The 72,089-nt window shown below is 42.2% G+C and overlaps 1 long non-coding RNA gene across 1 annotated transcript; it reads right to left on the bottom strand.

Annotated features, from left to right (window-relative positions):
* Positions 1-7,693: 7,693 nt before the first annotated feature.
* Positions 7,694-38,984, bottom strand: LOC113951800. The gene is made up of 3 exons (XR_003529274.1): positions 38,935-38,984; positions 36,986-37,040; positions 7,694-7,907 (listed from the first exon to the last, which is right to left on the bottom strand). It is a non-coding gene; the product is annotated as an uncharacterized LOC113951800 (long non-coding RNA).
* Positions 38,985-72,089: the final 33,105 nt, after the last annotated feature.

Genomic DNA, 72,089 nt, shown 5'->3' on the forward strand with positions numbered 1-72,089 from the left:
TAATCTATCAGATGGTGTTGATCACAGGAGCTCTGATACGTGTCATTTTTAATAAAGTGTCTTCTACTGCTGTCACTTTTCGTGGCATTGCTATCTGCAACTGACAACTCCAAACAGTCACTGTGCAGAGTTGCTGCTACCTGGCTTCATCCACAGCCCTGGCTAGGAAGCAGGTGCTCCCAAATGGCAGCTCGGGGTGCTCAGAGTGACCGTCCCACCATCACCTCAATTTGTGCCAAGTTCATAGAACACTTCCCACATTGTTTTGACCTGGGCTAGCTGTTGATGTGTCAGACAAACTCTGATTTAGCACAGTCTAGGACTATTAGGGACATGGTTTAGTGGTGTACTTGACAGTGCTTAGTTAACAGTCTGACTTGATGGTCTTAATGGTCTTTTCCAACCTAAATGATTCTATGATTCTATAATTCTGCTCCCTGCAGGCAGTTTGGATGAGGCAACTCTGTTTTAGTACATGGATGGAGGAGCATATCTGCATGGATATAGACTGTGCTGAGCCAGTTGGTTAGATAAGAGTTCCTCAGCTGTTTTATTTCCTTGTACAGATGTGCCATAATGGATAAGCAAATGAGACTCACTATCTGTATTTTAATTATTTCTCTGTTATGTGAGTTTAGAAAATATTACAGAAATGTTCTGAGATGAAGTATACATTGAGAAAAGACTGTGAGAACCTCAGAAAATGTGGCTACCGGGACTACTTAATCACTGTTGACTATCTGGAGCACTGTATTTAATGAGTTTCTGCCATTTCTTCTCCTACTCTTCTCCAACTCAGCATAAATGACACTCAAAAATCATGGAGAAGTAATAATATAATATATAGTAATGCAGAGGATGCATATAAACCATCCTCCCCAAAGTAAATGACAGGAGAAAAATAACCATGTCATCAAGGGCCTGTATTATTCTATTGCAAGGCATGTGAATTTTTCAGTTGCTGTAGGAGTGAGTAAGCCTCTTGTTCCTACCCATTGTTACTCTTTGTTACTTTATTTGACATAAGGAAAAGCATTTAGAAGGCCCTCTTAAAAAATTAGACAGTGTACTACCATCCAAAAAGCATCTCTTTCTGCATACAAGGAGTCCTTTTACTCTCTTCTGCAGTACTTTTAGCACAAAGCCTGACTAGAAGAATACAGTGGGCTGTCCACCCCTGCTATCCCAAAGGCTGTCCCTGACCATGTAGCCACAGCCTGTGGTGTGTCATATGCTGTAGCTCATACATAGGTCTCAGTCAGCTTAAAACCCACAACACTTGATTGTGCCAAGTGACAGCATGTTTGCTCTGTGACTGTGCTCTGCTCTATATTGTCTGCCCTTCCAGTACAGTGCCTGGTCCATGGACAGTGTCCCCTGAAAGACCTTTACGACCCTGGCATGAGCCTCCTGGGCCCCCTCTGCTGCTGATGTAGTGTGTGATGGAAGATGCTGTCCTTTTCTGAAGGACATTCTAGGCTTGTCCCATAGCCAGGCATACTCCAGCTCCATCAAGGTCAAAGGCAATGCCATGCTCTGAGACAGGAATATTTAAAGCCCTGAGTGTGCTGGAGCTTGTTTAGGATCAGAGGAACTCACACATATCAGCAGCTAAATAAATACCAAACTAACTGCAGACTCACAAACATGGAAAGTCCTTCCCAGCTGAGCTTTTAGTTAGGAATCACCATTCCCAAATATCCATCTAGTTTGTCCCATGGGTCACCCCAGCTATCTACTGTATTAATGAGACCACTCCATTCCAAGTGAAAATACGTGACAGGCATCAGCAACCTTTCCAAGGTAGAAGGCCAGGCTGAATGTTTCCTTTCCAAATTAAAGGTCAGATGTGCCAGCAGAGAATTGCAGGAGCCAGAGCAAGATGCTACTAACCAGATATTTGAAGCATCTTAGCTCAGGGTGAAGCACGGGATGGAGGAATAGGGACCCAAAGTCCTTATCTCTCCTGTCCCTCAAGATGTTATGGCCCTGAGCTCCAGCTCTCTGTGTGCCATGTGTGCTCTGCCTGTCAGCTTCCATGGTCACTGTGCAGCAGGTTGCTCGTCCCTCATACTTGGCAGGGACTATCTGCTAGTAGCCCTTTCAAAGTGATTATTTTGAAGGGCAGCAGCTCAAGGGAGTGGGGTGGGGTTAAGAGTTTTAGAGATGTTCACAAAATTACCAGAATTGGTTGTTCAAAAGCTGTGACTCAGATTCCTACACCCCACAGCTCCACTCCTCTACCCCAAGTTACTGCTTTTTTTCTTTAAAACAGCAATTTATTTTTTCATCTGGCCCTCCCTCCCCACTGCTCATGCCTCCATACTTCCTCCACAACAAGAGTTAGAAATGGAATCAATTTGCACTAAAGGCCAAACTCCTCACATGACTGCTGGAACTGTGCTTTGAGTTGGAAATGAGCAGGAGTTCAGATAACAGCCAAGCAGTCAAAACCAGGGACATCAGTCAGGACTGAGGGTGAAGAGCCCACTCTCAGACCTCAGGCAAATTCAGAGGGCAGAGGGAAAAGGCAAAAACAGGAAATAAAATGTATTTTAGCAAGGTCAGAGGAGAAGGGCTGAGGATGAGGGACTCAAGGAACAATTTTGTAGTTCTGTACAAATCTGAGGAGGCATTAAGGAGCAATATCAAGATGTTTGCCTTCCTGAGTCACTAGTGGGATTGCCTATGGTAAGTGCTCATCTTACCTTAAAATTGGTCCAGGATTGGGATTTTCTTTCCTGAAAGTAATTAAGATGCCCAGAAAAATATGTTTTTCCTTATGTTTTTGCTGATGACTGTTGTCAGCCTATTGCAGATATTTTGGCTTGCATATGTCAGAATTAAACCTGCTGTTAGTTGGGGTCCTGCATGGGCTTGCTCCGAGTCTGTTTTATACTGCATCCTAGTTCCTAGACCTGAAAGACCATTCCAATAAACTCCAAATGAATTTAGGAGAGTTCAGTGCCTTGAAGGGGACACTGGTGGTAGGGGTAAAGATGTCAGGATGTTTCTTTTCCACTAGCTATTAGTGCATAAAACCAGTGCTTATCACTCATCTGCAAAATATGCCCCTTAAAGATGTCAAAAATTGGTGCATACAACAAAATTTTTAAAAATTGTACTACCATTTATTATGAATTTAGGGTTTTTTGGCTAACAGGATTGTGAAAAAGAAATGCAAAATGGGTGAGCTCTAAAAATGGAATACAAATATTTTTTTCCCCTGTTATGAAACATAGCTGTTCCATTGGCTGAACTCCTCTCCTGGTGGGTCAATTCCAACAGCAGGGTTAAACTCTTCTTGCATTTAACACCTCTGAATGCTCCTGTGGTCGTTACTTGATACCCAGAAGTAATTTGTAAGAACAATAGGCAAGAGAGGGGAAATTCACTCTGACCATTTTGTCCTTGAAATTACGGGCACAAAGTTAATAATATAGCTAAAACCCTAATTAATGTTATTTTTAATCTTCTTTCTGAACCAGAATTACTGACATCTTGGGTGTAATCTTCTGAATGCAATCCCATAAAAGCCTTTGCCCACATAGCCCGTTGTGGGAACCAGAGCACCTGAACACATCCTTGTTTGTTGTCCTGTTCAATCAACTTTATGAAATAGCAGCTTTGCCTGAGCAGCCATGCCTTGGGCATGTTTCCTCATGCTCTGTGCACTGACTCAGTAGCCTGGACTTTGTTATCAATCTAACCTTCCCTTTTTTTTCTTCAAAGCCCTTGAAGGCAAAAAATAATTTTCTGGTAATAGTTCTGCTTTTTTTATGGGTGGAGAAAATATTCTATTTATTTGTGGATATTTACATTTACCTTTCATGTCCTTTTACTTTTCTTGTTAGCTAAAAACCTATTGCAAGCATTTCTTTTTCCCTTGCTGGATTTTTCCACATAATTAGTGAGAAATGGCAATTGCAGTGTTCACCATGTACTTGTGCTGTGGACAAATCACATTCAAACACTGTGAAAAATGTAGTGTCATTTCCCACCAAACTTAATGAACAATATCATGTCACCTACTGAGTCGCAATCTGTAAAGCACCGGCTGCTCAGGAGTTGATGCAGAATGGTAATCTAGTGGCTGATGTTCTCTGTTTACTTACAAAGCCTAAGTAACATAAATTTGTAGTCCACAAGATTATGTATAAGATATAATTTTTATTTCAAAGAGTTCTTTCTGGAGGGACTGTCATGGTTTTGGTCTGTCTGAAAAACTGTCTATCAAACAGCCTCAAAAGTAAGGGTCATGCAGGGCAAATATGCAGGCTAGCTATAGCCAGCTATCTCAGGTACTGGTAGCAGGATAGCCATGATGCTCATCTTGTGCTGCCCATTTGCCCTTTGTCCCAGCCTGCTGGTTGAAGCTGGCAGCTTTTGGAGTGCGGATAAATTCCCACTAATAGTGAAACTGGGATCAGAAATCTAGTCATTCTATTATTACTTCAGCTTGAGAGGACTGAAATAAATGAGCGTCTTGATGGATAAAAAGTCCTCAACCCCTTCAGCTAAGCCTTCCAGCAAACCCACTTAGATTTTTGTTGAGATGAAGCAGAGAAACACTCACTGCCCTGTTCACTGTCTCCCCAAACCAACTAGGTAAAGATGAGAACTCAAAAGAAAGGAAGGTCATTAAGTACCCTGCAAAATCCTGGTCCCTTCACTGAGTATAGAGCCCCTTAAACAAAACAACACGTCACTGCTGCTAGACCATGCAACAGATCCTCATCTAGTTGGTATGCAAGGGTACATGCTGCATAACTGGAACAAAACATGATGTAAAGGTGAAAAAAATAATTCTCAGTCATTTACTGAGAATTTGTCTGTTTAACAATCCTAATAACAATAATTTAATAAATGATTCAATATCTTATTTTACAGGGGACAGTAAAAGGTCAGTTCTTCACTGTTAAGAGAATGAGACTTGTATTCCAGGTGTCCCGGGTGCTGTATATGTACTATGTGCAACAGTCTGAGGATAAAATCTGAGTTTAACTCTCCTGGCCTGTTTCTGACTCAGGAATTCCTCAGTAAAAAGGCCTGATACCATGGTCCTTCAAAACCAAGGAAATTACTCTAGTGGACTTCCATCTAATACAAGTAACACTCTATCTTCAACCTCTGTTAAGTCAATGAAACTGCTCAATATTTACCTGGGTGTAGTAGAACAGGAAATTGTCCTAGTTAGAACAGCTGGGACCAGTTCATCACTGTGTGGATGTAACCCAAACAGTGTATTCTACACCCTCCATGCCATTTCCTAGAAACTGTTAACAATAGACCATTTGCAGCAGCTGCCCAGAGCACACTTGGCCCCGCAAGCTATAAGCTGGCTGTTAAGAGGCCTGTGAGATAGGAGGATGCTCCTGTCCTTATACCCATGACTTACAATCACCCATTGTGGTGGGTGATTGCCCTGGGGGAGGCACTGGGCATTCCTGCCTGAACCTGAGTGTATATAATATTGGGGTCTTGGGACTTCTGGTACCACTTGTGAGATCCAGAGGAGGACTAGAACCTCAACCAGACTGCGACCAACACTCTGAACCAGACTGCAACCATCACTTGCACCAATAGGTTTTTCCTCTCCTTTTACTTTGGATTCAGGGGACCACGTGGGGCTCAGCACAGGGGCCAATGAACAACATTTTGTTCGTGCCCCAGGGTGTCAGGTTATACAGCTGGGTTTTGTGGGTTAAACCAATTGTTTGTCCATGTAATTGTATTTATGGTATTGTTTTTATTAAATTGTAACTCTGACTTATAATCTCTTTGGAGTTGGATTCATTTCTCCTGCCGGTTTACCTTTAAACCAGCACAGAAACCCAGCAGATTATTTCTGCAACAAACCTCAGTTTGGAAGTCTGCAAACTCTCATCCTGGTCATAGGAGATGACCATTGCCATGTGCTTAGAAATCAGTGCAAGAGAGCTTGCTTTCTACTCATGCCTTTCATTGTAAGTCAACTATAATGTTTAACAGTTTTCAGCCAAAGGAATCTTTCACGCCTTTATCGAAGAGGCCATTTCAACATTGCCTTGTTAGGTTACATGGAAGAGCATAGGAAACCAACTCCTATTTGTTTTAAATGAAATCAGAATCAGTACCCTTTTAAACAAATGTTTTTCCCAGCAGTGTCAAAGTTTGTGGATGTCATGGGACATGCTATATTTCTAAGTATTGGGGGGAACCCACGTGCGGTATTGGACATACTGGCCCCTTTTCTTGTTCCAGTTTCCTATATAACTGAGAATTATAGTTGGAAAAAACAGGGCTGGATGGCTCCTTACAGGTCACCTACTAATCCTTTTATGCAAGGAAAAATGAACTGTAACTATGCCATCCCTGAAACATGTTTATCCAATATGTTCTTAAGGATAATGGGGATGAGCAGGTCTCAGCTGATGTCTCACCTGCTCTGAGCTGGTTCTGAGTATCTTCCACAGGTTTCCTGCTGGCCCACCTTCAGTTTATTCACTCATGAGATGATTTTTGTATTTTTGAATGAATTTGACTTCTATTCATCCCATGCTTCTCTCTAGCTTTATCCTTTCCTAAGCAGTGCTTCATCTTCCTGTCTGTATGTTGTGTCTGTAAATGGGAATTATGGATGTATAGAAATATAAATATTATGCTAAGGAAAAACAGAAATATTTTTCTGATTCTGAGTTGTTGTGTTTTTTTTGGTTTGGGGGGGTTGTTTGTTTTTGTTTGTTTTTGTGTTTGTTTTTTTTTTCTTTTTTCTCTTTCTCTCTTCTTATTGTCTTTGTTGAAATGTGTTTCAACACAGGAGGTTGGGAAAAAAGGGCAGCACTTTTCATCTTGGTTTGGCTAACTCATAACAAGTTCCCAGCTGTACTAATTCAAAGCCATTATCATGCTTTTTGGGTTGCCTGGATAATACAAATTAGCTTGGTGCATTGTGACTGGATACATCAACTATCATGGCCTCCCATGGTAGGAGAAACACGGAAAGTGACTTACCTTTTTACTCAGATATAAGCCTGGTCCAGCCACTCTAATTTTGAAATAAGAAGCGAAAGTGTCACTTGGGGCTGGTTCAATAGATAAAGGATTTTAGCATTTGTAGCTAAAATTGAACATGGTCAACTTGCACCAGATTTATGAAGACATGCAAACCCAGAGAAAAAAGTATTATTTATAGGAGAGTATCACAGATGGAACAGGTTAACCATGGCCACATCTTTTTAAAATTCAGTAGCAGATCTACATTTTAAGGGGTAGTTCCATTCTGTTCTCTCTCAGCTTAATTTCAGCAGGGCTAAACTCCTGTTTTCAGACTGATTTGCACATATGGATTATCTAGCAGAACAGGCCTGAATAATCAGATTTCTGTAGCTGGTTGCCATAATTCATAGCATATTTGAAGCTGTAAAATCTTGCAGCAGAGGGAAAACAGAGAAGAAAAAATGGGAAGCAGGAAAAATTACGCCAAGGTCATTTCAAGATCGTTAAAGTCATGGAATGAAGATTCATTGATTTCCATAGCTTTTGGTTTGGGCCCATATGAGATAATTTATGAGAGCACCAGGGCATTGGGGTGAGTTTGTCTCTGCAGTTTATTACAGGGAGTGGGATTACAGCAAGAGTGAATTTAGTGGAGTTATCAATCTCTCAAAAAGCTCCTCAGCATGCTTCCCCTTCCCTCCTTCTATTTTGCTGTTCCTCCTTGGCACCTTGATTTTGTAGCATGTGGAGTAAGAGGCAGATGCCTTTCAGGTGAGACTGGGTTGTGGTATTGAAGACTCATCCGATTAATGTGCTATGGGAAAGGAGGGTAGGTCAGCGGAGGAGAGGTGACTTCAGGTAAAGTTTACTTACGGGTCCTCTGCTTGAGAGCTGCAGGCATCATCAACTTCTCCCAGTGTTCCTTGCACCTGTGAAAAAGTAGAAAAGAGAATTTCTCCAGGTCTTTTGGATACATGAGTATTGCTAATCCCTTGAGAAATCAAAGTCCCCAGATGCCTCTCCAGCTTCTTCTGCAAGACAGTAAAGACAAGACACAATTGACCAGCATTCAGGGTAGGACTCAGTTTGAAATTACGAAACCTCAGTGTAGGAGATTGAGAGCTGCAGCGCCAAGGATCCCACCGCAGGTAACAGCATCCCAGCTGAGATACCCCTGGGCTGGAGAGAGCTGCTCACTGTTCAGGCACTAGAGACTTGCATGCCTGGTTGGCTGACAGAACACAGTGTCGTTTAAGTTGCCTGGCCTCCAGCAGGCCATGGTCCCTTGTAGGTCATGGGGAATGCTGCCAGCCGTGAGTGGATGTCTTGGGTGTCTCATGGTATCCCAAAGAGCACTAAATCCTTGTGTATGAGCCAAAGAGTAGGCAAATATGTCAGGGTGAACTGAATTGTTCTCTGGGGTCTGCTGGCTGTGCTTCCTCAGAATTCAATCCAGTTGTCTGCATATAGGAGCCTAGTGCTGATCAAGATGTCCTTGAGTATCCAAGACAATCATTTGGGCTGATACACATGCTACAGGAACCCATAGGAGATTAATGACCCGTGTAGCAGCACTTGGGACCAGATATGTCAGATAGCACTTAACATCTAATCTGAATGGAGTTCTACATCTCTGCTGACTGCAGTGGGCCCTCAGTGCCCAAGTCACATGTAGACTTCTTTCAGCATATGCCTAAAGGTACATGTATACTCTGCAGCTGCTGCCTACTCTGGGTTAGCTACTCTTATCTCCTTTGCTAACCATACCTTGAGATAGAGGCATCAGCTGATAAACCCAAAAGGTATTTTCACTAATTAAACACTGTTATGACTGTAGAGTACATCCTTACATTTGACCAAATGAGGCCAAAATAATGGAATATAGACCAGAACTTTTAATCTCTGCTTGGGCAAAATAACGTTCAGAGTTGTTGGCAGTGCTGGTGAGGAGCATTATTTCACATGGAATAATTATTTAATACTGTTTAATCGTGCTGAGATATTGCAGTCATTTCCCAGGAATTAATCTCTAACCACAGAGAATGATAAATTGACTGATATCTATTGATTTGTTTATGACAGTAGTTAAAAAGCAGAAGTTATCGAAGCACTGTTTTGAGCAACATGACTTCACTCATTATAAATTTCATCTATCTTGCTGGGTTGATTTCCCTCTATGTTATTAACCCTGAAACTTGGCTTCTTCTAACAAAGAATTATTTCCAAATCCAGTGTTTCCATTATGCAGTTAATTCCATCTGTAACATGTGCTGGTTACAGCTGAAAAGTCAGTGTTGGCAACATGGTCTTATGGGAAGTGCCAAATATAGGAGATGAGGTACCCCAAAATGCTGACTTTTAGACAGCTGAAGTTATGTGACATGAATACCTCCGAAGTCTGAAATCTGTAGGAACATTTGCAACAGCTCTGGAGCCTTTTGACCTGTACTTAGAAAATTGCTGCATCTGCTGTGATTTTGAGTAAAGGCCTACTGTCATTTAAATTGAGGCTTCAGTAATAGGACTGATGTTTAAAATTGTCTTAATGAATTGAAAGAGCTGGAAAGACATTTAAAGTTCTATGTCGTTCTATCTGTGCACTGAGTGGTTTGGTTACTAATTTCTACATAGTATAGCAGGTTACTCAGCCTATTATCCTACTCATTTCATCTAGAGCAGAACTCAAGACTGACAAGTACCACTGTGCATAATATTAGCAATCACTACCACTCTTTCTGCAGTTGTCTTAACTTTGCTTCGTTGCTTGTAACAAGTCCTTGTATTCAAGGACTTTAAATGAAATTATCAAAGCTCTAAAAGTGCTAGTGGAGAGGTTTGTTTGGACTTCAGCACCTCTGGAGACTGTTTAACAGTGAAAACAGTTTGACAAAATGCAGAAAACCTGCAATTTTTTCTTATATCTCAACTCTCCTCTGAGCATGATTCCAACATTTATTTTCCATTTCAGTGGTGCAATGGATTGTATTTTAATCATTGTCTCTGATATTAGAGTGCGGTTTGAATCTCCTAAAAGGACCTTGATTTTCAGTCGTATAAGCCTACAGCTTCTCTTTGAAGGCACCAATAACCTTGATTTTCCACTTTGGGTTCCATTTTACAAATCCAGAGTTATTGTTTTAAATAATAAAAACTACATAACAAAACTACTAATAAATGGGCAATTGTTACCAACTGTGCCCTACATTTCATTATGGTTACAAAGAATTTGAGGAGCCATTGGAATGATCAAATACTCAAATGCAGATCTTGGCCAGTGTCCTTCAAAGCTGACAAATCACTTGAGACATCTCATTTCCTAAGTACACACCTTGAGTCCTTGACAAAAATTGTTGGATTTAACAAACTCCCAACTGCCAACTCCCAACCCCTAAAAATCAATTCCTTTCATTCAGTTGAACTAAAACTCCAGAAACATTGACCATTAAATGTACTGATCTTATGTTTAGGAGGAAAAAAGCATGCTCCTTCTTTCTCAAGCTATTTTTTCAATCAATCAGATTAATGAGAAATCTTGACTTAGATAGAGATTTTCTATACAAGTTTTCTTTTGACCTTGAATATTAAACTTGGCTCTCATAAGCAACACCAGTAAGAATTTAAATATACATACTTGGGATTTCAAGGTTTGTTTTTATATTTGTCCTCTTTATCTGACGCGAAGAAGCCGGTAATTGCAGAATTATTTCTCAGCTTCTTTTCAATGAATATGTAAAATTCTACCCATGGCAGAGAATGATTTCCCTTTTGATTGGTATGTTTGCAGTATTTTTTGCCCACTTTCCTCTCACATCTCAATTCTAGTGACAAAACCCATAGTTATGATCAATAACAAAAGTAATTCAGTTTTCCAAACGTCTGAAAGAAGTCTGATTATCTCAAAACAGAGGCAACAGGATGATTGTGTTTACAAACTGTGTGTTATTAAGATCAGAGAATAGAGTTGTGATATGAAGTTGATTAAGGCTGCTTGTGATACAATCTCATATCCAAAGCTTTTCTTTAATGAGATGAGGAAGAAACCCACCACCTATGACTCCAAAAACTATCTCTTACACGGAAGGGCATATAGCTTATTATTTAGCCTTGTTATTTTGATGTGCAAGTCTGAGAGCTCCATCAGACGCTGCTTCTTTTCAAGGCCTCTTTCTCTTTCCCTATTGCTGCTAGTAGCTGATGGGAACTTCACCTTTCCAATGGCAGGCTCAGTTTTGGTGAGAGAGCTTTTTTCTCCTTTGATTATAGGCCAGCCCCAGACAGCTCAGGACTTGGCCAGCTTGCTGCATATCTCAAAGCCTGTAGATAGGCACTACTCCTATAACACTGAAAGCTTCAGCATTCCCATTATATGCCATTCCCTTGCATACCTGAGGCAATGATGGGCCTATTTGGTGCAGAACAGCTTGCAGGAGAGAGCAGATGCGGCAATGTTCTTGCCCTCAGGTATGAATAGACTCTGCTGTCTCCTGAGTGAACAGAAATTGAAAGGGTTGATCAGATTTGGAAGATTTTGAGACACTTTATGGGTCAGAAGGCAAAAGCAGGCCACTATCTCTACTTGAAATTTCCTGCTTTATCCCACTGCCCTATAGCCCATCCTAGAATAAAAGTGACAATGCAGGAACAGTCAGTCACAAACAACTACTCACAGATTAGACTTCCATCAGAGAAGTCAAGAAGAATTTGTCTGATATTTGGAGTAGGAAGCTCTGTACCATCTGCAAATGAGATCCTGTATCCAGTTTCAGGTCAAGTTTCTCAAGATGGCCCTGAGGTCACCAGAACTAGCTTTTTAAAATGTGAACATTAATCCCAAATGCTTCACATTGAGATCAGAGTATGCACAATTGAGATTCAATGGAAGAGACATAAATATTAAGAGATTAGGAGATGACTTAGTGGATTTGTCTGCTGTTACTCAGAGTGCATCACTTAAGTGGACCTAAAGTTTCAGCTTACTTATGGAATTTGCATCGTGATGTGAATGAAGAGGTCACAGAAACTGTTTGTCAGACATTTCAATGAGCACATCCCTTGGAAGCACATGTTCAGGAATTGATTCATTGACTCACTGGATTAAATCATGTTTTAAGCATTAAACTGGCAGCTGCTAAGCAATTAAAGGATACGCCTAAGTGCTGATATAAAGAATATAGTCAACATTTTTTAAAAAAGGTACTTTGTGACAGGTTTCAGTCTCTTACACATCATGAATTATTAGCAACTTTGACAGCATAGCAAGGCTTTGATCAAGTCAGTCCAGGGCTTCAATGTTTCCCCAAAATGGCAGACAGGAATTCCTGGAGAAAAATTGGGCCTCCCTGCTTTGGGCCAAAGTCAGGAGGAGTGTAATTGCCATTCCCACATAATTTTCAACAATTTTCTATTTGTAAATAGAACTTTTCTTTTTTTTTTTTTTTAATTCCAAGGAGTCTGTACCACAAAGAGAGAATAAGTTGTTTATACAGATACCTTTTGTACAGGCTGATTGGGAGCCAGACACCAGGTGCCAAAGTCAGTGCAAAGCCTCCCACTGAGCCTGATGTCCTGCACTGGCGCACAACTACAAGCCCTAGCACTGTGTGGGGCGATGACAGCTTTGCTGTCAGGCACCCACCAGAGACACTGCTTCAGCTTTTTTGTTATCAGAAACTCTGGTTGTGGGGATGAACTTCCCCAGCTCAACACATCCTGACAGCATCTTGACAAGATACTGGGTCTGTCTGCATGTTTGGTTCAAAATATGTTTTTTCTACTGATTTTCACCATTTTTGTCAGTAATTGTGCCTCTTCCCTTCTCTCCCCTGACATTTCTTTGGTGAAATAAAAGGTTCTATAGTTGTCTGTTTGAAGAAAACCCCCTCCCTGCTTCTGAAGACAAGCAGACAGTACTTTTGGTATAAGTTTCCGGTGTTAAAGCTTAGTTTGAAGAAGCTTATGATTCACATATTTATAGTATAAATGCTATCTACCCACTGTTCACCACCTCTCGCTGTTATACAATCTCTCAAATCTGATAAACACTTCTAGGGCTTTGTCATATTCTCTTTGTTCGGGTACAAGAAGAGTCTTCTGCAGGATAACACATAATTGATATAGTTTGACTTTCATTGTACTGCAGGTTTAAGTCCCCATGGATTTAAATCCTAGTTTATAAGAGAAGTCTTCCATTTGGGAAAAAAGGGCTCAGTTCAGTACAAACTGCTCTCTAGTGACACTGAGAGGAAAATAAAGAAAACTATTTTAGTGAAAAACTAAAACTGGGAATTAGGAAAAAGGTTCATCATCAAGACTTTGAGGTAAAAAATAGAAAAATCTCACCTCTAGGCCAGCTACACAGATTGTTGCAGGAGAAAACACTTTAATGGCAGAAAGGCAGAGGGCTGTCAGAGAGGGAAATTATCCTGTTAGTAGATCCCTTCTGCCAAGTGAGGACTCTGCACTGGAGATACTCCTTTAGGAAGTCCTATAGGAAATTTCTCCCTGTGGATGGGAAGAGGCAAGTTAAAATGAAAGATGCTTTGTTTGCCAAGTGTTTAGATAACTGGGTTTGTGACGCCAGCTGGATGCAATAGTGGGAGATCTTACAGATCTCTACACAAACTTTTAGGGAGTATCTGCAGAATGGTCTCCCTTTTCCTATGACAGTCTTTGCTCCCAGTGCCCTGTGGTAGCATAGAAAGACTGACAATCAGTCTCAGGTTTTGATTTAAGAAATGAGGGAAAGAAATCATGGAGATTTCACACCAGTGGAAAGCTTTTGAAAATGTGGGTTCTACATTAGAAATGGTAGAAATGAAAACTGGCATTCAAATTGAAAAAAGCTGTATGGGAGATTATAATAAAGTGAGAAAGCCAAGAGCTATAGCGTCTGAAAGGCATGTCCTCTGGCATGAACAGAAAGAAAAATAAGAGCTTCAGATGAGTGTAGTGTAGAGACTGAGAACCCAGGAAAGAAACAGTGAAGAATAGTCTGGAAGAAAAATATTTCTATTTAAACAAGCTGCATGAGCATGTGACTATGCACAAACACACATAAAAAAAGGCACACACACACGCGCACACACACACACACACACAGAGGTAACTGTATCAAAGGGTGTGTGCTTCCACTGAAATACGAGAAGTCTAGAAGCTGAAATAGGGAACAGGTATGTTTGATTTTAAATTTGAAAGTTGCCATGGCAGACACCTCTGAACCAGAAAGGAAAACCATAATAATTGCAATATTGTAATAACTAGGAAAAAAATATTACCAAAAAAAATATTACCAAAAAAAGAAAAAAGAGTGGCTGCCCAGCTCTGATAGTGCTACTGTATGTTAAAGAAGACATGCAGTCTAATCAGATAAATAGTTTAAGTGATTGACTAAAAACACAAAGTCACCACTCATAAAAACTCCAGCTCTCAATAGCAAAAATGCAGTGTTAAGACTGTGCTATAGCCCAGGATGGATGGATAGAATGACTACAATGATGCAGAAAACCCAATAAGAATGAGATGTGTGAGTTGCTTTATATATATTTAGTACCTGCAGTATGATTGCAAGGCAATGCCTGGAATACATTTGTAGACTGCATCGTAGAGGAGCTATTCACAGAAAAGGCAGGTGGAGCAGCATCTCTCCACTGAATCTGGAGCTGAGCTCAGGCCTTGTTTTAAAATCTTACTGTCAAAGCCACAGTATTCAATTAAAAAAAACCAAACAACAAACAACCAAAATCAACAAACAACAATATAAATATGTATTTGAAAGGAAAGAGATGAAAGGGTGGAGTGTTCACAGGTGACATAAGAATTGCCTGAAAATACTGCAGATTTGAACAAATGCATGATCCCTCTCAACAGCATCTGTAGGAAGACCAACAAAAAACCCCACCATCAAACTGCTGTGGTTCAAGATTGAAGTAAGGCCATCCTTATCAAATTAGCATGGGAGTTAAGGCAATCTGGTTCATGTACTTGGGTTTTCAGAAGGCTTTCAGGAAGATCCAACACTAAAGACTTTTCAAAGGTAAGAAGGGTTAAAGAACACACTTGCTCATGGATTAATAACTCATTTAAAAATAGGTAAAAATGAAGACATGGATACAGAGATATTCAAAGACTTTTGAATCTTTGTGGGAGCTATTAAATCTTTTACTGGAAGTGAGAAAGTATCAGATAAGTATTTTGAGGAAGGTCATAGCTGTACTTTCATGTAATAGCATTTCCTTCTAGAGTGACGTGATAAATAAATATCTCTTAGTTGCATAAAAGCAGTAGTATGTCAGGACCTCACAGGATTTCATTCAATTTCTTCTTTTCCAGTTTTGGTCCTATTCAAGTCTTTCAGTGAAAGTGATTCTGTACTGTGAAGACCAGTATTTATTTTATTTATCTTTTTTTAATGTATTTGGCTAAAAAAGAAACTTTCCATAGAATCCATAGACTCACTTAGGTTTCAAAAGACCTTTAAGATCATCAAGTCCAATCATAAAACTAACACTGCAGAGTCCAGCACATGGTGCTGAGGTCTCATTGAAGATATCCTGATGCCACAGGGCCCATTGCATGCATGGACAAGCACTCATGCATGGACCTAGGCTGTTCTCCAGCTGCAGGAGGAGTGGCAGGAAGCCACTGATTTGGATATTTGAGACCCACTGGGCTCGGTGGTGGGATGCAGAAATACTGTTTGGGTCTCTTCCACAATTTGCAACAGGGGTTTCAAACTCTGCTTTGAGTCCAGAAAAGATGAGGGCAGGGACCAAATTTATTTCCTCAGTGTTGAGAAGAATGCAGTGGGAGGCAGAAAAGCTGAAGCTTCATTCACTTCCTCAGTGTGAGCTACAATGAATGCATACCAGTCATCTACCAATGAAAATGTTAAGAATTATTAAAAAAATCCCAGATACATGTTTTGTTATTAAAATAAACCCATGAAAAAATAAAGTAGGTTGTGATGAGAACTTTTAAAATGTGTTCTCTTATTTTGTGCAGCCTACATCACAGAGCTAAAAATTACACTTACGTTTCGGTGTTGCTGTGGTTACTGATACTATTCTTCTGAGTCTTCAGAGGAAATGAATTGATCATGTTAAGAAGGAGGCTGTATACAGGAGGTGACCTTGGACCTTCACAATGGTTTAATTTATATTGGTCTAATTTCAAACTTCCATGGCCTAAGCTACTCTAGCTGAAGCAGCTGTAGTTTAATTTTTCTGGTTTTGTACAGACAAGTTAAAACTCTAACACTAAAGGTTAAAAGTCTTGGCCTGAAATCACAGAAGACAGAATTTGTTGTTCATTTACTATTGCTTCCCAAAGCACTCCATGAGGTAAACACTTTGTTGAATGTCCGGATAGACTTTCCCATTTAATTTGATGAATTCTATGTATTTAAGAATAGAAAGATATGTTCTCCTTTTGTAATAAGGATGATCTGGCAACCAAAAAATTTGTTCTTTGAAGCCTTTTCTATCCCTTTTCTCCCAAACCCACACTGACTCCATGTGCTATTTGCTGTGAATCACAGCACCATGGGATAGGTCAGGTTGGGAGGGATCTTGGGAGGTCTATGCTCCAATCTCCTGCTCACAGTAGGTTGGCTCTGAGGTCAGACCTGGCTGCTCAGGGCTTCATCCAGCTTAGGCTTGAAAACTTCTTAGGATGAAGTGTTGGTTCCTGCCCCAAAACATTTGTGACTTCCACGTACAGGAGAGAAAAAGGCAGAAGAAAAGCCAAGTCACAGGAGGGGATTAGGACGATACCATTAGGCTGGTGACAGAGCCAGGAGCAAAGGTCTGATCTCCAGTACTCAGGTTAAGTCAGCAAAAGTCAACAAACTATTCCACAGACACAGACGTTACATAGTTCCCAATTTCTCCAGAAGCAGCACAGCTATGCAGCCCTTCACTGTGGGCAGGCCTCTCCCTGGGACATGCAGTCATGTGACGGTTATGACAATCTCATAGCTTTAGTGCCAAAACCCCTCAGGATCATTTAGTTTGTGGCTGTGCTGTGAGAAGCTGAGTACATTAAAGCAGACATGGTTCTGCATTAATCTTCCTACCTGGTTGTGCTGGATGAGGTGGCTTATGGCTGTTAGCATGTGATGGTGGAGCGATGCCCCAGGGGAGGAAAGATAAGAGCTGCTGCTGCCTTACGATAAAGCCTTTCAGCAATGAACTGCAAGTGGTTTGAGTACATGGATTATTTAAAATCAGGAGACATGCAGAACTGGCCCTGTTCTCAGTATGCTTGTGCTGTAAACACATTGTGCTGATGACACCCCTCTTAAGCTAACGCATTAGCTGTGTTCAGAGCCTACTTATGGCAGCTCAGAGCTAACTCACATCTTGTCCTGCGGTCTTACTTGCTAATGAGACCATTTGTTTCTTGGCTGGAGAAGGTGAAAGCATATGCAGTGATTTATGACTAACACAATATTGTAGGAACAGCTTAACTTTGTCTAAACCTAGTTTAGCTTAAATCAATTGGGTAGTTGTTTGAATTCACACACACAGTGCTTGTATTGTTTTCATTAGCTGTGTTTGGAAACCACTCTAGCTAAATCAGGGCATCCCCTGGTGTGATATAATGAGGTCTCTCCTCAGATGAGTTGCATTGATATAAAGAAGCTATACAGGAATGGTCAATGCAGCACAAAACTGTCTGTAAATAAGCCTTAAGGCACAACAGCTTTAGATGGCCTGCTCAGGCATTTGCACTAGTTTAATTAATTTGGTTTGTTAATTGAATTCCACTAAATTACAGAAAGTTTTGATTTTAGACAAAGCCTCAGGCCCTGATCTTCCGTTTGGACCTGGCAGTAGCACTGGCCGAACTGCTTTTGGTGAACGCTTCATTTGCAACAGCGCAGTGTTGGTCATCACCAGACTATTAGTGAGTATGACCCAATTTGCAAAATGGTTTCCCTGAAAAGCAGATTTGGGGCTGATGATGAGGTGGTCTCCTATTTATGGTCTCTGAGCTCACTACTATGGCAGAACTTGGGGTAAAATCCAAGTTCACTTTTAATTGTCTTTCCAAGTGGATGTGAACTGATAGCTCCTTGGCTAAGCAAAAAGGTTTTCTTCCTCCTCTACCTCGAGAGCCACGTGCCCTGTAATGCCATTCCTTGTAGAGCTGCTTTGCACAGCATCTTGGAATATCCTGGTTTGGCTGCTCCAAGACCAAGGAAAATTAGAGGGAAAGAATGGGAAAGCAAGAGGAACACATTGGCTGAAGTCAGGAAAGAGCCTTGTCAGTGCCTCATCTGGGAACTGTGTTAGTTAGGTTGCTGTGCCTTGTCTGAGCAAAAGCTCTGGACTGTGCTGGCTCCTCCTCAGACATGGGGTGACACTTTAATCTGGACTGGAAAATACTTAAAAGAGGTTTTCTCTTGAAAGTACTGTGAAGATTTGATATGGAGATTGAACCCCACGTTCTAACTCACTGGGTCATTGTGTTTCCACCTCTGTTTTCTTGTGGCATGTTAAAAATAAACAATCAAACGAAAAAGCAACCAAATACCTAGGAGTTTAGGATAAGACAATAAGTCACTGTAAGTGGGATGGGGATGTGGTATAGAGGATAATAGTTATTTATGGGAATTGGATACTTTTAAAATGCAAGAAAGTACCTTCACTCCATGTAAAAGCATACAAATATAATGTAACTTGATTAAGCTTTCTGTGAACAGTACATATTTCCTTAGAGTGCCAAATAAGAGCAAAAAGAGATGATCCAATGAGTAAACTGCAGCATTTCCTTGGAAATGACTCCCTAATTCCTGCTCTGGGAGATTTCACTGGCAGCAATGATAGCACATCTTCCGAGGGTCTAGAAATTACCTGTGCCTCATGGAAGTACCAATTTGGGTTACTAACCCTTTCATTTTCCTCCTCAGGTGTGCTGTCTGACTATGTGAGGCCTTCCTAGGGCGGCACATCTCTTGGGATGCCTCGTGGTGCTGGCACAGCCACTTGCCATGGAAAAAGAAATGGAATACATCCCAGGAAACACACTCCCTCCAAACAGCCTGGTTCAGAGAGAAGGGAGCAGAGGGCCTTAATTTGGGCAGGGTTGTGTTATGTCTTAGCATGCCTGTTTGGTGTGAAGTGGGAAATACCTGACATGAAGTGGCTGATAAGAATATTTCATGTGCTTGCAGCTCCAAGATGCTGTCAGGATGACGTGAAACCCTTTCCTTACCCTGGAGCAAAACCCTGTATGAGGAGGGAGAGCCCTTCATTTCACTTATCAAGGGAGAGATTGAATAAGATGCCAGGAGGTACGTAGCAAACGGACAAGTTGGTTATTTCCTGGAGCTGCAGGTACTGGCTTCCCCTGGGTCAAGGGCTGGACTCTACAGAGGGCTGAGCTCTGCACTCTCCAAGGCGTTTTTGGTCTGCCAGCTTTGGGACTGATTCCTGGGTGAGGAAATACATCAGCACTTCCTTGGAAATTTTGCTCATCTGGTTGGTTTTTTGTGTGATTTTCCTCTCTGCAAGGATGCGTGCACCTGGCTGCGTCCGTAAGCTGTTGCATGGGACTGGTGTTGCTGCTGGGGCATCCCGGGACTCCTTGGCCTGCAATGACATTTCTGCAGTGGTCCCTGTGACTGGAGAGATCTCATGGGTGGGTGTCCATCTAGGGATCTCCAGGCAGAGGGCTGGCGAGGTGGATCCACGTGCGGATCTGGGCGCTGCTCCCGCAGCACAGCGGCGGGTCCCCTGTGCGCATGCAGGGTATTTTCCAGGAAGAAAAAAAAAAGCAGAGCTGGAGTCTAACAGGGCGTTTTAGGCCTTTAGGACGGCACCGTCTAGCGGGCTGTGTGAGTACTGCTGACAACCGGAGGAGCTCCTGTCCCGGTGTATCCTTTCATATAGGCTGCCTTTTTTTTTTTTTTTTGGTCCTTTTTTTTTAACTCTTTGTGGCTCTCTAGTGCTACTCCCTACTCACCTCATCCTCAGACAGTGTTTTGCTCAGGTTTTTAAGCTCTCTTTATTCCCCAGAAAGCATGGAGAAGAGAGAAGATGGAGAGGGAGAAAGGGAGGGAAAGGGAAAGGAGATGAAATTGTTGAGATGTGCCAATGCAGATGCTGCAGATGGAGGGAAGGAAGAGTGCTGAAGTCCATAGACCTATGCAGTGCTTCTGTGCCTGCAGAGACATCAGGCAAGATGTGGAATAGTAATTTCAGGGTCAGAGGACGGAAGAGACAAGAATTATTCACTGAAAAATCAAACTTGGAAAGCCCTGAGCCACCTAATGCTATTTTGAAGTTGTCTCTGCTTTGAGTGGACACTGGACTACATGACTAGCAGAGATGCACTGCAGTCTAAATTATTTTGTGATTCTAGTTTTGCTCTATGTCTGCATTTTAAAACAACAAAATTCACCCTCGATGATGTATGGTTTTTGGGAATCATATTACTGGCATTAGCCTCAAAAAACTGACCAGCTGCTTCTCTGAAGTACTGACACATCTGTCTGCAGCATGGGCACATTTCAAATGTTACATCTTCCTTCCTTAGAATTACAGGACATTTTCTGACAGCTTTGGAAAAAGAAGACTACACTGCAGGGTCCGGCTGTCAAATTATGGTTTTGAACACTGACTGCATTCCTGAAACCATATTTTAAGAAGCAGAAAAACATATTTGCTGATCATAAAATGACCCCACCTAGGGCAGAAATGAAACAGTTTAAATTAAATTGATATTTCCTGGCTCTGCAGAGTTCATAGCAGTAGTGCTATTCCATATAAGGAAGATTTCTAGAAAGACAGCAAGTACATGTTGCAGGGACATTTAAAGTGAGTAATAGTTAAATTTCTGAAGAAAAGACGCAAGGTTGGTTAATGTCTTCTGTTAACACAAGTAGTAGGTAGAGGAAAGTCTTAGTTAATTTTTGAGATTTGGACTTGAGAGCACAAAGTGCTCCCTGCTGGAGAAGTAACACTGCCAGTGATTTTGCCCCCTCACAAGAGTTCAGGGTTACAAATGGTTCTTTGAGAGTGCAGTGACTGAACAGTGATCAGTGCAAGCAGATGAGAGTGAATTGCAACAGAACTGGGCCATGTTGTGCAGACCAGGGCACCCTGCTCAGTCCCACTCTCCTCCCCTGTGCCCACAGGGGGGCTGGGGTTTACCTCTCCCCTCACATTTCACAGAATGATTTGGAATAGCTGCATATGCTTAAGTTTATAGAGGTATGAGAAACAGAAACGGTTGTGATTATTTTGCATAACAAAGATATATGAGGCAGGGAGAGGGAAAAGAAACCCAGAGAGAAAGACCACATCTGTAGCTGTCTGCAGCATTACACAGCCATGGCACTCCCTATTCACTGAAAGCACATTTGCCCTTCAGTAGTTTCCACATTATTAATGCTTAGGAAGAAAAAGGTGAGCTCTGCAGAGATCTGTGTGATGTCAGGCATGGCAGATGTCCAGTTCTGAAGCCTACACTTTTTTCTTTTAAGAAAGAAATCCCCTCAGAAGCAATATAAAGAAAAGGATTTGTGTTACCCTGTGCCTTCTAATATAACCATGAAGCAGAGAAATTTTAGATATTTATGCTCTTATTCTACAGGCACTTGCTGAATATTTATTATAGTAACATCTCTCATGCCTTACTGTCTGTTCATAAACAGCTCAATACCAGTCATTTGAGCATTCATTGCTTTAAACTGAAGCCAATAGCTGCTGAAAGAAAGTGCTTATTCCACACAAGTTCCCCACATCTTCTGCAGAAAAGATGATTAGGGGAAAACTGTAACTCTAGAATATGATAATGATGACCTGCCTTTGGGAATGAGCCACAATTAATTACCTGCCTTGGAGTGATATGAGTCTTGATGACAGGTTTCAGGCAAGCCGGCTCCCAGGTGCAGATCTCCATTACCTTGTAAGAGGGGAAGAACCTGTGCAGTTAACTCAGCATTTCACAGCTGTGGGTCCTGAATCTCCGATGGTCTGTGTGGTGTCAGCAAGTGCTCTGAGTTAAGAACCAGAACTTACCATGTTTGCTTGTAGGTGAGGAAGGAAACCAAATGAGTGGTGGCGAGTCACAAGTGGTGTTCCCTAGTGCTCAGTACTGGGGCCAGTCCTTTTTAATATCTTTATAGATGATCTAGACTAGAGAATTGTGCCAAGGGAGGTTCAGACTGGATATTAGGAAAAATTTCTTCATTCAAAGAGTGGTTAAGCATTGGAACAGGCTTCCCAGTGAAGTGGTTGTGTCTCCACTGCTGGAAATGTTCAAAAAGCTAGTGGATGTGGCACTTTGTGATGTGGTGTGGTGGGCATAGTGGTATTTGGTCAAAGGTTAGCCTTGATCATCCTGGCGGTCTTTTCCAATCTTAATGATTCTGTGATTCTATAAACATTAGTAAATAAACAGTCAAAGCAAAAGATTTATTTTTCTTAATTTTTTACTGAAAGTGAGAACTACACAAGGAGGTCCATTATTTTTTTTCCCAAAAGTGGCAGTTGGCCTTGGTGGAAAAAATAACTTCATGATCACTCCTTTTCTTGGGCTTCACAGTTTCGTGAACAAGCTTCATTAAGTCATTCTCAGTCAGATCTGCAGGATGGGGGATGCCAGTGAAGACACCCAGACCAGGGAGCATGTGCTTAGAGCTGAAACCTAGCTGAATACTTGCCCTGAGTTCCTGCTGATTTCTGGGGAGGCAGCGCCTGAATTTTGGAGCTGAACACACCCTGCTCTTGTTCCTGCTGGCAGTTCTCTCAGGATGCTCATCCTGATTATTCCATCAGAGCTGTGACCTGCATTAATATGGGATCTACAGTGAAAAAAATTCATCATCTATCTTGGCCAAATTTCTGTATTTTCAGAATGCATTTGACTTTTTTGGGGGGGTCATTTTACTGGTTTTGCTTGTGTTTTCTTTTCAACACAGGATGGGGAGAGGAGGTGTAGGAGATAAGGTCAATGAATCCACATCAAGACTATGACTGTTTTTGACTGTCTATTCAGACAGACTATTCACTGTTTCTCGGCTTTATTTTCTCAAGAAGTGAGGTTTATGAGATTGACATTGCGGTCTCCCTCTGTTCTTCTCCCACTGGTTTCAACCACACTGGACAGGAAAGTAAATATATCAAATAATCAAATAATCTGAAATGTCAGAACATTTATTGTGGAAATAGCTGGAGAAGCTTGGTTTCTCATGGAGGGAAAAAACAAGGAGGTCTTGTCTAATCAGACACCAAAGAGGGAAATACTGGATGCTGGGACACGCTGGTTCTCCTGCTCACACAGCAGTGAGAGTCAGTGTGAGTCAATCCAGCAGTGGGAAAACACAACTCAGACAATCTCCAGTCACTTGCCAGTGGGGCACTGTTCTGAGCACCAACTTCTGGTCTCTGCTGCCATTTGTGGATAGGTGCTTTGGGCAGTAGGCGTTTAGAGGAAGGTCTGGCCCCACTGCTTGAGCAGGGATGGTCAATGACTGGACCAACAATGCCGTCAGCATCTAGTGGAAGAGACTGCTGGACCCTCACAAGGTGGCTGGATGGTGCAGACTTGATCCAGACACCTCCCTGTGGATGTGGTCCATGGTGGTGACATGGCACAAATGTTGGCTATACTCATTTTTTTAGAAGGGGGATGGAGGCAATGGGGCAAAGCGTCTTTCCGTACTCCAGAGGGGATCATTGTCCAGTGAGACTCAGAATGTGCCATTGCAGAAAGGGAAATAGTGCACCAAGCTCTTAATCCTATCACCCTGTACAGAAAAAGTGGATAGGGTTTAAATATGATGCTCACCTTCTTTTTCCCCAAGCCGGTTGCAGAACTGAGACAGATGGGTACAGTCTGTATTGACAGGGGCACTTGCTTTCTAAGAAGGAGTTTTGTTCATCTATCCATCTGCTTTGTATCCATGCAACAGTGATATGGAGCAGCTTTTGCATATTTATACCCTTGTTCAGCCTGCGGCATTATGAGAGCCAAATGACACGATCACAGGGACATTTGCCCACTTAGAAACACTCCAGCAACCATAGAAGAATAAATGTGAACTGAATGTTATAATTTAATTTTTGTTAATCAATAGTAGAGCTTGGCAAATTCTGCAAAGAGGTATTCATTGGTGCTAGCTCAAACAAAAATTGTTCTTTTGCTTTGGTATTCACTCCCCTTTTTAGTGGCCACTTAGAATATGAATACAAATTATTTGTGCTCAGCTGGATATGAGTGGTGCAGAGAGGCCGTTCCCCATAACGGAGGGTAGCCTTGTGGTCTAAGTGCCATGACCCAGGAGTAGGGGACACCTACCTACTGCTGTTGCAAACTTTCTTTGTAACCTTGAGCAAGTAATTTCAGGGAAGCATTTTGGAGCATGTATTGGATCAGGCACTTGACCATCAGAACATGGATGCTAGATCTTTTGAGAAATTTTGCCCTACATGTATCCAAACAGCTTCAATTCCCTATTTGCAAAATTTGGATAATCACATTTCCTTGTCGTCTGCAATTTGTCTTGTCTCTTTATACCATAGACTGTTGCAGGCGGGGGCTGTCCCTACCTGTGTGCTACCGGGGCTCACAGAGCAACTCTGAGATCTCTGGAGCCACTGTTACAGAAATAAATGAGCAGAATGAAAAACCTTTCCAAGGTTCCTGAATTGGCCATCTTCAAATTCCTTTGTTTTTCTTCTAGCCACATGTCATTTGGGGCAGGGAGCATGGGAGCATGCAGGGGCCAAATCTGTGTGAACCCTCTTGGTTCCTCCTGGGCTGCAGCATCTCTGGCATTACCTCCAGGCTATGCATTCACAATGGGTATAAGGTCTGAGAAGTCTAGAAAGATTGAAGCACCTGGCACAGAAGTTTTTTGCACCACTTTGATACAAGAAGTGATTCAAACACCATATTGAAGAAGAAAGTACAAGACCAGGCCTAAGACAGGACAGCCTTTGGCAGGGTGAGAGCAGCTGTGAGCAGCTTACTGACAGTGCAGTTACAACCAGGGATAATATCAGGGCTTTTGAAAGCCTCCCATGAATTGACAAATTAAAATGACTTCTGTGGATAGTTCCCAGACACACGAAAGTATGAATCTGCTAACATATTGGCCACTATTGTGTAAATGAACACCATGGCTCACTGGATAGTGTCCTTTCTTTATGTTACAGCAGGATGTGTATAACACACCTTTGTATATGCTCAAATATGTGCCCGTATACATGCTTAAAGAGATTATGCTGGATAGAGGCAAAGCAAACACCGTGTGTAGAGGCAGAAATGGCATATTTTTTGGAAACTTCTAAAAAAAAAATCCAGAATTATCTCCTAATTCAAACAAAATATGTAACTCCTCCTTTTCTCTGTAGGTTCAAAGACCAGTGCAAGTCAGGGCTGAATCGTGGTGTAAGGGTTTCCCCCAGCAACGCACTCTCAGACCAGTTCTAGAGTGCTGTGAAGGGCAGGGGACCCAGGCTTCAATGAGAGTGACCTCAGCCTGTCTGTCACTTCTGCTGGCTGCTGTTACTAGCCCTCTGGCTCACCCTGTTTGGGCAGCACTTGACGCATGCAAAGACAGACTGTGAGCAGGACATACACAACTCTGCACCATTCCATATTGGGGTACCCCCAAACCTTGTAGCTGGTAGTGATACCATGTCAACACTCTGCCTCTGCCTACCATGTCACCTTTGTGACGGGTTTGTGTGGCAAGGTTTTGCAGTGGGGAGCCTACAGGGTTGGCTTCTGTGAGAAGCTACCAGAAGCTTCCCTCATATCAAACAGAGCCAATGCGAGACATACCCAAGGGTGAGCCCATCAGCAATAGTAGTAGTGCCTCTGGATTAATGTATCTAAGAAGGGAGAAAAAAACTCTGCAACTGCAGCTGAAGAGACAAGTGAGAAAATGTGAGAGAAACATCCCTGCAGATACCAAGGTCTATGAAGAAGAAGGGGGAGGAGGTGTTCCAGGTGCCAGAGCAGACATTTGCCTGCAGCCCATGATGCAGACCATGTTAAGTCAGCTGTGCCTCTGAAGTCCTTGGAGGTCCATGGTGGAGCAGATATTCACCTGCAGCCTGCGGAGGATCCCACGTTGGAGCAGATGGATGCCTGAAGTATGCTGTGACTCCATGGGAAATCCACACTTGAGCAGACTGCTGGCAGCACCTGTGGTCCTGTGGATAGAGGAGCCCATGCTGGAGCAGGTTTGCTTGATATCCATCAGTTCCATTTTTTCCACTGGTAAAGAAGCCTTAGTGGCAATGTTGGTGCACTACTGTGCTCCTTCTGACATGCCTCTTCCAGCCCCAGTGTCCCCAGAACTGGAGGTTTTGTAGTTCTCTGAACTCTAAGCCTAATGCTAACTGTAACCTTAGTGGCATCTTGGATTTTGGAGGTGAGCTTCCCAGCATCATGACTGGCCCAGATTAGAAAGGTGTGGAGACAGCAATGTTGGTGCAGTGACATGTTCCACTTGAAATGCCTTTTCCAGCTCCAGTGAATGCATTTTCCCAAAGCTTGAACTAAGATTGATGACATATCTTCTTTGGGATTATTCAATTTGTTGTGATCAGCACTTCAATTGTTGGTTGCCCCTAATAAAGTATGGATGTGTCTGGGTAGGAGTAGCTGGAGGTTTTGAGCTGGTGGGCATCCCTACAGGCAGAATCAGGTATTTTTTTGGGGTCAGGCTTTACAGCTTGTTCCTTTTCCAGTTCTTGTGGTTTACTTAATTCGGGTTGTTCTTAAAAGGCAATAAAGGTTGCTCCTCTGCCAGCATTTATGTTTTTTCCTTCAGTCCTCTGCTCCATGATCTGCTGGAATTCCCTCTTCTGTCTTCATCTCCAATACTCTAGCAAAATTTCTGGCCTTTGCCTCACTGTTTTTCTCCATTAACCTTCTTTTCTATGGAGCAAATCATTAGTGGCATTGCTACTACCTGGACTGTTTCACAGAGCCTTTTCTTTCTCTTTACATTTTCTATCTATCTATCTATCTATCTATCTATCTATCTATCTATCTATCTATCTATGTTTGGTAAAATTTCTCTGCCTGAATGACTTTACTCTCAAGCTAGAGCTGAGTCAAACACTGTTGATTTACAGATTCAGTAATTGCCCTAGCAGTTGGTACCAATCCATCCATCCTTGCAGGTTTAATTTTGAATCTCAGCATTAGGTTGCTGTATTGGTTCCTTCTGCATGAAATCTGCATTCAGTACCTGCTTTCTCGATTAAAAAAAAACCCCTCTGGTCCTTCCTCAGCTTTCTCTTCTTCCAAACTGAACAACTGCAACATGGTTAGGGAGAGCAGCAGTTCCTCTGCAGTTCTCTGCAGCAGACTCTGGTATTCTCCCACAGCTTCTTCCCCCAGTGCTGCTGACACTGGGATGAGGTTTGACAGCACTGTGGTGGGGTTATGATCACTCACAGCTGTTCCTGCTGTTCCTGGGGCTCCTGTGAGTCCCACCACCCCTGTACAGCAGTACCCACACAGGGTACTTGCAGCCATCACACAGCTCTGGCTCGCTCCAGGCTCTGACTCAGATCTGGGTCAAACTGCTGCTGCATCTCTTCATCAGTGGCTCTGTGCCAGCGGTGACTGCGGACATGTGGAGGGCAGAGGTACAGCCCTTTGCCAAGGAGAGGTCAGAGAAGAAGGAAGAACTTGGTGGCTGCATATGAACCAGCCTGGGATCAGGCCACTTAGCTCCCTCCCCTGCCCAGGGATCAATACCCCCCTGGAATCCATCTTGGAGAACTGCAGCCACAGCCTGCACAGCTCTTCCAAAGACTTAGTCATCCTCTGGCAAACCAAAGCTTCAGCTCCATGCTGCTGAGTCTCTCTTGCTATTGTCCTCAGAGTTCTTGCCAAACTGGATCCAGATCTCAAGTTTCTGCTGTGTATTTGCTCTTGTAAGCCATCTATCGCATCCTGCCTGGGCTTACTCCCTCATCGGTGTGGATGAGGACCTCTGCTGCAGAGGTATATGTGTTTCTGCTTCAATTCCTTCAGCAATTCAGTCTCTTAAAAGTCCATCTTTCCCTTTTCTAGACCTACGATTTTCTGCCCAAGCCTTCCCTTTACCACTTTTAGTAGTCAATGTAGCTGCAACTTTCTTTCCACAAAGCCCACTGCCAACAACCTAAATAAGTCCTGACTTTAGTGCTCTCCTGGCAAACTGTAAATCCTTTTTCTGCTTCCCCTGGAGTACTTTCGCCCATGCAGTTCACCAGCTGCTGTGGTTAGGCTCCTACTGCATGACTCGGATGCTAAACTTTGCTGTGGATGGAAAGTCTGTCTTTCCCCCTGTGAGCAACCTTGTTTGTATCTGGTTTGTGGTGCTTAGTACAGAAGTCCCAGTGAGATCCGAGCCTCACCCTGGTGTCACTCTGTTTGGGCACCCTTCAGCACTTGCAAGGAGGTGCTCCAAGTGGGACACATGCAGTTCTGAAGCACAAAGCTTCTATTTACTAGAGAACACAGACAGGATAGCTGGGGCTAAAAGAGCTACCCATTTGAGCACAGGGAGCTCCTAACTCCCATACAGCACCCAGTACCTTTGCTGCTGCACAGGCATCACTTCAGGGGGAAAGTTGGTCTCTGCAGACCCATGGCACATCCTTGATGGAGCTGAGTTTCCTTATTTTACCTCCCTGCTTGCTTCTTGAGTGTTTTATACCTTTCCATAAGGCTTTTCTCTCAAAGCCTTGTAGTGATGTCACCTCAACAACCCTATGTGCCTGTAGTGTCACCTTTGTGGCCTTTGTTGGCTCTGTTCTGCAGATGTCCCAAGGCTTCCTGATAACTATAACATCCACTGCAGCCTAAGCCACAGCCATGAGGGTTGTACCAGAGCTGGGCTCTGGGGCTTTGGGTGTAGATGGTCAGCCTCAAGGAGTTAAGAAGATGATGACTGGGTTTGTAGACAGAGGTTTATATTCCTAGCTGCTGCTGGAGATGGTTCAGCAGCTGCAGGAAAGGGAACTCTGGTGACCACTCTGATTAGCTCATGCAAACAAATGGGTGCTGCTGGTACCAGGTCTCCAGGACCACATCATCTTCATCCTGACTTCAACAACAAGACTTTTGGGATAGGTGCTGTGTCCACCATGCAACCTGTCACACATTGAGCAGAGACCTACACTAGTGACCACTAGGAATGTCATTAAGACTTTTCTCTCCTCCACAGAAAAGAAAGGTTTCTTCTCAGCAAAAAACTGGCAGAAACTGGTGTGCATCAGCAGGATGTTTGAGCAGCAGTGATTATAGGAGTGTAGTAAATAACAGGACTGAGCTGCAATGGTGCAGAGAGAACTGGAAGTTGTGTATTTTGTCTCTGTATGTAGGCTGGCACATCGCTTTTGTAGCTCATCAGTATGATTTACCTTCTCCTCCTACCATCTCCCTTTATTAAGTTAAATCAATCATCCCAGTGCTCTGTGATTTATGGCTTTATGTTTTGCTGGGAACACGTCACAAAGCAAAAAGTGGAAGTTTTGATGTATTAGTAAAACTAAATTTTTCTGTCTAGGGTGAGATTTGAGGAACTTAGTTTCCTCTTGGGAGAATTCTGACAGATTATATAAATTTCCATCCTACCTTCTTCTTCCTCCTCCTCAATCCACACCTAGTCACAAAGAAAGGCCTTGAAATAGGTGGTGGGCAAGGTTCAGCCATTTGCCAATCTGTCAGCTTGTCCTGGCACACCTTGACCTACATCCTGCAATACCTGTGACACTTTAGCACTCTGTGGCAGCTCTACCTTAAGCCGTGGATGAATAAAGCTGAAGAACTCAGTTCCGCCCCAGACTACCCTGATGGCTTCCAACATCTGAGTGTGACTGGAATCAGCCATGGCCAACCGAATGGTCAATGACTCCAAGGATGGAGATGTCATCAGCTAGCTGTCTGAGCATGGTCAGTCTTTGTCTTCACCAGATTCATTTAAAAGAAAAAAAAGTTCATCCAAAGAAAATCTGACCAATGCAGGAGACTTTGTGCTGGGAGGGAATGGAAAAGGAGTTTCCCATTGAAGTGGAGGGGGAAATGGCTGGTCAAATACCAAGGTCACAGTCTGTGGAGCACTGCAAACATACTGGCTTACCCACCACCCCATGTGCTCTCCACTCCACACCTGGACATAGAGTTTTATTATTTTGTGTTGGAGAAAAAGGCAGATGAGCAGGTATGGCCCTACCACAGCACTGTTCCCTCTTTCAGAAATGGAGACATTGTCTGTCCCTATCACATCCCTTTAACTGTGCTGAGCAGCTCCTGTCACCTCTGTTCTCTCTATGTTATGGGATATGTGTGGCCACAGGCCCTAAGAAACCACATAGGGATGTGAAGGTTTTACAGCTCCCTAAACCTACTAAAAGCCCTTTTTGTTTTTGCAGAGGAAATGTCTACTGTGTGTCTAAATCATGTTTCCTTGCCTCCTGTCCTTCCCAAGGCTGAAAACAGCTACTTCCCAAGTCCAACACTTCTCCTTTTGACTGGAGGCTTGAGAGCTAGTGGACTGAGATAGTAATGATGTTTATCAGTTAAGCAAAACATGCATCTAAAAAGCTTCTAATACCTTAACTACCTTATGAATACATAACTTTAGAGGCATAATTCCCAATTATGTTACTGCAAGTAATACAAAGTGACATTTCTACTGCTTATTAATATTAGTACTGATACATAATTATATTACCGTAAAGAAATCTTATAAATCAAGCACTTACTAAGTTGCAATTCTATTGCCTTTCTTCCTGCATTTAGTATTAAGGTACCAAGTCTATTTTCAAGGGTCGTATTGACTTAAGTGAGTATGTCTTGATTCTTGCTAAATAAAATAATAAAATCATAAAATTTTCCTTCAATCTCCTTCTGACGAGGGTTCCTTGTCCTCTCCCTGGCCCAATGGATGGTGTAGATCCCAGCTGTGACCTTTTGTCCTTGCACACGGGGCAGAAAGCCAGAGCTCCATGCCCCACTGCCCAGTATGGTGGAACAGCGCCAGCTGATGTGTAAGGCTATCATCAGAAGGACAGTAAGCTCATGTCTGCTCAGAGGGTATTCAGAGGCTGCTGAAGGGAGCCCTGGTCTGTGGCATCCTCTGCACATCCCTCAAAATCCTGACTGACAACCCTGGACAGAGTGATCAGCTAACCTAGCTCGTCCTCACCTGCAGTGGGTGACAGAGTACCTGGGGTGCTCCACAGGGGACCCAGTGCCCACTGAAGTTAGCATTGCATTTGATCAGACCAAGCTCCAACACTGTGACTAGGGAAAACTCAAATTTGCCTCCCGCTAAAACGACAGAAGACAAAATGTTTGTCCAGGCCTTGCCTCCTCACCCATAGTTCATGCCCCAGCCATTGCAGCACAAAGTTTTACTTCGTTTCTTCTTATGCAACTTAGAAAGAAATAAAAGAAATTATGTCACTACATCAGAAAGAATACCAGGTGAATTAAATCTGAGGCATTTGTAAATTCAGCAGAGCATAATGGCAGCTGGACCTTATCTGTCCAGGAGGAGCACCCTACCCGTGGAAACCATGTTCAGAGCAAGAGGAAGAGCAATGGGACAAAGGCTCAGCATAGCAATGAGACTGCTGTCTTAGATGACTGGGGAGAGGCACACCAGTGAGGCAAGGAGATATGTAAGCAGGGTCAAAAGGACTGCAATCCCTGGGCAAGCACAGGCTGCCAACACTTTCCCCCTAACACAGTAACAAAGATGTTGAGCTGTTGAACAGCAAGTATCTTCTTTGTTACAGCCTTATCCAGCCCCACTGAACAGGCAAGCTCCCACAACCCCCAGCTCAGGTCATGCTTCACTCCAGAGTGCCGACAGCTCGAGCTGGATTGTTGGTCTCCTGTGCTCCTCAGGCTTCGCCCCCAGCCTGGAGTTCTCCACTGCACCTTCAAGTTTCATACCCACGTGTGGGGTGGCCAGTACCCAGCCCCAGGCCTGCAGGCGGTGGAAGGCACTGCAGACCTGGCTGCCAAGACCCACTCCTGGTCCCAGGAGTCATAGGTCCCTTCTAGCAGAACAACCACTGCTTCTGATACCTTCTGCCAGAATGGGATCTGCTGCGCTTGCCAGCCAAACTCAGAGAAAAGGCATCTCTAGGCTCCTTCGGAAGAGCACAGAGGAGCTGCCAATGTGTAACTGAAAGCACTCTATAAGAAACAGAATTGAAAAGCTGCCTGTGTTGACTTTTTTTCCATATTTGCTGCTTTATACAACTGCACATGTGAGAAAGGAAGAATGCTGAGCTTGAATCAAAACCAGAGCATTATCACGGTCTCTTTGAACATACGTCTATATTACTCTATTGAAGCACTTGCTTGGTTTACCTTTTAGGGTTTAAATTTTTCTAAACCTTATATTTAACCCTCTTTTTTTTTTTTCTTTAAGAAGCCAACCAACCAGCTCATCAAAAGAAGACACTGGAGAAGTAAAATACCCCTGTGGAGTTTTCAGTGTTTGAAGCCCTAAATCCTGCTGAGAACCACAGATATCAGATTTACAATACATCATTTTAAATAACCTCTTTGCATCAAGGGATTCTTCAAACAGAGCAGCAGATGTTACTACGTATATTTTGCCTGTTTCTTTATCAAAAAACAAATATAAAGCCTGGTTCTGTAACATAAACTACACTGTCTAGAAGACTATTGTCTCTGTTAACATTAAACTGACATTTGCCTTATCACATTAATGTTATTTCATCACTGTACCAAATTTTAAGACTAGGGCATGAGCATTTAATTTGAATGACTTGTCAGTTTTATGTAACTTACATTTACTTAAATCATTCTTGCCTAAATAATTTTTTTGTGCATGTGTATGTGGCAAGGGTCGAGTACGAAGAACTCTTCTGCTGGGGTTTTCAAGTAGCAAAGTTATTTAGTCCTAGTAATGGACTAAAGCAAGCACTTCACAAAAAGTCTCAGCCCCCTGAGCTAAAAGAGATTGTGTAGTTTGATATCTTTTCTCCTGATCTTGTTAGAAACTGCCACTTTATCTTAGCATGAGAGCAATACTGTGGGGAATGATTTGTGTGGCAACGTGTTATGGTTTAACCTCAGACAGCAAATAAGTCCTGCAAAACTACTCACTCACGCCCCCCACATTGGATTGGACAGAGAATTGGAAAAGTGAGAAAGCTTGTGGGTTGAGATAAAGTCTGTAAGTAAAGCAAACCCCATGCATGTGAGTAAAGCAAAGTGAGGAATTAATCTACTACTTCCTATAGCTGGCAGGTGTGCAGCCATCTCCAGAAAAGCAAGACTCCACCTCCATAATGGCAACTTGGGGAGACAAATGTCATTACTCCAAACATGCCCCCCTTCCTCCATCTTCTCCTGGCTTTATATGTTGAGCACAATGCCATATGGGATTGGTCAGTTGGAGTTAGCTGTCCTGGCCATGTGTCCTCCCAACTCATTGTGCACTCCCAGACTCCTTACTGTTGGGGTGGGGTGAGAGGCAGAATATACCCTGACTTTACTGTAAGCCCTGCTCAACAGTGACTGAAACATCCCAGTATTATCAACACTGTTTCCAGCACAAATCCAAAACATAGCCCTGTACTCTACCCCAGCCAAAATCAGCACATTCTCTACCACTTATTCCATACCATTTATATCATGGTCAGGTCCCACACTGTGCAACACATCCTCCGTAACAACCCTGCTGTCTTCCCATCCTTTGATACACAGATATCATTCCCATAGCCTGTGGACCACTCCTGCATGTAAATGCATGTAAAATGTCTACAAATGTCCACTGAGCTAATTTAGTCCATGACTTCAGGCTCCATCTGTTATGGTGGTAGCTCAGGATAAGTGAAGTGGTGTGTTGCATGGAGTTACTGGGCACCAAAGGCAGCTTGGGCTAGTCACTGCTGCACTTGCACTGCTCCTTGCAAGGCTTGTCCTGCACTAATTGAGGTGGTTCCTGCTGACAGCAAGAAGCACAGTACTACAGTGAGCAGTGAAAGTAAAAATCAGCCACTAATGAGCACTGGGCTCATTACAATCATACAGTCAAGAAAGCCCCATGGCAAGCACAGGAGCCTGTCAATTAATAGCTAAACGGCAAGAACAGCTGTAACTTCAGCCTAGCACGTTTCAATCTGCCATTATCTGGAACCCTTCGAGCCCCACACTGGGAATCAAAAAGGATTTCATGGGTTTAATCCCAGTTGGCAACTAAGCACCACCCAGGATGGGGGAGAGAACTGGAAGAGTATAAGTGAAGAAAACTCCTGAGTTCAGATAAGGGCAGCTTGAAAAATTAACTCTATCCCGGTCAAAACCACCACACAACGAATATAGATCAACTGACTGAAACAACAGAGTTTCTCGAAATGGGGTCATTGTAGGTGTCAGCCCTTAAAAGGTTTTCAGCTCTGCAGAAGTACAAGTAGAAGAAACCAGCTGCTTGCAACGCTCATATCATTCAGTGTAAGTGAATGAACTGTGAATATGCAGAGCTAGCTCTTTACCAAGAAAATATTAAAGTGATTTTACTTGTTAGAAAAATATCCTTCTTAAATTCATGGCATTTTTGTAAGGTTACAGTGCTTGGGCTTACTCAGGAAGATTGCTTTGAGTAGCAACCATGTGTAAGCTTTAAGCTGTAAAGTAATACTAATATAATGTCAAAAAGTGCTGAGGTTGGTATGATATATGTGAGAGACATACATGTGAGATTAGCCTGTAAAATTCAGATGCTGTAGTGTGTAAAGAAAAACTAGATCAGAGAAGGCTTGGGAATAAAAAAGAATTGGTAAAGGTGAAAGTTTATGCATAGAAAGTATATATATGTTTTGATATGTATCTAAATCTTCCCCTTAGCTGCCACTGTAGTTAACATCTTACTTTGCTATGCCATGTTAGAAACCTAAAGAGTATTAGCATGCCATGACAGGTCATGAGCTAAAGTTGGTCTCATGGCTATGTTTTATTCCTTGATGGAGAGCAACTGCTTTGGCTTAGTGATGAAGAGGTATTAACTCATATCAGTGTTTGCTTTCTGTTGAGTGAACACTGAACCTCTCAAAGGAAAATCTGAGAGTTTGACAGGACAGAAATATGTTTACCCTCTGCTCTTTTGAAAAACCCAGCTCTTGCTCCATGCACCACAGACATCTTAATAATCCCTGTCTTCACCAGTCAGGAGTTGGGTCTAGAAAACACTATTCTTAGGACCTAATCCTCGTATGCCTCTTGAAAATGAATGTTCAAATTCACAGAATCAGAATGTTCAAAACACTGAAACATGCAGCAGGATAACACTTCATTTTCCTCATAAAAAAAGGCAAACCCTTCTTGATTTGATGTAAGTATAGACTTCAAAATCACTTTGCTTTAAATCATGAGTTTGCACTTCTGGAAAATCAGATGTTCCTTTTTTTTCTCTGTAAGGTGGAAGATTTTGTTTCTCTTCTCCCCTTCTTTTATTTTCCTACTTTGCATCTTCTTAATTAGTGAGCCTTAGTCCTGTTGCGTTTTCTGGGAGTGAATGTTCTGGTGTAGCAATGCTGCTTAATATCTGTACCAAAGCTTAAGCCAACCCAAACATTTGCATCTGAGATGTATGAGGTTCCTGATCTAGGTACTATTTTAATCATGGTGCTGCTTTCACAATCATTTTACTAAACTATTAAGAGAGAAAGAGAATCATGAGGAATGACTCTCAGAAATCTAATAAAAACCCACTCTAAAACATTGTACAAGGCACAACATTTGTTTTAAATAAAGGGAAATCCTACCATGACAATACTGTGATTAAAATGCCAAGAAAATGGTTTAATAAACATCAGAGACATCATGGGTAACTCTTACTTTAATGATCACTGATTAATTATCATATGGTTCTTATGCTTAATGTTTTTTGGACAAATTAGAAATTCTGCCTCAGGCCGCCAGACACTGCACTCTCAGTGCACAAAATGGATGTGTGCTAAAGAATGACAGGATTTGGTTCAAAATGCTGAAAGCAAGCCAATACAACTGCAGATGCTTGCTCTGTAAATTGTCCCAGGGTCATCATCTGCAGGAGGAAATTACAGGTTTTCAATTGCCCCACAGCACAGCTGTACCAGTAGTTTGTGCGAGAGTCACATGGTAGCCACAGAAGACACATTTTAATTCTACAGTCTCTTACCTTCTTTGGATAAGTTTAGAGGCTGGAGCTAAACATCCCTGCATTTCATTTGTGGCACCTTGCTTTTGAGAGATTGCCAGCACATGCAGGAAATGCAGTAGTACATACATTTGTGTGCACTAAGGCACTTCTTGAGCAGTAGAAGAGCTCAAACAGAGCAACCTAGGTGCTGTTCCTGATAGATCTTATGCAGTCTGTGCTACTAACTCTTCATAGCTTGTTCTGAAGCTTATTAAGTTGTCAGTATTTTCTCTCCTGATTTTTCACTGGTATTGTGCTTTACAGCACTACCTAAAGTTTTGCGAAATATTCAGAATGAAATCAGCAAAATGCATATGCCAAATCGAGATATTAATCTGATAAACTGAGGGTGCAACTTATTTACACATCTGGAGACCAAAAAGCTATGCTTAGTCTATAACCATATAGATTTTTTCCTCACTCCCATAAAACTTAGTCTCAAATTCTGATTCTACAAGCCATTTTTAACCCTGTAAATATCAACACAAGTTCTTCTGTTTTCTTACCATGTAGTTATAATGCATAATAACCTTTAACGGGCAACAAACCTTTAACCTTTAATCTTCAATGGGCAGAGTTCAAACTGTAGTTCTGTTCTCTCAAATATTTTAGCAAAGATTACTGTCTTAGTGTGGCAAGCTCCCCTGGCTGCATCTCCTCAGTAATCTTTCTTAAGAAAGAGAAATAAGGTCTTAAGTACTTCATGTAACTAAAGCCTCTGTTAAATCATTTTGGCATATTAAGAATAGATCAGGAGAAAAGTGAAACTCTTTTTCACCTCTGTTATAATCTGAATTATTCTATCTCTACACTTACCATTGACCAATGATCCTTTTCCTTCCCTTAGGGTGTTTTCAGTGATGATCTTTTTCTGATGAGAAAAAACAATACCTTTTCAAAGAGCAGGTCACTTTGAGGGCACACAGGCTATGTTTATGTTATTTTACTTGGACACATATTCCTTTTGTCATTGGGATTTACAGCACAGTTAATATTTCTCCATGTTTAGTCTTAAGTGACTGCACACCAGTTTTCCCTGAAGGAAAGAATAAATGATTACTGCTGGGGCTGCCCAGCTCTGGTCCTTCCAGATGGTGTTAATCAGATACACACTCGGGTAGCTTGGGACATGCTGAGCTATCCAGTGGTTTCAAACTGAGCAAGTGCAATATTTTTTGAACCTAAAAGCTCAGTGAGTTTTTCTGCAGGGAGACATTATCCAGCACAGACGTAGATAGTACTGTCTACCTCCTGCAGGTTGCCAAAAGCAAGCATGCACTTGCTGGCAAAGGACAGTAAGCAACTTATCAGTTACTCAATAAGGACCACAACTTTCCTCATATGAAAACTTCAGAGGTTTCATACAAGCATCTTATTCAAATGTCATCAGTGCTTCAGCTGAAAACCCCTCTTCTCTCTGCACCTCAGTCTGAGGTACAGTCACAGGACAACAGGATAAGAACCTCTTTGTCACAAGCAAGGGTTGCAGTCCAGCACACCCTTCTTTTATGTCTGAGTTACCCAATCACCTCAATTGATTTAATGTGTCTCTGTGAAGGTTATTTGTCACTTAGAGCAATTTATCCTCAGGTGCTTTGCAGATCTACTCCAGTAATTTGCTGTTAATTAATTGTTTACTTATATAATGTTGTAAATAAAGGGAAAGTGAGGGAACCCCATTTAGGTTCCTAAATAAAAGCCAGCTGTTAAGCCATATTTACCCTCATTAACTCCTGTTTTCATAGCTAGAGCATTGTGAAAGGCTTTGGCTATTGCTATTATATTTTTTATTAAAATCTAGATGTTTAACAAGGTAACAATAAGATCTACTGAGCACTCCTGGCGTGCTGGTTTTAGCTCATAAATCATGGTTTGGATTGGAAGGGACCTTAAGGATCATCTAGTTCCAACATTCCTGCTGTGGAACAGGGACACATTCTACTAGATCAGGTTGCTCAAAGCCTCATCCAACCTGGCCTTGAACACTTCCAGAGATGGGGCATCCACAAGTTCTCTGGGCAACCTGTTCTAGTGCCTCACCACCTAGACAGTGAATAATTTCATTCTAATGTGTAATCTAAACCTACACTGTTTCAGGTCAGAGCCATTGCCCCTTGTCCTATCACTTCATGTCTTTGCAAAAAGTACCTCTCCAGCTCTCTAGCACCTTTAGGTACTAAAAGGCTGCTAGAAGGTCTCCCTGAAGCCCTTTCTTCTCCAGGCTGAACAGCATCAACTCTCTCAGCCTTTTCTCATAGGAGAGGAGTTCTGTTCATTCTGATCATTTTTGTGTCCATCATCTGGTCTCACTCCAGAAGGTCCATGTTCTTCTTATGCTGGGGGTCCCAGAGATGGACACAGTACTCCAGGTGGGGTCTCATAAGGTGGAGAATCAGCTTCTTCAACCTCCTGGTCACATTCCTGATGCAGCCCAGGCTTTCTGGGCTGCAAGTGTACATTGCTTGGTCATGCTGAGCTTCTGGTCAACCAACAACCCCAAATCCTTCTCCTCAGGGCTGTTTAAAATGCATTTAAAGCTATTACTTTACAAGTACATCCATCAGGTTAGACCAGTATGTGTTTTCCTCCAAAACTCCTTTCTATGTGTCAAAAAAGAATAGAGATCTCTGTAGCTGTAAGAAACTGGGAACAAAGATCAGTGCTTTGAATAGCCTCCTTTTCTACAATATTTCCTTAGCTTGTAATGTTAATGCTTAAATATTTGTATCTTTGTAATCTTGAATTTATTCCGTTAAAGATCATACCTTTCTCTTCTCAGAGGGAGCCTCTGCTGTTTGTCTGTTGTTCTTTGATGAGATTTATTAAGGCAGTTGGTGACCTTTCCTATATCCCCTATTGATTGTCTGAAATGGCTTGGCCTGACAAAGGGGAAAATATCTACAGTGTTTTAGGGTGTCTAGGACTTGTTTATTTACCTGGTTGTGCAAGGTACTTACAGAATGACTGGCTGATTGATTTAATGCTACTTTGTACTGCTGCTGGCATCCTTCTGGGAAACAGGACTGGAAAAGGCCTTTCTGCAGCTAAGAGTTTATGCCAGTGTCCATGCATTAACAAACTGCATATAAGGCATTTCAGTCAAAACCATCCCTTGGAACCCATGGCTGTTCATTTGACCAGGGTTTGGGATGGCCTATCTAAGCTTATACATGCTGTTAGACTGCCTGGTGGCAGTGCAGCAAGTTATTGTTGGGACAGACTTGTGTCAAAATCCGTTTAAATGAAAAAGGGAAAAAAGTATCATAAAACATAGCAGAAGAGCCACTCTAACTTCTCTCACCACTATGTAACAGAGCAGAGTAGACACAGGACAAAACAATGTCTTCCTTCAGCAATTCCAATTCTGGATTTATTCTGTGAAGGCCTAGGAAAGAGATCTTGGATAACTGGCGGAGTGGGGATCTGTGGCCAGATTGTGACTGCAAAGTGTGAATGGATCTGGGAGACCTTATTTTACCCTCTCAAACCAAGAATAAACCACTTACGATGGTCCAGAAGCCACAACATGGATTTTCACTTCTGCAGCTAACTTGGGAGAACTGATCCATGTGTTGGGGGTGTGTCAGGAAAAGGTTTTTCACCCAAAGGGTGACTGGAAACTGAACAGGCTTCCCAGGGAAGTGGTCACAGCACCAAGGCTGCCAGAGCTCAAGAAGCATTTGGACAATGTTCTCAGGTACATTGTTCTCAGAATAACCAAATTAGGACATTCTATGATCCTATGAGTCTATATGAGCAGCAAGAATCCTTTGACAGATGGTGAGTGAAGGTGAGGTCTGTCCTGTCACAGGGCAATAGGCCAGTCAAACACTGTGGAACAGCATGTCTACCACAGTTCCTGGCATCTGGGAGCACATGATGGCCACTGGAAGAGCTAAGACCCATATGGAACAAAGGAAAAGGAAGGTGGAGAACAGTTAGATTTGGGATCTGGGGATGGGCAGTACTAAGCTTAGAGATGCTCATGATGCTCTCTTAGGTCAGATGTGTTTTCTCATACTTGAAGGCAGCAAGCTATCGACTCACCACTGAAGAAACAATAAACTTTCTTCTAGTGACTAAATCACCGCAACACTCTGAAACATAACAGCACTGACTCACATCTCTTATCTGTCTCACATCAATAAACACTAATGATGCAAAGCTCTGGATGATGTACATGGAGGCACCTTGCTACTTCTCTTTGCTAAAACTGTATATGAGGGCAATTAATCACAGTGTGGTGACAGTGCATCTGGGATGATCGATCCCCAACATCATTACTAAAGAGATAAGTGATACTACCCCCTTAAAGGCTGGGACCAAGAGCCTTGAAACACTCAAGGGAAAAGTTTCCTTTGCCTCTTAGTACTAATCAGGAAGATAAAAGAACACCTCAGAGGAAGAACTATATACTTCTGGAAGTGCCCAGTTCCATCACAGAAAGTTGAAGCTATCTTAGGATTTTAGTCTTCGGACAGGCATGGTCACAACACGTGGCACTGAGGTCCTGGCTGCAGGACATGCCCTAAAGGCATTCGGCCGCCTGTGACCTCCAAAGTGTGTGCTTTTGCGGTGCCACTTCCAGTCTTTCAACACTTGGTGGCACCAGCAATATAATGAATCAGGGTCACGTCTCCAGCCTTCTCTTGAGCAAAGGGAGCTGTGATCCTGGGAGAGTGAGATGCTACTCATTTATATGTTTAGAGCCTTGACGCAGTGAATGAAAGAAAAACATTATTCTAGGAACAGACCTCAGGTAATAGTAGGATTAGGAGCAGGTGAGGATATAAGATAGGAAAATTGTCTGTGTAGTTTGATTACTTCCACTGTGAAATTATTGCAGCTAAAAAAATCCCACCTGTGATTAAAGGTGGTGGGGTTTTTTGTTTGTTTGTTTGTTTTTTGTTTTTATCCTGTTGTCATAGATAAACCTTCTCCGCAGACTCAGAAAAAAAAGAGAGAGAAAAGTGGTGGAGAGGTATGGCCAGTCCCAGGTCCTGTGACAGTGTTGTCCATGTCTCAGAGAGTGCTGGAGCCAGGATTGGCCCTTGTGGCTCCCCACTTCTCTGGCCACATTGCCGTGCACCAGGCAGCAGAGCAGGATCCGAGTGAGAGGCGGAGACATGCCCTGCCTAACATGGGATGCTAATGGCATCACTTTGGCAGATAAAGCCAAGATCTTTGGAAAATACTCTGCATGCCTTTTTTTTTTTTTTTTTTTTTTTGGGGGGGGAGCTTAAAGGTAGAAGTTTCTAGATGCCAAAGTGCAGGAGATCATGTGCTCACTTTTGATAAATTCCAGGAGTATAGTAACACAGAGCAGAAAGTTGTGGAGTTACTGCCTTACAGAGTACTTTGTATGCCTTCCTTAACATCTGTCATTTGTAACCAATGCCACTGAATGCAGTTATCCAATAAGATGCCAAACTGTCAGCATTTCATTAAAATATGATGCAGGGAGTAGTTCAGTAAACTACTTAGCATGCCAAATGCATAGTATGTGCCAATATATTTATCGTATAATGTTCTTAAGAGCTGCAAGCCTCTGTTCATTGAGAGTAATCAATTCTATTTTCCTATGCAGTGGACCTTGAACCTTGCACTCTCATTGCAACAATTTAATTTTTCCGAGGGAAAATCGGGATAAGTAGATGCAGTACCTCTACCAGGAACATTGGCAATAAACTCTATTGATATGCTGGCCTAAAAAAGCCCCACAGATCTCTGCACACTGTGGGGACAATCTAAAAATACATAATAAAAGCTTGATTAGTACAGCATGCAACACGGTGAGGAGTGTGTGCTGCTGAACAGAAGTAAAGTCTTGACAATGTAAAAGCAACAAAACCAAATAAAGTGATTCAGCAACCAGAGTATTCAGCTCGGCCTTACTGCCATTTGAAATAAAGGACAGTTATGTTTTTAGTGGAGCTGAGAGAATCTACCCCACTGACAGATAATTAACAGTTTGAGGACAGCTTCAGTCCCCTACTCAGCCTTTGGGTTGCCTCATGAAACACTGTCACTTTCTGGGACATATAAATCCCACGTGTCAAAAAGCATGGTTTTCATACACTCAGTGACCTTTCTCGTCTCTTGTATCCCTTCTTTCCCTTTTGTCTGAATACCCCAAAGTGCTTACAAAGACTGTTCCCAGAGAATTACTTGGTGTGCAGCTCTCTCACAGCTGAAATAGGGTCTCTCCTCTGATATTGAAAACTAGGCAGCACTTCATCAAGGCAGGACTTGTATACATGTTCAGCAACCCTCCACCACCTTCTCGATGAGAAGCCTGTCTCCTGAAACCTCCTTGTGCATATCTCTTTCTAAGGCAGAAGGGAAATATCTATGATACCACATATCTCCTTAAATCCTAAAATGGTTTAGTATTGCTGGTTCTACAGCAATACTAATAGATATCATCTATTTTTTCTATAGCTGGGAGGCTCACAGAGGCCCTACCACAGTGTTCTGCTGCTTCAGTTAAACAATACAAACCTAGAAATGAATTTGAGGTAAAATCTCATCTCTTCCACCTCCATTGAGCATCCTGGCCTGTATCAGCAATAGTGTGGCAGTGATTGCCCCTCTATACTCAGCATTGGTGAGGCCACACCTCAAATCCTGTGTTCAGTTTTGGGCCCCTCACTACCAGAAAGACATTGAGGTGCTGGAATCTGTCCAGAGAAGGGCAACAGAGCTGGGGAAGCATCTGGAGCACAAGTCTTAAGAGTGGCTGAGGGGAGCTAGGTTGTTTAGCCTGGAGGAAAGGAGACTCAGGGGAGACCTTATCACTCTCTGCAACTACCTGAAAGGAGATTGTAGCCAGGTGGGGGTCCACCTCTTCTCCCATGTAACAAATGACAGGACAAGGGACAGCCTCAAATTGTAGCAGGGGAGGTTTAGATTGGATATTAGGGAAAATTTCTTCAAAGGGGTTTGTCAAGCATTGGAAAAAGGCTGCTCAGAGAAAGGTTGGGTCCCTATCCCAGGAGGTATTTAAAAGACATGTAGATGTGGCACTCAGGGACATGGTATAGTGGGACTTGGCAGTGTTGGTTGGCAGTACTGGGTTAATGGTTGGACTTGATGATCCTAAAGGTATTTTTCCACCCAAAGGATTCTGTTCTAGTCTAGTCTAGTCTAGTTAATTCTCCCTGACCATGCTTCTAGGGGCTTTATTTCAGATCTCAGTAAGATCTATAAAGATTTGCAAGATTTACAACCTTGAAATTCAGATTACATATTAGAATTCCAAAGGAGGATGTGGAATCCCAGTTCTAAGCTTCAAAAACCAATAAAATAGTACATAGACACATTTATACTTGTATAGACTGAGCTTACATTAGAAACATCTTCATAAGGTCAGATAAGGATTTTTCCCCGAAATCTGTGTCTCCTCAAGACAAGCTTGCTGGAGGGGAAGATGTGGGGAAGAGTGGAAGGAAAGAAGGGAAGAAGCAGAGGAATAAATTCAATTTAAGCATGCACACAAGGACTAAGGAAACCTGTAAACCTATCCAGGGTTATAAATGATAACTGAAGAAAAGGGCTTTTAAAGATGTGAAATCCACCTGCTCTAGCAAGGAGAGCTGAAGACAAATAAAGACTTATGATCTGTGTCAGACAGTTTGCTGCATGTTTGTCCTTCCCAGCACTATTGTGTATTCCCCTGAGGAAAATGGACTTGTTTGCTGCTGTGGAAAAGATAATGGCCCGGAGTGCTGCCTGGAAAGTAACTCCTGTGCTGCTGCATAGCCCTGATACATACAGAGAAAAAAAGTGCTCTTAATTACAGACAAGGCTCAGACTGCATACATCAGGCCAGATGCTCAGAGCGTTTACTACTTTGCCTATGTTTACAACATCCAAGCCCAAATCACAGCTATTTATTGTGGCCTTTCTCCTTCTCTGATCCTCCATTTTGGATGTGCTGGCCTGGCCCTGCAACCGGAGGATACAAGACAGTGGTACCTGTGGGACAGCAGGCAGCATGGCCCCTTTCCTGACCTTAGAGTGCAGGCTCAGACCTCGATTATTTGGAGGATAATACTTGAGTGGTCAGCTCCTATTACAGTCTTAATCACAGTAGAAATATAGTTAATAAATTCTTCTGCATTATGCAAACATTTTTATGGGCTGTGTCAGCTCTTCTGTGAGTGAAAGCTTGTTTTAATCACTCAGGAGAGGATCTGACTGACATAGATGCAGATCTGCTGAATACAGGAGTGAGTAGTCTGGTAGAGTTGCTTTTCAGAGCAAAGTTTTCAGACTTTTCATTTATTTCCAGCTGCTCTTTTGTTTCATACCTGCAATACAGACAACATGACAAAGCATCAATGCCTGAAGCAAAGTCTGCATCAGACCAAGAATTAATTTGAAGGGATGTGTTTACTTCACACTTAATGGAGGACTATGGTCATGCACTTCCTGGGCAGTTTTTAACAGAGGAATTTACACTTAACTGGTAAAATTTTGCTGTTAATCATAAAGCCTATTAGAACAATAGGTTGCTTATAATCATACTGTTTACTGCTTTATCTATGACACTGTATAACACACAATTCCCATGTCTTTAGTACAGTAATTCCTTCCTTCCTCCCTTCCTCCTTTCCTCCCTCCTTTCTCCCTCCCTTCCTCCCTCCCCCCTTCCCTTCCTCTTTCCCTTCCCCCTTACTTTCCCTTCCCTGTTCCCTCTCTTCCTCTACCCCTGTAATGTGCTGACATAGGTGCCAAATAAAGGAGGTCAATGGTGATCAGACCAACTCATTTTAAGTATTGCTATTGGAATGGCATCCAAACACTGCTGATACACTCCTCTCCTCTCTCCCCATTATCAGTGGCTACAATGGCGAACGGGCTATGGTGCAGTCAGAAGGCAAAGAGTAGTCATGGTGCAGTTGGGTATGTCACCATTTCTTCACACTTGCAGAAACATTGGTCCCAGGTCTAGCAGCTTATCTGAGTTTCTCCATTACAGCATTGGCTGGGTAGGATTTGAAAACGTGTACAAATTCTGATAAAAATAGAAGGAGCGGGCATACTTTTTGCAGTGAGATTTTGTGTCACACCCCTTCTCCTGCTGCCTTTTTAATTAGTTTTGCATCTATCCAGCAAGGAGGGTAATGAGAGGCTCTGTCTCTTTGTTTTGTTGTTGTTGAGTTGGGGTTTTTTTGGTTTGGTTTGGGTTTTTTTTCAGATTATGCCTATCATCAGAATAGGAAAAATCCTTGCTATGCTTTTCTTTTTCCTTCTCTTTTTTTTGTAGCTCTTACCAGTTTCACAGGCTCTGACTTTTTTTTCCAATGGGTCAACTACATTTTTCATGGCCTGGGGAAGAGAGACATGAGAGAAGAACACAACCAGCCCCAGCAGGGCTGGTAAAGGTATGTGGTGAGAGGGGGCACTCTCTGAAACTCTGTGGCTGCTCTGGTCCAGACAGCCAGCCCTATATGGCATTTGTTCACCACCTAGCAATGTTTCGATAGCTTGCACCGAATTTACTTATTGATGGGTGTCCCAGGGAGGCAGATGTGGCATTTATCAGGTGCCAGTTAGCAAACTCTGCTACCTTAGCCAGTAAATTGAAGAGCCACTGCTGTATCAGGAAAAAGATATTATATACAAAGCACCTATGAAGAGTCTTATCTCTTATCTGTAGTGAATCAGTATGAAATACTCAGGCTGCTACCCGAACTGCAAATTCAAAATGTTGTTTTGGGTTGAGCAGACTACAGGGCAGAAAAGCAGTTTCCTGCAAGCTCCTAATCCAATATAACTGCAGCTATCCACACTGAAGCTCCAGGTGATAAAGATTGCTCCTGAACACATCCATCAGGCTCTGTGCAGCCTGACATGGCTGCCCTTGTGCAAGCATCGACTGTTCCCTTTTCATTGGTTTTCTCTCTCCTATCAGAGGTTGGAGAATATGGCTGTTCTCCAGGAGGTGGGTTTTGCCCTCCTACTGACAGATGCTGCCTGTGCCCTTCTCTGACCGAAACCTCCTTCCTACCTGTTTTGTATGCCAGTTCAATCACTAGTGTTCATGGCACTAACTTCTGTCTAGCCATCCATCACAAGACATTCAGGGCATCCATTATGATATAATTCATTTGAACAATCTATGTTCATTATTAATGTTCACTTACTGCAGACTAAAGTAACCCTGGCTTGTAAGGTCTCTCCTCTTCTCAAAGCTGTCTTTACTATAATATTATAATTGCATTTTCTGCTGTATCTGCTTGCCTGCTTGCTTCTTAGTGCTTTTCAGGGTGTTGTCCTTCTTCACAACTTCTGAACTGTACCATTTGACCTGGAAAATATTTATTGGGGATTAATATTCACACAATCAGTGCTGTGACTGCAGCTTCTGAAAGCTGCTTTGGAATATAGCTCATCCTTCACCAGGCCAAAGGGGTTAAATACACAAATCTTGATCTTTCCTAAGCTGTGGCTCTTCTGCCACCAAAAAGAGAGGAAATTGGAACCTTAACAGAACAGGGACAAGCTGTGTTTTTTTCAGTAACAGAACAGGGACAAGTTGTGTTTTTTTCAATCTTGTGGTTTTCAGTGTTAATCTGAACAAATTCCACCTGTTTTCCTCACTGACCATCCAGACACTACTTGGTGCACAACGCTCTTGAATGTGCTTGTGTACCCTTGCAGGTTGCCCATTCTTCAGGGTTAGTTCCTTTTTTTCCCCTCAGAAACAGCAGAATCTTTCATGAGGTTAATTCACATCTGTGCACTGGGAGGGACAAGGTGCAGGAAACCTCAATTGCTCCGTTGCAAACCCAGATGTTGTTACTAAGGAGGGGACAACATAAACGGATGATAGGACTCCTAAAATGCAATAAGAAGATGAGCTGACCTTAGACAGCACCCCTTTGAGTCGGGGACACCAAATCCCGGACATTGATTAGGATCCTCAATTGCACCCTAGGAGTAACAGAGAATAAATATGCAACCAAACTGTTCTGGGTCTGCTACCAAGCCCTGCTTGCTATTACAGTAACTGTATGACTTATTTTGGTTATTGAGAGCTGGATTGTCCCTTCCCTGCCATGCAGAATCAGTATAAAATGCTGTGGCATTTTTATCCTCCTAGGAGCAGAAGGAACGTCAGCTCCCTTTGCCTTCATTGCACTGAAAGAGACTGCATTTTACATTTTAGAGAAGAGGTGCAAGCTGCAACAACAGGACTGAAAGCAACAGAACTGAGAATAAAAGGCAAGTACCTCTCAGGAGAAAAGGCAGAGGGAATACACAGGAGACTTCAGCTTGGCTGATCTGATGCTCCTCTCCCCAGCAGTGCCCTTTCTAATCACAGCACATTGTGCGTGCTCGCACTGCTTTCCTCACCAACAATTTCATTCAGGCTGTCGAATTAGCCAGGAGAGGCAGAGTGGGTAAATGAACAGCAACCAGATTGCTTGATAAGTCTTGGCTCTCCCATAAATTCACTACTCATCTCCTATTCCCTTCCTTTCCCATCTTTGTAATTTTTATTTCTGTGGTACTACCTAGGGTCCAGATGCTTGTTTAGGTATCTGTAATTACCGTTCTTGAGAGTGCCACTGCAAGGTACAGAATAACCATGTGTTTGGGCACTCTGTCATTCAGATCAGCACTATCCCCAGCCATGACTCTTGCACATTGAGTCTTCACAGGAATTTGGGAGATCATCTAGTCCATCCTCCCACCCCAGCCAAATTGTTCTTCAGTGTCTTGGACTATGTATGTGCAGAATGTAACTCAGGAGAAAGCTGGTCTGGGTTAGACATGGGGGATGTTATCCCCTGAAAGTGGTTAACAATAGTAATGAAAGTATAGTCCGCATGCAAGGGTCAAATAAAGAGAAGAGAATATTTGGTTTCTGTTACTGTTGTGAGTTAAGTTGTAGATTTAGGTATATCAACCTGAGGACTCTTTAAATGTTGTAGTTGTGAAAGCCAAGAATGAGCATAGCAACTACAGCTTTTCAGATACAGCAACTTCAATCTCTTAAAAAGGAAAAAAAATTGTACCTTGAATGTGACTCGGCATTTAGCAGTTTCCTTTCCCTTTTCAGTTGATTAAATGTCCTCCTCTATTAAAAACCTCTTGATAAGACAATTAGACCTATTAGCAGCTCATAAGAATCTGTGGTTGGTGTTATGACCCACCCCTGAAAGTGAGAGTAACTCAGGTTCTTGTTAATAGATCCCTTGGGACAGATTAGACTGAAACAACACTGAGTGATCAGCATTTAGAAATAAATATATATATATGTAGATGTTTATTTTAGAACAATTTGGTTGCAATGGAAAGGAGGTATGTAGCTGTTTTGGTTATTATCTGTAGTAATGTAGCAATAGAAAAGCATAAAGGTATAGCTTAAGAAAATATGTAACAGAAAGAAAAGAAGAAAAAGAAAGGATAAGAGTAGAAAGATACCACCACCTGTAGATCCCGTGATGAGTCTTGATTGTTGCAATTTAGATGTCCATTGGTTGAAGTGATGGTTGCAGTCTTGATGCATCAGGGGTGTGGGAAGCCCATGAAACACAAAGTCCAATGCTTAAATTTTTCATGGGAACATCCAGGTACCTCCCTAGGGCAGGGATTTTTACACTGTCTGTTGCAACACTGTGCAATCCTCTGGTGGAAGGCCCCAGAAATTAGTCTAGGGACACTTCAGGGGTCTTTGATGGTTTATAACACCTTCCAAGACATGAGATCTGCCTCTCATGTCAATGTAGTTGAGCCCGTTATGCCCTATCAGAAAGGATGAGTACCTTTAGACCTGTGTGTAAATGTCCCAATACCTCTCCTGGCAGGGAGAGGAGAGTTTTACGACTGAGGCAGTTGCGTAAGGGAGGACATTGGCATGATAAAAAGCACTATCCTGCCTCCACAAGGAGGCTCAAAACCCAGCTTGTAGCCTCCGGTGTTGGGTGTTCATTCCCTCTGTCTTGTGCGGATCAGAGGTTTCACCACCACACACAAAAATCTCTCCTTCAGTTGGCGGGGAGGGGTGTGGGGGTGATAGTGGTGTGCAAACCTGGCCTCAGCAAAGCACCCTGCTGCTTTTGCAAATGGATGATTGAGTCTAACTATTAACACTTCAGTCGATCACAGTTGGTAAATAGAATTACTACTCTGAGAAGAAATACTGCAGATAGCATACAGCAAGTAAGTAGCATGGCAATATAAGTACATTAAAATACTGTGTTACATTAGCAGGTGAATTCCTAGAAGATGATCAGGGAAGCTGTCACAACCTGGTTGAGGTCATCATTGAGTGATAGCTGCAGAAAGAAATATATTGCCCGTACAGCTGCAAAATCTGCAAGGAACTATCCTTCATTTAATGAGCTCTGACCTGAGTTCCAGCAATACCCTATTTAGGGTAGGCAGACTGTGTGCTCTGTGTGTGACTGCAGATCCAGCTTGGAAAGGTTCCCCTTGTCTTCCATGGATGACAACTTTCATTCAAATGGTACTAAGCTCACATTAATCTCCCCTTATTCTAGTGCCTGCTTCCTCGCATATTAAAATCCTCTTCTGGTTGGTTCATTTGGCGATGAAAGCATGTCTTTCAGATGACAGTATCTTTAGCAGATACCCAGCCCCCTCTGCCTCGAGAATGCTGAAATCAACCCAAGTGCCAGAGCTGCTCTTTAAAATATTAAATACACAAATATTTTACAAATAGTATTTTAGCTGTGAATAATAACCTGGTGTTGCCTGGAAGAGGCAGACAATTTACATCCTCCCTTTCCATATGAGCTGTTTTGCTGTGACTTCCAGATGCCAAATAAATTATTAATCAAGTCTGGAAAACACACTGAAGCCTGCCTTCCTGAGAGGAAGGGTGATGCTAGTCACCAGATGAATTTGGCGTGTAAGTCACATTGCCCTAACTAGCTGATCAACATCTTTCACCACCATTTTGTTGTGTTCAGGGTTTACCTGTCTAACTCAGAATATGTTGCAGGTGTGCACTAATTCCTCCTTTTCAGTGCCACCACTGATGATGTACATTTGCCCTATGATTGGCACATATGTAGACACAATCTACAGTGCAGACAGCAGAACTGCACAGGATTTTGGTGAGGCTTTAGAAATCACAGGAGAAAACCCCTACAGATCCACGTGGTTTGGGTTGTTTTTTGTTTCTTGTTTTTCATTTTTTTTTCATTTGAGCTATGATTAATGGCTGCATTAGACATCACAAACGGAAGGATGCAGTTTGTGAACACCCTCCCATAGATTTGAGGCCAAGGTGGTAGTGAAAAGGAAGAATTTCTCCTATTTTTATTACTTTTTCCCAGCTTATTTTTACAGTGTCACAGGCATTTTATCTATCTTAGCATAGAACAGAGAACACAGAACAGGAGACAAGAAAGAACACACACATCAGTTGGACTGCTAATGTATGCCCTGAGTTAGCTAAGGACTCTTTCTAAAGAAGAGGGCTCAAAGATCCTCATCAGATAAGCAAATCCACCAGGAGAAGCTGAAGACAGTGGTCAACCACTGTCCCCCACCCACACTGTTATCACTGACAATTAACCACTGGTCAACCAAGTGATCTTGTAAAAGTCTCTCCTTGAGTCCTAACATTTCTATTCAAAACCTGATGGAGCCATAGCTGTGCAGTTGGGTTCTCACATCTCCATGGTCCTGGTCTCTATGCAGAAAGCCTAGGCCTTCAAAGTATGGCTGATAGAACTGGTGATAAGTACTATTAAACAAAAACTGGCCTTTAGTGGCCTCCAGAAACACGACCCTGGAGTTCCCCTGCTTCTAGTCTGGCATCAGAGGGAGAAAAGTTATGACAGCTGTGCACAGATCACTCTTCTTTTATACAGAGAAGGAGAGAGGAAGAAGTCAAATGCTTTCCCTGCTGATTCTCTGCTGCTTTCTTTTAAAACACATTTAGAGTCACCTTTTAAGTGTCTGATTCTACCCCGAATATTTTATACCTATAGAAATACCTTACTGCAACCAGAATGCACAAAGACAACTCACAAATACATTCACACACAACATATCTTGAGATGCATAACACTCTTTCTTCACCCCTCTGTATGTCCCCAGTATTTCAGAATCATCTCTTGGCATCTTGCTTAGTGATAATAAATCAGGCTTAGCTGCTATGATCCACAGCCACTAAGCATCCTTGGTGCATACCTAGCTGCTAACCCACCCTGTAGTAATCCAAAGGTTCACCTGAGTGTATGTATTCATTGTGTCTCATTTCCTAATGAAGTTAGTCATTGGAAAGTCAGACAGATGAAATGCCAACAAAACAGTATGAATTAATTTTCTTGCCCCTTTTCCCAATCACAGCAAGGTGTAGTGCTTCTTTCTTCAGTGAGACCATCACCTCATTGTGTTAGGTATTGTATAAAAACAAATACCAAAAGCGTCTGTCTCAAACAAATAATCTATGTATAAATTAGGAGGCAACACATGGAAGAGCAAAATGGCAATATCTTCCTGTCAGGAAGGATCTTGGTGCACAGCTGCCTGCTCACTGTCAAGATTTCTGTGACAAAAGATACATTTTACAATTTGTTCTTTACAACATAAGTATAATTTTTTGGTGATGATGAAGGAACCCCAGACACCCTGTAAATTAAATCACATTGAATAAGACCCTGGATGAAGACTATAAGCTGGCAAAAGCTTATGACATATTTCTGATGCCTTTCTTTAAAAAGAAAAATACATTGCTAATTAATGACTGATGGTATTAATACAATGAAATACTTTTACGTGTTCAAACTCAATTCTACCTAGAAGGCTTTATGCATAAGAATATATATCCAGACCAACACAGTTGTTTACAATGAGTGAAGACACCAAATCTGTCTCTTGTACAAATGTGTCTGCTGATTTGATCATTACTCCCAGGAAGTAACGCAGCAGTTAGAGCCAGTTCCTAGCAATGGAAGAAATATTAGAAACAAGGAACATAAATCAGCAGAACACAAACAAAAATTGAAAGTTTGGTCTTCTCTTTATCTTTTTCCTCCTTTTTTCTTTCACACACTTGATTTGGGGGAAGTATGAAACAGAAGATTTCATCTGCCATACAGAAGACATCTTTGATGCTTGCAAAGGCATTGTGGATCACAGCAGCTGGTGGGACATCCCCTTCAGGAAGTGCAAGGGGAGTTGAACACAGGGAAGGCTCTTCATCCTGTGTTGATGTCTGCTGTACTGTTAACCATAGGACATCCATTTTTCATGTTATCAAAAGCACAAAAACATCATTCGAAATGGATCATGAGACACCTATTTGTGAAATTAATGTTAGCATATAATTCAAATTTTTGTTTTGTTTAGGTGATTAATTTGTCTGTTACACAGTATACAGGTATGATAAGCAATGGGTTCTCTCTCTTGCAGTGTTATTTTCTGTTACTGATGTTTTCTAAGAGGTCAGTAGGTTGGTACATATGACCTATAAATGTGCTTCCAAGATAGACAGAGGCAGACACTTCCTGAACAGAAACTTCTTGGTTGTTTCAATTTCATGGAATATGATACTCCAAAAAATTGATCCTTGAACCTGATTGAGAGCTAAAGAAAAAAAAAAGGGCCAAGTTTAACTTTTTAGGCGTCTCAAAGGCCATGGAGCTGAGTCTCAAGATTTGATGTGAAACTTGAAGAGGCTCTAGTTATGTAGTGATCTTGTTGACAAACAAGCAAGGTAAAAGTTGAAAGGTGTAAGATTGGCATTTTGTTATGATAACTTTTATTTCATATAGTATAAAACAGTTCTGGTAAATATTCTTATAAATAGCAGCATAACAGTGAGAGAAATACTTCTTGTAAGTCGACATACAAACAAAGAATAGTAGTCTTATAGAAGCTACAAAGAAACTATATGGCAGCATTTTTCAGAACAGCTAGTTTTGGAAGAATTTAACTACAAATGCAGTACGCAGGGATGAATTTAGTTGGATGACTTAGGGACTCAAACATCATCTACTACCTTCCCCTCTCCACTGGCACTGCTTGTATGCGTGAGCTTGCTCTGGACAGGGTGCATTGGCAGCCCTTCTCCCTTTCAGTGGCTCTTGGTGAGAATGATAAATGGATTTTGGCCCATTGAAGCAGTGGAAAAACATCTCATTTCAAAGTGATTTTGCAGTGGAATTCTCCTTGAAAAGGCTCACAGTTAAATGGTATCTGTGGTTGCCTTTCTGCTCTGATCATCCTGTTGAACCAAATTTCAACAATGCACAAACATGCACCCTTGGAATTCTCCATATGCAAGCTCTACAAGGAAATGCAGTCCTGTGTGCTTCACTACTTGCCTACAGATTTTAAGCAGAATTGATTCAGATCTAAGCTGAAGGCTCTTCCTGTGCCTATTAATCACCTTCCCTCACGCAGCATTTTTGCAGCTGCCACTACATACACTCCTTGGGCACTGGTCCACTGTTTCGCACCTCCCAAAGTCATGCCATAATCACTAGCACTGATTTTTCATCCTAGGTGGTAGGACAAATCTTCTAGGGTAGCTATAAATGATAACTAACTTACATAATTATCCTGACACTTCACTGCACTCTCAGTCAGTTGGTTAGTGATTTAATTTATAATGATATTTTAATATTCAGATCAATCAGCTTTCTGCCTGAGATATTTTATTTATATCTTGTCTTAGAAAATAAAAACAGAAGGACCCACTGTGATCATCTATTCTGATCCCTGAAGAAGGCTCAGGGTTAAGACCTGAGCCCAAAAAGAACTACATGCTCAGACCTGTCCTGTGTTTGCCGAGATGGAAAAATTAACTACAAGCCTTGAGAAGCTGCTCCAATGTTACACAGGAGAGTGGCTAAGACCAAATCATTTTGTGTGGAAAAAAATTCTTTTGAATTTGTAATTACTATGTAATTTGAAACTTCTTTAAAAATAAGATAAAAGGGAAACATTCGCATGCATGGGGAGTAGCGTAGAAAGAATGCAGGTTTTCTTTTATATCCCTATTACTCCATTTGATCCTATTCAGTTTCTGTAATTGCCTCCATGAGATTATCTCCAGCACAATACAGTCAGTAAAGACTAAAATTGTATTGTAATTCAGGGGCTGCTTTGTCTCCGGTAGATCTTTAATAAATTTGTGGTCAGCAGCAGCATTATTTGGTAAATAATATAAAATCACAGCATGTTTACTTAAAGCATGAAAAGCCTCAGGATGACTGAGGTGCAAGAAACAACTCTGAATAAGCAATTCAGATGGAGGAGGCATTTAAATAATTAACTTCCTTTTGATAGGATTTTCCTGCTGCAGTGGAAGAGAGGGAAAACAATTAACAACTGAAACACTCTTTCTTACCTGAGCTGTCCCTGACTGTGTGAAATAAAGGGCTTGACTTCAGGAGAGGAATTGCACTCAGACTATCCTCATAGCTGAGGAAACCCTTTATAAAGGAAGAGGAGAAGGAGGTAAAGGGGCCATAGGCTCTGTGCAAAGATAGGTGTTCTTAATACCTGTATTGATGGTCTGGACAAGAAGATCAAGTGCATACTCAGTAAACTTGCAAATGACCCCAAGTTGGGCAGGAGTCGATCTGCTGGAGGGATCTGGATGGGCTGAATTAATGGGCTGAAGCCAGTTATATAAAGTTCAACACAGGCAAGTGCTGGATCCTGCACCTGGGTCACAACAACCCCAGGAAGTACTACAGGCTTAGGGCAGAGTGCTTGGAAGCTGCCTGGTGGAAAAGAAGCTAGAGGTATTGGTTGACAGCAGCTGAACATGAGCCAGCAGCGTGCCCAGGTGGATAAGAAAGCCAATGACATCCTGGCCTGTATAAGCAATACTGTGGCCAGCAGAAACAGGGCAGTGATCATCCCCCTGTACTCAGCACTGGTGAGGCCACACCTCGAATCCTGTGTGCAGTTCTGAGTCCCTCACTACAAGAAAGACAGTGAGGTGCTGGAGTGTGTCCAGAGAAGGGCAATGGAATTGGTTAGTTTGGAGAAAAGAATGCTCAGAGGTGACCTTCTTGCTCTCTACAACTAACAGAAAGAAGGTTGTAGTGAGGTGAACATCAGTCTCTTCTCCGAGCTAACAAGAAATAGGACGAGAGGAAATGGCCTCAAGTTGCACCAGGGAAGGTTCAGATCAGATACTACGGAAAATTTCTTCATGGAAAAGGTTGTCAAGCATTTGAACAGGCTGCCCAGAGAAACGGTTGATTCACCATTCCTGGAGTTATTTAGAAGATGTGTAGATGTGGCACCTGGGGATATCGTGTACTGGTGGACCTGGTGGTGCTGGGTTAACAGTTTGACTCAATAGTTTTAAAGGTCTTTTCCAACCTAAACAATCCTATGACTCTATGGCACCACAGCACCTTCACCACCTCTGAGCCACCCATGCCAACTATGCTTCTCAGCATTTGCTGTGCTGCTTCCAGACCATCCATGGACAATTAATGTCTTCTAGGAGCAGGGCTGGGGTTACGACTGGAGGTCTTTCAGAGAGAACAGTAGAATATGTGGAAATAAAAAGGGAGGGAGAGGTAGGTGGATACCTCAGCTTCAGTGTGAACATGTTTCTCAAAACTTACCCAGTACAACCAATAATAACAGGAAGAAGCAGTCATCTGCAGTGCCACCTGCCTTACCTAGTTGGTTACAAAGCACATGGGACTGAGTCACACATGTGACTTTCTGCTGCAGAAAGCCATGTACACTTCGCAGTGTTCAATTACATGAATAGGAGATATTCATCCCTTTTTAAATACAAATTGTGTCAAACTGCACGATATCATCCAAAAATAGGGTAAGCTCAAAAACTGTCTTTTGAATTGTATTCTGCTTGATTTGAAACTGGGGGAGGAGCAGTAGACTGTGAAGCAAACACCTTTTTCTGAAGAGACCTACAGAAAAGCCATTCCATGACCCATTTATACAAATCAAGCCACAAAGCCACCCAGTATTTTCTCCTGACACTGTTAATTGAGAATTGATCAGTTTACTGTTGCTACCTAATTCAATTTAATCCCAAACATTTACATTTGGGAATTTGCTTAAAAATAATCTTGAAAAGAACTAAGTATATTAAGGCACGTGGTTAGGAATAAGACTAAGAAAACATAACAGAAAGCACTGACGAGAAATGCAGATCATGTGTGTTTGCAGTCAAATGCCTAGCATTAAATGTCTGAATGATAATCCTGGTTCTTTAATATTATGTTTACAGCAGTCATTACAGAAAAGCAAACACGTTCACACATGCAAAACACACACACAAACATGCACACTATAAAAATACCCTGTGAAAATCAGCCCAGCCTGAAAGAATGGGGGCTAAAGGGAGGGGGAGAGTTCAAGATAATAGAAAACGCAGGAACTGACTGAGCTTGCCAAATCTTGATGATGCTTTTCTGGCCATATGTCTCTGGTCTCTGACTATGACAGAATACTTTTTCAACAGCATTTCCAATTTCTTCCACAACTTCAAAGAGGATATTCCGGGCAAAACTGGACAGAATTCTACCTTATTTTCTGTGAAATCTGGAAGACTGTAAATCTGGAAAGGAAAAGTATTTTTTGACATCTTCCAGGAGTGCGAAATACTTAGCTCAATCCTGTCCAAGAGACTTTTATATGCTTATGACTGAATCTTTCCCCAAGGAGGGAAAGAAGGAACGGAACCGGGGTCTAAGGACATAGAAACAATAGCACAACACAGCTGTAGGAAAAAAGGGCTTGGTCAGGTCTAGTATGAGGAAGAAGGCAGGGAGACAAGGTAGGTCTCCATACCAGGGAGGACAGATGTCAGAAAAGGAGGAGACGGAGAAACCTAGTGGATGAAGGGAAGGAGGTGGATGTAGCTTTTCTGGAGTTTAGTACAGCTTTTGATACTGTCCCCCACAACATCTTTTTGGACGAATTGTCCAGCTGTGGAATGAATGGTTTCATGGTGCACTGGGTGAAGAACTGGCTGAAGGGCAGAGCTCAAAGGGTTGTAGTGATCAAGGCTACATCCGACTGGTGACGAGTCACCAGCGGGATCAGTTCCAGATGGGCCATTCAGTTAAGAGTTGGACTCAATGATCCTTGTGGGTCCCTTCCAACTCAGAATATTCTGTGATTCTGTGATTTTGCGAGAGCCAGTTTTGTTCAATATTATTTATCAATAATCTGGATGCAGGAACTGAATGCAGCATTAGCAAGTTTGCTGATGATTCTCTTCAGGGACAGGAGGCCTTGCAGAGGGATCTAGATAGATTGGAACATTGGATTATGATTAATTTAAAAAGTCCAAATTACTCCTAGGATGGAGTAATGCTGGACACAAGTATAAACTGGGAGACAGGTGGCTGGAGAGCAACCCTACAGAGGGAGATCTGGGCGTACTGGTCAGCAGCAGCTAAATGTGAGTCAGCAGTGAGTCCTGGAAGCCAGGAGGGCAGACTCCACCCTGGAGTGCATCAGGCGCAACACCACCAGCCAGGCAAAAGAAGGATTGTCCCATTGTATTCAGCATTGGTGCAGCCTCACCTCAAGTACCATGTGCAGTTCCATGCCCCACAATTTAAGATGGATGTGAAGGCTCTTGAATGCATCCAGAGGAGGGCAATAAGGCTACTGGAAGGCCTGGAAGGACTGCTTGTCTAGTTTGGACAAAATGAGGCTGAGGGGTGACCTCATTGCTCTCTACAGCATCCTGAGGAGGGGAAGTGAAGAGGGAGGTGCTGAGCTCTTGTCCCTGTTATTCAGTGACAAAATGTGTGGGAATGGTTCAAAGCTGCACCAGAACAGCTTTGTACTGGACATTAAGAAGTACCTCTTTGCCAAGAGAATATTCAAACACTACAACAGGATTCCAAGTGAGGTGGTGAATGCCCCAAATCTGTCAGCTTTTAAGAGGCATTTGGACAATGCCTTTGATAACATGCTTTAAATTTTGGTCAGCCCTGAAGTGTTCAGGCATTTGGACTGGATGATTATTATAGGTCCCTTCCAAATGAAAGAGTCTATCCTATTCTGTTCTAGTGGGGTGACAGCATGGGATGCTACAGTGGAGATGCACATCTGCAGTGCCTGAGTCTGAGCCCAGAGGAGTCTTTGTCACTGGTGTGGGCATGGGACAGCACCCTCTTCTTACAGGAGGGAGTGTGAGAGTAGGGGAATCACCATTTCCAGAAGAGGAGTAGAATGCTGGTGGCCAGGTGGCCTATGAGGAGGTGATGTGCATGTAACTGTGCACGCTGTGGGATTAGAGGTTTGGGGGTTTAGATATAAAGTATATTTTGAATTTTGTTGCCAGCAACAGCTCTTTGTAAATTTGCAGTGTCTGGGAGGGAAAACTCAGAGGAGTTTCTGTCTATTGAGTGTATTCTTCCCATTTCTTTTTAGTCTGTCACAGCTTGAAAGACAAAGTCTCTGCTTTGGTTTGCAACTCATGGGGGTTTGTTTTCACTTTTCCCTTGGGACAAATCTCCTGTCAGTGCAGAACAGGTAGGCTACTTCATGTTACAGAGGAGCTGGGGTACTGCATCATCTCCACAGCCTCCTAACTCACACTTCACCTTGCTTTTGTCCTACAACTCTGTTTCTGCAAAGCACTAACATGCAGATTGCAGCTGACGCTTATAAGACTACAAGTTAAACACGTGCCTATGTATCTGTGAATGTGCAGGCTGCTTCCCCCCACCTCCACTGACCTGAACTAATGCTCAGCATTAGAAATGACAGGAGTTTTGGAAGCATCCTGTGCAAACCAAGAATTGATGAAGGGAGAGACAGATGACCCAAAGCCCAAGACCAGCCATAGGCAGAAGGGCATAATAGAAATATTTGTGACAGTTGGATAATGGATAACTAAGCCTTTGGAAAAAAAACATTTTTCAAGTTGGATGGCGAAAATGGCCTTGGCAATATTTTCCTCTCAGATAAATCACTCAGTGCCTTGGGGTGAGTAACAGTTGTGCTCACTTCTCACCATGCCAAGGGAAATGCCATGAGGAGCATGCCCTGATGTAGGCAAGGGACAGGGGAACAGAACAGGCTACAGAGAGCTAAGGCAAAGTGATCATCACTTGTTATAGACAGGCTTTGAAAAGTAAATTGTAAATGATCACGGGGAGCAATAAAGGCAACACATAACTCCTGAAGGTTGATGCTCCTGTCCACAAATGTGGCTTAGCTTCTGCAAGCCTGATGCCTGTGGTGTTCAACAGACACTTGTACCTAGTGATTACATGGAGACAGAGAAGGCTCCTGGGCAGCTGTCATCTGTCATACACTTCAGACAGAGTGCGGAAAACAGGGACACTGAGCTGAGCACTAAGGACTTTTTCTGCTAAAACAGTTCCATCTCAGTGGTAATGACTGCGGCAAATATGTAAAAAAGGTTCATTTGCAAGCAGCAAAGTCTTCAGGGCAGATCACCAGTGGCCTTGACTAAATGGAGTTAGTCTCTCAAGAGAGATGCTTTGGGTAACCTTGCCCTGGTCCCCTGCAGTGTGGGCATACTCCCATGGACACATATGGCTCAGACCAACGCTGGGGCCACTGAGGCCATACACTCCTGGGGTTTTATGGGATCAATGTTTCATATCCACAGAGCAGGAGTGGGTGAGGGTTTCTGATCTGGTCTCCATGCAGTCAACAGAGAGAAGAGGTGCCACGGTGATGCAATTTTCTGTCTGTACCTTTTGTACAGGGTAAAAGGAGGCTCCATGCTCTCTAATTTCTCTCATCAGGTAAGAACCTACTGAGCTCCAAAGGGAGCCTGGATTGCAGGCACTTGCCCTGTAGACATACAGGCTTCGGGAAAATTAGGGAAAATTCCTTTTGAGCTGTGAGGGGGAGCAGAACTTGTGCAACTGTCAGTATGTCACCATGTACAAGGTGCTATGAAGAAGCATCTACACAAAGCTCCTGACACCTAGACAGTCAAGATGAAGAGGAAGAGCAGTGCTGGGACCTGACCATAGAGTTGCCCTGTGGTAGATGGTACTGGCAGTTTCAGGTCAGTGCCCTCTTGATCATACCCCATACTCTATCCCACAAGGTACATGTGGCTCTCAGGTCTTTTCCCACACTTCAGCAGGTATGGACAGGTTACTGTCCATACAGTACCTTACACAGTACCTTCGTGGTGGCAAACATGTGAAACCCATAGCTCCAAAATACTTCCACATGGAACTGCAGAGTGCAGTCCTGTCCTAAATCTTCCCTCATTGGAGGGGATGAAGAATTCAGCTTTAATACCAATAACTGCAAATAGTCTAAATTTTAAGCCTTGATCTTATAAAATTATCCTAATAGGTGCCATTTATAAGAGACCACAGCTTCCTGTACTGCCACAACAAATTTAGAAAAGCACTGACCCTCTCCTGCACAATGCCTTCACAGAAGCAGCAAGAGCACAGCTCAGCTGCAGACACCAAGCAGAAACTGCTGCTGCCACAACCATCTCTGGAGAGTGACAAGCAGGGCCACTTCAGACACGATCTGCCTCTGAAGAAAGTGTATTTATTTAAATATTATTCAGGATGTGATCTGGTGTAATTTTTGGCTTTTGAAAAGAAATATCTTTTGGGATCCCATACTCAAAATGGAATGAAGGAGCCACGCATGCTGTGTGTTGAATGTTCATGTCCGTCCACCTGGGTCATACAGGCCGCCTGCTGCATCTCCACCTTGGGCCAACACCTGCATCTGTGCCTGTTCCTCCTTATGGGTAGTCATCTGAAAATCTCTGGGGAAAGGGAGGAGGAGTGAGGGGGAAGAGGGAGATAGTAATAGTTGAATAATTTATTCAATGAGATGCATGGAATTTGGGGACTAATACATTCTATGAATAATATTTTCATTATTTTCCCAACTCCAGTGCTAACAGAAGTTATGAATGATGATTAAAGCAAACACTTGAATTATATGACAATCCTATTGAACTTTGGAAGCATATATTACATGAAGTGAAGGGACTCTAATTCTGCCCGTCATCAGTTTGATGCAGATGTTCTCAAAAATGGTGAAATGTGTATTTGACACTTTGGCCTTTCCTTACAGAAAGTTTGTGCTCAGATTACCTGACAGTAAGAATCAATCAATAACTCGTGTGCTATTTCTCTTCCAGAAAATTGTTAGCAATTGTTTTCTTTCAGCACTTCAGAAATTACGTCGCTGGAAGTGGCAGACTTCTCATCTCTACAGTCCCCTCTCACCCAGGGCAGCATGTCCTTGTCTCCAGAGGGGAAACTTCTTCCTCAAGGGAACTGTAACCTGCCACTGCTCCGCAGCAGCATATGCTGTCAGCCCCTGATGTTGTGGTAGCTCTCTCTGCAACGGTTGGAGATGGATCATAGGGGAATGCTGGCAAGGCTCTTCCCATATCTCATCTTTCCCAGTATCTCATCATTCCCGGTGATTGCTGAATGTGGTCTCGAGACAAAAGGGCAAAAGGAGGGTTAACAGGTCCCTGTGAAGTTTGACCAGGAAATCCAAGCTGCTGTGAGATGCAGTAGTCAGAATCTTTCAACTTCTACAGTGCATCTACTCCTGTTCTCCAATCCTTGGTGGGCAAGAGCCACTGACTTCATGCAGTAGCTAAGGAGCTGTTTCCAGCCTATGTGCAGAAGTACTTCCTAATAAAATCAGAACAATCTAAGACTTTAATACTTGGGTAGATTTTAACCCTGAATTAATTATAATGTCCTCTTGCCTTTGTCTTAACAGAAGAGCTGGAGAGTCAATGGATGTTTCCTACTCAGCCTAAGAAGTTGTGGTTAAACAATAACACGTATGTTATATTACCAGCCCAAGCAGATTTAATGATTCCAAATAACATGGGTCCTACTGCATCACCTGCTATAACGTGAATAAGGTTCATTACTGAAGCTAAAAGATAACATGAGTTGCTGGTATCCATTCACTGACATCATGCACAACTCCCTTTGACATCAGTGATGAAAGATCATAATAAAAAAAAAAGCCAATAATTTCCACCCTCTAAAATTCATAATCTAACTGATAAGTGAGCTTGCTGCAAGGGACTGACTGTCATTCATCAGCTAAATGTCGAATTCTTCAGTTCCTGGAGGGCCTCTACTCAGTCAGAAATGAACATGGTTCATGCACATATTTAATTCTAACTTCGAATGTAGAGAGGAATTTAACAGAACATTAAAGATTGATGAATAAATTATAATGGCATTAATGAGGCTGATGCTTATATCTAAAAGAAAAAGTCCCAGGGGGCTCTTGGAACTCCAAAATTATTAAGTTATTAGTAATTTTGGAGTTGATAGTAGATAACGAATTAAACATGCTAAGTATGAGTATGCACTGTGATTTCTGCAGCAGAAGACAAAGTCTTTCAGCTTATTATACTATGAGGTATCATTTTTAAGGGCAGAAAAGTAATGACTCTTTTTTATATGCCTCTAGAAAAGTTTACAGTTGGATGGCTGTGTGCACTCCTAAGCACTTGATTACAGGAAGACATTGATAAACCAGAAGAAATTTAAGAGATTCCAGCTGTGAGCAATGGAAATGAAAAAAAGTCTCTGATAAAAAAACTAAGGAACAAATTCTCTTCAGAAAGATGGAAAGAACTCGATAGGAACAGAAAAGAAAACTGGTGAAAAATTATATGACAGAAGAAAAAATATTGGAGCAAACAAGATAAATAAAAGTCACGAGAAAAAAAGAGTTCTTTACCTAATAAATATGCAGAATAGCCAAAACTTCTTACATGAAGTACAAAACACAAGGTGATGAATCAGAAGTAAGCTACCAAAGAGACTGGACATTTCCAGAATCTGTAGGTCTTAAATTCTCTGAGTTGTGTCCTGAAGCTTCCTACCTTTGCTTCCTGACTTAAGACCATAGTTGCCAAATGTTTAGACAAGCAAGTCTCTTAATATTAGCAAGGTTTTCAATTCAGTTCAACAGATTTTGTGCATATTAATGACCTGATTGATCTTCTCAGGGGTGGCAGAACCACTTTGCACTTCACTGCCAGTATGCTGGTAAAATCAGCTCTGTTTCAGCACAACCATACCAGTGTCAACACGACCACACAGAGCAGCAGTACTGGGGTAAATTCACACATATCACGTGTTTTCTAAGAGGGTGTTGCTGCAGAGAGGCACATGTATAGAAAAGAGAGAATGGTGAAGGAAAAGGAGCATAGATGGTCACCAATCTCCTGCTTCATTGGAATAAGAGGTAGTAACTTAAGTTAGAGGAAGCAGAGGTCAGATAGGCAACACACTGTGAACTGCCTTGCACAGCACACTAGCACACTGCCACTATATGTGGGGTCAAAAAAAAAACAACCCTGTAATCTACCTTTATCCTTCTATGCCCCTGAATGTGCTGTGAGCACTTTGACTTTAGCGAAGGTTTGAGTCCACACAACAAAAAAGGTCCTCGAATATGGAATATGTGGTATTTAACATCAAGAATGAAAACATTAAATAACAGCTGAGAAACAGGCATTGCTCCTTATAGGTCTCTTGATGCAGTACTGGAGACTCTGTCCTCCTCTGATGAAGGTGATGGGATCTTTTTCAGTTAATAACTAATGGATTTACAGGGAAAGAAAGGAAAGTCCCAAAATAAATGAGATTAAATTCTGTACAGGTCTCTAATACTTGCTTTAAGGTAGGATTTTCTTTCACCTGAATGTGTCAGTATAACTTGAAAGAAAGTATTAGCGGGGATTTTGACAGCCTCATAGTGACCTGTGTCTAAAGCATGTTCTCAAGAACATTTCCCATGAAAATCCAGCTCCCAAGTGGGGATAGAGGGAACCTGGCTTTAGGTAACTTGGCTCATAATTGGGGGGAAGGGGTGCCAATTTATATATAAATGAAGGACATCGAGAGTAACAAAGAGAGAGATTACAATGACTGTGGGTCTTGTACAAGGACAGAACAGGACCTTGACACCTTAGCATAATTAGCTCTTCCACCTGGCTGATTGCAGCAATAGGGGTCATCTGACCTCTCCCCTCAACCTGAAACACAGTCATTTTATCATAGATGGAAATCAGGTTGGCCAGGTATGACTGACCCTTGGTAAATCCATGCTGACTGCTACCAGTCACTTTCTTCTCCTTCCTGAGCTCAGAAATGTGCTCCAGCAAGAGGACTTGCTGCATAACCTTTCCAGGGGCCAAAGAGAATCTGACTGGCTTGTAGTTCCCTGGGTTGTCCTCTGGCCTTTTACGAAGGTGTTGCTTTGAAGATGTTTCAGAACAAATGAGGAGGAAGACCTTATTTAGGCCTCTAAATCTAGACATGGTGTTAAAAAACATTTCCCAAATTATTCTTATTCATCATTATAGTCAGATATGTCTCATACCCATTTAACAGATCTTAGCAGTTTGCTCAGTTTTGATCACAATTTTATGATACTGCAATTAATTCCAGTTTATGTGAAAAAGCATCTGCATCGGGTGTTTTGAGAGAAGATGAGGGTGTTTCTGTGTAACACCATGTAAATTTCCCTACATATAATCTGATAATCTGGGAAATTATAGCAAACACGTTTGTCTGTTTTATGTAAGGCCATATTTTTAGAGAGATGATAAGATTGTTCTTAAGAAGCTATCAGCTTCAGCTTTTTTAACATCTTCTTTGTAGGTAGATTCATTATAGTCTTTTAATCACAGGCAGAGAACATCAAAAGGTTTACAGAAGTTCATGAGTCTCTGTGCCCAAGCTGCAAGGCATCTGGGACTAATTTACAACTTCACACTGAAAAAACAAAATGCAAATGTCAAGTGTAAGCTCCTCATACACATCTAGGGAGAAAATAAAACACCAGTAAAATGCAATTTCTTCTAGAGCAAATTATCTTGGAACTCCTGGAGAGCATATTGAAATATGTGTGGCTCCGTGCACAAACCCTCAGAAAACCAAGTGAATAAACTTTGATTGTCATTACAGGACTGGTCAGGACGTTATAAACACTGCAAGTGCAATACCATCCCTTTTACACATCAATCAGCCATATAAGGGAACATCTCTATATGTCCTGTGGAAGCAAAAGGGAAATGAAGGCCTTCACTATGTCTCAGGGTGCAGACTTTAACCAGCAACCAGCAGCTGCAAGTTAATATTTTATTAAATAGCCACTATTAGATGAAAAATGCATGTTTCTCAATTGAGACCCACTGGTGGGTGGGGATAAAAGATAGGAATTAAGATGATTAAACTGAGAAAAGGTGCTACATTTGTGTCACTGTAAAAATTAGAATAGCAGTTAACTTTTCTGAAGCTACCAATAACTTATTAACATCCCAGAAAAAAAAAAAGTCTAAGCTATAGGTTAATACTACAGTATGTTTCTTGCAATCATTTTTTATATTAATTAGTTCTAGCCTGCGAATTTCTTGGGAAAAAATTACTATCAATTTCTTCTGCTCCCATCTAACTGAACATGAGTTTGGATAGTTGATTTTATAGTCTATTTTAGTTCTTTTAGGTAAGATATGAGTAATAAAAATAAAGGCTATACCTACATCTTTGCCAAACAGTAACAAGACTTGTACCCAAAAGCCTGCGTGATTAATTTAAGAATTAGCTTTTCAGAAATAATCAAATATTGCTTCTAGTCATGCTATAAGCTAGTCTATGGCTCCACTATGGTGCTACTTATTTGTCACGGTAGGAACGGCCGTGCGACACGAATAAAGGTTCCAGCAAAGTTTATTCCAAGGAAAAAGCGGAACGCCGGGGCTGCTTTTGCAGCCCCTTAAGTACAGTTTTTGCACACACATAATTCACACGGATAGGACAGTTCAAACTTTCACACCAGAATTCTTACATCTAATAGGTGCATTTTCTAAGCTCTACTTTCTCACAAAAAGTTTGTTCTTTCTCAAAACAGCCCAGTTCTTTCCCACAACAGTCCCGAGCACCTGCTCTTATTTTTCTCTCATGTTGGTGTTTTTCCCAACCACTCTCGTTCAAAACAGGTCCCTGTTCTCATGAGACAATGCTTCTGTTCTCATGAGACAGTGTTCTCTGTTCCCACGGGACAGCTTCTTCAGGATGCATCAGTATGTTGTCGGGATCAGGGCCTCCATTCTCAGTCCTGTCTTTCAGTCCATCTCAGGGGTATACTTTGATCTGGTCAACATCGATTGCTTCGTCAGTATGTGCCAAGGTGCTGGCAGACCCGCTGTTGACCCCGACACTTATTCATATTTATCTCTAGTCTATCCCATACTTTTATATGTATTACTTTTCAGTGAAATACTTAAAAATCAGTTTGAGATGATTTTACTTTTTTTAGGTGAATAAGTAGTTCTGAGTTAAAATTGAAAAAGCACTGTGACCCTACCCCCATCCAGTCAGTTTTCTCCTGTGCCGAGAGAACCAAAGAAAGGCTCATGTAAAATGAAAAAAAAAAAATCTACTGAAGAGCTAGTTTATCCTGTAAAAATGAACCAAACTCTCTACAGTGTTGTTATTTTGTCTTGTGCAGCAGGCTGTTATTTTCTGAAATAATATTCATTTGTGAGACAGGAGGGAATTCCTTCTGCTAGCTTTCATTCTCAGTATGCTAGCTGCCTAGACTAAGCCATATAGCCATTTCCTAAAGGAGGTGTTGCTCCAAGACCCAGAATCATTTGGCGTTTAGACAGATATCTCTCTCTTCTCTGCCTACTGGAAGCCCTAGTCAACTCACTTGAATGAGATGCTTTGCTTTTTGGTATCTTGAACTGCATTTCCTTGAACACAGGAAGCTTAGCTCACAAGAAAAGTGAAGTGTCATTAATGAAGTGTTAAAATGACACAGTAGCGAATATCATCTATGGCTGAGGACTTACAAATGCTTCTGAAGGTGCATAACTTAACCCCTGGGAGCAGTTCTATTTACGTCAGGAGTACTAATCCTGTGAACAGAGGTACGAGTGGAAGTGTATGCAGGGTTATTTGGGGCATACATAGCCAACAGCTGGAAAATTTTTTTGCATTTGCCTTTTCCATCAGAGAGACCTTGGTCTCTCTGAGGAAATTGTTTAAAACTGTAAAATTTAATTTTATTGTATCAAGACCAGGCGATTCAAGTTGGAAAAGAAATGATGAATGCAAAGTTGAGCTTTATACACGAGGTGTTTTATTCCAGTTAACCAAATGGAAAAGAGTATGTCACCATGTGATTAATAGCTAAATATAATATGGTGCTGCATAAACAATCACTGTAAATCTAGCTATCTTCACAGCAGGGGAAGCCTTAGCACATAACAGCAGGCTAGCTGACAGCTGGAGAGATTACATTATTTCATTTTCAGCCACAAGTCTGAGTCAGAGGGGCTGTGGTCAGCAAGAAACTGTTTCTAATGTGTTTGGCTGGACCTTGAAGTTAATCTGTTGACTGCTGCCAGACTTACCAGACAGGCTTTAGTGGTCCACTGATTTTAATGGACTCTTAATGAACATGGCAAGTTATAAGGCCACCAGGAACAGAGAAGCAGGGGAGTAGAGGTAGCAATAGTTTGATGTAGACAGCAGTGGTGGAAAAGAAGTATCTTAGTTACATGTAAAATATTACTATTCTCTTTCCATACCATCTGGGCATACAGCAAGTATAAAACCAAAATATCTTATAGCTGCCTGCAGTGTCAATATTTAGCCACCTTGCCTACATCAGAAATAAAACTTCCTCCATGGATTTAGGTTGGCCAGAAAATTATACACTAAAAAACTGAGTTACATACCACTGTCTTAAAAATATAAAGGTAGACCACAGAATAGACCAAATTCAAGCTTGTCCGCTCAGAGTGCTGTTTCCCATCCCCACAAGAAGAATACAGGTGGCAAGTTCCTCCAGAGTTAAGCACATTATTTACACCACTCTCCAGGCTTTGTTCTGAGCTAATTCCTTTCTTAGAAGGAATCATACTGCCTATCTTCAATACCTCTTCTTCAGGTAAATATACTTTTGCCTGAGGGCCTGGTAGGTAAGACTCTCCAGACGCTTGAAACCCTTTGGCTTTTAAATAGAATCACAGAGTTGTTTAGGTTGGAAAAGACCTTTAAGATCATCAAGTCCAACCCCTAACCCCACTCTGCCCAGCCCTCCACTAAACCATGTCCCCAAGTGCCACATCTACACGTCTTTTAAATACCTTTGAAGAGGAACTAGAAAACTTTGACATGTGAACCTAGTGCAAAGTCTCTCCACAGCAAGGAGACTCTGACAGCAAGGAAATAAAGGTAGAACCAGGCAGGTGGTTGTTTTAGACTCCTCATCATGTACACATATATGTTGGTGTAACAGATGTTATTCCTGTAGAAGAAGATCAACTTTGTAGTGCTAAAATGTTGTGAAGAGGGGCAATGTAGTATAATTGCAAATGACAAATAGTTTCAGCATTGTAGAAGCCATATGCACTTCGTTTCCCATATGCATATTGGTTTTCATGTTCCAGAAAGATAAATTTAGCCTAGCACAATTCTGGGTTATACACCTAGGAGAAGTGGGGAATGTAGAGTTGCTCGTACAAGAGATGTCAGGAAGAATTTGGCTTGTTTAATCAGGAAAGTAAAGACTGAGAAGAGAAACAGTTAGGATTTATGTGTAACATCAGGGGGTAGATGTCTACCAGGAGATAAGCTGCAGGGCAGTGCTAGCAAAAGAACAAATGAATACAGCCATGAATAGATTTCAGAAAAAAATTAAACTATTTACACCCAGAAGAATTCTGTCTTGACAGCAGTTTTTCAATGGGAACAATGTGAGCGAAAATGGAAGTTACTTTTAAAGTGCAATTCAGAAGAGCATTATATAATGTGGTGGAATGTGATATCAAGGGATGAAGCCTGATAAATCTGGAAATCCCTTCCCATCCCACATTTCCTGTAGCCAGCACATTGTGATGCTGGTTTGACAGTGCAGAAAGGTTACAGGCTGTATGTTTCGTAATCCTTAGGCAGAGTCTGATTACATGATACAAAGAACAGGGAAGATGAGTCCTCCCAGAAGCAAGATGTCCTTGGGAATGTTGGAGAAACTACTAAGTTATTTTTTTTCTTAATTAGAGACAGGTATCCCAAGGGTCTATGTTTTTGAAAGCTGATATATACTGCCATTAAATTCAGCAGTTCTGAATTCCTGTGCATAGTGTTCAGCTGGAGATGGAAGCAAAGACAGAGTCATTTTGGCAAGCTGGTGAATCAAACACAATGCAGACTTAGGCCAAGAAGGCTGTTTTTTAAGATGCCAATGAATAAAAAATCCCAGGCTTCGCAATGTTTGAAAGCTTGTGGGAACAAGCTCTCACTTAGATCCTACCTCCCATGGACTGTTGGATGGGTGGAAGGAGTAGACAAAAATGTTACTGTTATGGTTTTTTGGCACTTCATTTTCTAATGGTGACCAGAACTCAAAAACCTGGATAAAACTGGAAAAGATTTTGGAAACAGTGAAAATGTTCTCATTGGCAAAACTAAGAGGATCCCTGTATTTTCTGAAAGGCTTTACACCTTCCTCAGGCAATACTCTTTTTCCATAGGAATTTGAAGGAAGTCTGCAAGTACAGAACCAGTGACTGAAATGAATGAATGAGTAATCAGGATAAAATGCTGAGAATGGATAGTAGCTCCTCAGACAGACATCAGGTTTACTTGTGTAAAGGGTCACATGTCCTGTGGCAGGTGTGTGGCAGCCTCCCGTGCTGCCTGCTGTCACCCTGAGAGGGAGGTTTGACATGACACCTCTGACAGCAGCTCTGATAAAAACATGGCCCTTGGGGCTTTCAAAGCTGAACCAAACTGCTTTTGAAGTTTTCAGTTTACGAAACAAATTTGTGTAAATGTTTAATTACTCCAAAATCACAGTGGGTTATGGCTGCTTTACAATCCTAAGGGACCCTGGAGCAGCCCTTCCGGCAGCTCTGCAGCCAGGCACCTGCTAGCCATCAGCCTGTCTTCTGTGGCATCTAAGTGAAAGCGACAGTCTGTCACGGTCTAGAGGACAGGCAGCCACCCTCCCAGTCGCAGAGGAAAAGAAGAGCATCCTTCCTATAGACAAGGGCTTCAGAAATGAAAAAGCCCTTGAGACTCAGGGTGTTATTTATAAGACTCCAGTGAATCAGAGGCCCAGAGGCTTCAGCTGGAGCTGGGAATCAGGGGTGAGATGGGAACTCTGCTCCTCTACAAACGACGTCTGCTAACCTCACAGTGGCCCAAGGGCAGGGTCAGTATGGGGCTGCAGACCTCGTAAGCTGTTTCAGACTGGGGTTAGGGTGACCAACTGGCACAGCCAGGGGAAATCCCTATGCTCTCTGGGGAAGATGTAGTCCTGTTTGGTTGGATCCTGTACGTAATGCTTTGCCTAATACTTTCCAGGTGTTCCAGTTCCTTTGCAGCTGCACCATGGGGCCAGTCTGGGCTGATGAGGCAGCTGGGGGCCTTACAAGAGGGTCTCAGGACTATAAAATTCAACGGCAAAAGGTATGCCACAGGTTTGGCACATACCAAATTTCAGGGCACTCCTATGCAGAAGGCAGAGCATAAACATAGTGTGTTTGTGCATAAATAGCCTCTTTCATTCTTATAGCTACACTTTATTTAAAGTGTAGCTGACTTCTACCACACCTCATCTCAGAGATCAGATCTCTTTAGTACATCTCTGTGATCCCTGGGATTGTTGTTGGTGCTTTTTATTATTATAGATCTTCATCCTCAGTGGAGGAAGTGGTTTTTAAGAACATATATGTATGTTTCCACCCTCAGATGCTTTACACATTGCAGGCATCTAAAGTAACCTATTGTCTCCATGGTTTGCAGGACCTACACCTTCAGAAACAGGTTGTGTAAACTGGCAGGAGGTTAGGGTCTAGGAAGAGAGGTACGAGTGGCAAAAATAAGGCCAAGAACCAGGAAAGAGATGATGAGATGTGCAAATCCCATGATGGGTGCTGTCTGAGGGACATGCCGGGCAGCCCCGTGTTTGCTGATGGCAGCTGGAGCAGGACAGTTGCCCAAAGCTGCTCTCCTGACCATGTTTTGAGGATGATGTTGTGTCCACAGCCAGGGGGTTAGGATGGGAGCAGTTGGGTCCTTTTCCTAACCAGCAAAGGGACAGAGAGGCATGCACAGTCAGATCCTGATATCACCATGTCAGTGCCCATTTCAGACCTGCTGACACTGGCAACTTCCCACAGCTTCAGAATTAAAACTGCTATATGGTTAAAATAGTTATCTTTTATTAGACAGATCAATATAGCTTTTCCAAGCCTAGTAGCTCATTTAATAAAAGGATACAACTTCTAGCTTCAAGTCTTACAATACTTTTGATGGAATTTATAAACATTTAATGCAGTATACAGGTGGAATTTGTTTGTGGGTTTTTTACCCTTGGCAACTTGGAACGTGGCTTTAGCCACAACTGTTTCTCCACCGCAGAATGGTCCTAGAAAATTGAACAAAGCTTCAAAAAAATTTATTCTGTCTTCACAAGGTAGTAAAATATATTGATAAAAGGATATTATAGCAATAAAAGTAATGAAAACTGTGACCAGGTGTAAAGGATGACAGACACCAATAACAGACAGCATATTGTAGGCCATCAGTCAAATTATGTATGACTTCTATGTAATGGGTCCATCCCTAAAATAGCAGTCATTCAAAGATCACCAGTAACATAATTTCCTAGAATCATAACATAATCTTAAGGAAGGTTCAATTTTCACTTTAAATTCAATGCAAGGTACCTGATAGAGCAATCCCTGAATTTATCCAGGCTCTATTCCCCACCAATAAAAAACTCAGATAATTTTTCCTGTAAAGTGCCGCTCTCTTAAGAAACATGAGAGAGACATAGCTGAAGCTCTGATTCTTGTCTGCAACTCTGCATGGCATTTATCTGAAAGAACAGCTCTGATCAGGTACTGTATTCATTCGGGATCTCTAATTTTGAG

The sequence above is a fragment of the Corapipo altera genome, unplaced genomic scaffold (genome assembly GCF_003945725.1).
Source record: "Corapipo altera isolate COAL_440 unplaced genomic scaffold, ASM394572v1 0, whole genome shotgun sequence".
Taxonomy (NCBI): domain Eukaryota; kingdom Metazoa; phylum Chordata; class Aves; order Passeriformes; family Pipridae; genus Corapipo; species Corapipo altera.